This window comes from Podarcis vaucheri (assembly GCF_965113315.1).
Source record: "Podarcis vaucheri genome assembly, chromosome: Z".
Taxonomy (NCBI): Eukaryota; Metazoa; Chordata; class Lepidosauria; order Squamata; family Lacertidae; genus Podarcis; species Podarcis vaucheri.
The window spans coordinates 7,613,152-7,685,240 of NC_138758.1; positions in this window are offsets into that span (position 1 = coordinate 7,613,152).

Consider the following 72,089-nt stretch of genomic DNA (forward strand, 5'->3'; position numbering starts at 1 on the left):
ATTTGAAGACAGGTTCTGGTGGACTGAGTGAACAATACCAATAATGGGTTCAATAATCAAGAAGGTGGTTTCTACAAATGCTGTAGAGGGAAGGGAGGGGCAGATGGAGCTCATCAACCTGGGAAGGTAGCCTATCTAGGAGAGGAAAAGCTCTGACCCTAAACCCCTGCTGCCTTGTGGGACATATTAAAAGATCTCCTTTAACAGAAAACCAAAAACCTATCTTCTGGGAATTACAGATCTGGATATCCTGCACAAAATGAAGGGTATCTTTTTATATGCTATGGTTGCAGCAAGAGTTCTTACTGCTGCGAAATGGAAGAGTGATGTAATCCCCTCTATTCACGAATGGGCTCAAAACTTGACAGAATATGCGGAGTTAGATACAGTAGTCTATCAGAAAAAATAAAGAATAAACCAAAACAGGAATTTGTCTCAAAATGGGAGGTCTTTAAAGTATATTTGAAAAATAATTACAGCAGTTTAGACTCTGTTGCAGCATTCAAATAATTTCAGTAGTAGCTTTAAGAAAGACATGAGACCTAAGACAAATTAAGGATTAGTTAAATTATGATAAAAGTGTGTATTGGCAACAAGTAATATATAATTGAAGTAACAAAGAGACGGGAGGTTGGGTCTATAGTTCAAAGACCAAATCTTGCTTTACTGTTTTGAAAATAATTTTGTCTTCATTATTATTTTCATTTGTATTTTTGGTTTTCTTTCTCCCCCCCCCCCTCAGTGTATCAACAAAAAAGCAAAAGAAGAAAGAAGGGGGGGAAGAAACTTTAAGAACTGAGAGTGCCAGTTTAACAGATTTCAGTGATCCAATAGGCATATATATGTGATCTAATACGTCCCCCTCCCTCTTCCCCAAAATCCCCTACAGTGCCTTTAGCGCCACATTCACCACTTCAACTGTCCATCCAAGATACACTCTGGATGTTTTGTTCCTCTTCCCTTCTGTAAGCCTTTCCCTCCATCAAAGTTATATGAAAACATCAGCTCCATAAATCAAAGTGGAGTGGGCTATTGTATTTTGCATAGTAAAACACACTTGGCAAGGATCCAGTGGCCACAGTAACTCAAAGAGCCATTGTCTCAAATGTGGAACATGAAATTACTGTATTAGCCTGACTATAAGATGCACTGGCAGATAAGCCGCACCTTTAAAGGGGGGAAAAGAAAAAACAACAATACCCAGGCAGCTCTTGGGGGGGGGAGCCGCACCGCTTTGCCGGTGGTGTAAGGTTGCAAATATAAACTGCACTTTGACATTTCATGGTCAGAATTTGGAAAAAAAAATTGTGCAAATTAGTTGAAACAAAGCATGTTTTCTATCTTACTTGTAATCCTGTACTCAAAACAAACATGGAAAGTCAGTTGATCATTATGGTGTCAGAAGCCTGCAGCCAATAGAAGGAATCATACACTGGCCACAATATACTGAGGTTTCTACAAAAGAGAGTCATTCCAGAGCTGGAAAAGAGGTATCCTGATGGGATTGGGATATTCATGACAGAGCAGCAAATACAGGTACAGTGGTACCTCAGGTTAAATACGCTTCAGGTTACAGATGCTTCAGGTTATAGACTTCGCTAACCCAGAAATATTACCTCGGGTTAAGAACTTTGCTTCAGGATGAGAACAGAAATTGCGTGATGGCGCGGCAGCAGCGGGAGGCCCCATTAGCTAATGTGGTGCTTCAGGTTAAGAACAGTTTCAGGTTAAGAACCGACCTCCGGAACAAATTAAGTACATAACCAGAGGTACCACTGTACTTGATTGGCCAGGGAATTCCCCAGACGTAAATCCCATTGAGAATTTGTGGGCTATATGCAACAGTCGCCTCATGCTGTACAACTATGGAGAAGCTCATTCGGGCGCTGATTCAAGTGTGGTACAAGGATCTGAAAATCAACAGTGACTGTTCGAAACTAGTAGACTCCTTGCCAAACTGTGTTCAAATGTTGCTTAAAAACAGCAGAGTTCATATCCATTACTAATGTACGTATATGTGAGCTTTATACATGTATATGTGAGTTTTGTACAATAAACTACATTGTCTGTTTCAATTAATTTGCACAAGGCTGTACAAAGTGTAGTGTTAAGACAGCAAAAGAATTTTAACAATTTTCAGGAATCACCTAGCAGCCACAATTAATAATAATAGTAGTAGTAGACAAGCAAAAGCAAAATACTGTTCCAAACCCTCCCAATCTCTGAGTGGTACAAAATTCCAGGGGTTCAAGGCACTTACCAAGGGATTTGTTTCCTTCAGAATGAGGAAACATTCAGCCTCCCAGGTCCTAGTCTAACATTCAAAACACTACACCACCCTGACTCTCAAAATAGACACATGTTGTTGTTGTTGTTTAGTCGTTTAGTCATGTCCGACTCTTCATGACCCTGTGAACTAGAGCACGCCAGGCACTCCTGTCTTCCATTGCCTCCCGCGGTTTGGTCAGACTCATGCTTGTAGCTTCGAGAACACCATCCAACCATCTCGTCCTCTGTCGTCCCCTTCTCCTTGTGCCCTCCATCTTTCCCAACATCAGGGTCTTTCCCAGGGAGTCTTCTCTTCTCATGAGGTGACCAAAGTCTTGGAGCTTCAGCTTCAGGATCTGTCCTTCCAGTGAGCACTCAGGGCTGATTTCCTTCAGAATTGATAGGTTTGATCTTCTTGCAGTCCATGGGACTCTCAAGAGTCTCCTCCAGCACCATAATTGAAAAGCATCAATTCTTTGGCTATCAGCCTTCTTTATGGTCCAGCTTTCACTACTGGGAAAACCATGACTTTAACTATACAGACCTTAAAATAGAGACATAGGAAACCTCATACTGGACAGACCATTGGTTCATCTAGTTCAGTGATGGCAACAGTGACTGCCAGCAATTCTCTTGGGTTTCTGGCAAAAGCAGAATCAAGTAATTGGGATCCTCCCACGGGGGAACTGGTGTTAACTGATCCAGAGCTAGTGGAAGAGGAGGAAGGGGCAGCTTTGTTGCAGTAGACTTTGAGGTGAGGACAGCTTTACCTGATTCTCTCTTTTCCCCACTTCTTCCATAAGCACATAAGTTGGTGATAAATGGCCATTTGGGGTTGGAAGGAGTTGATAGCTCAGGTGGTACAGATGCCTGAGGTCTTCTTCATCTGCCTCCCTTGATCTTTAATGGCTCTCTAGTTCAGGAACTTGTCAAATATATTTACACATCAGTGTTTGCAAGGAACTGCAAACCCTCCAGGATTCAGCTGAGCCTAATTCATAGACTACTTTTGATCCAAATGGTTTTTCTTAAATGATTTGCAGATTGATAAGCATCCATGTTAAGTGCTCTCTTCATTAAAAGGAATACATTTAAATGTATGCTGCTGAACAGAATTCTTTTTAATCATATGAAAGGCTTGCATATTGTTTAGTTCATATGTGACATTGGGGTGGGTGGGAAAACAGCTCCGTACAGCACTGGAAGAGGAATGGGAAAATCTCTTAATTTTTTATTTCCATTTCCCATTTTTGTCTTTAAAAAAATGTTCAATTCAGTTCCCCATCAGTTTGTTAATTATTATTTGTTAAGTCTTTATGAAAAAGTGAATGCAATTTTATGCACATTTCATGTTATGTAGTGTAGTTTCACCCTGGGCCAACAGGGGGATATTGTATATAGTTTTCACTCAGGTCTGTAGATAGTTTTCACTCAGGTCCGCGGCAGTTATTTTAGGCGGGAACTCTGGGCTGTTGTGGTTACAATGTTGACAGCCGGCTGCCTATAAATACAGGCCGGCTGAGCTGTTCGTAGTCAGTTCTGTTCCAGCTTACCTTAATAAAGAGCTACTTGAAGGAATCGCTGTGCCGGCTGCTATGTCAACCCACAACTTAATACTGGCGACGAGGATGGGATAGATGGACATCAGAGCACAGCCAGATGCGGCCAGCCTCTGAACTAAGCTGAATCACAGAGCGAAATCACTGAGCGAAATCACTGAGCGAAATCACTGGGCAGAACCAATTCAGAGCTGATTGTTCTGGCTAGAGCACTGTGTTCCATCCATCACCCTTCACGCCGGCATCGGAATCATGGCTTCACTTGTGCCTCTACCGCCGTTTGCCCCAGCCTCTGAATCATGGAACTCCTACCTCGCTCGGTTCGACTGCTACCTCCAAGCCAATGAGCTGACAGCAGTATCAACGGATCGGAAGCGGGGCCTATTCCTCAGCCTCTGTGGGCCTGAGGTGTTTGAGACGGCCCGAGCATTGGTTGCGCCTGAAGCAGTCCAGGCAACACCATGGGACACGATCCAAGAGAAGCTCCGCAACCACTACGCACCGAAGCCGTCCAAGATTGCTGCCCGCCATGCGTTCTACCACCGGAACCAGGCAGAGGGGGAGTCAATCAACAACTACACCACCGCCATGCGACAGGCTGCAATGCACTGTGAGTTCCGAGACTTAGACGATGCCCTGATGGATCGAATCGTCTGCGGGGTCCGGGACATCCATCTGCAATGGCGTCTCCTAGCCAAGCCAGACCTCACGCTACAGAAAGCCATTGAGGAGGCTGTGGCCTCAGAAGCTGCTGAACGCTCCGCCCAGGAGATCCACAAGTCCAGCAGCCCGCGTCTTGCTATGGAGCCAGTTCCGGTGCATCATGAAGAGGCCAGCAGTGATGAGGCATCCTCCAGTGAAGACGATGACGTGCACCAGACAAAGCGGGAGCGCAGGAAGTTCCAACAGAAGTCCAAGGGCCAACCGGAATGTGCTGGCTGCGGAGGCAACCATTCCCGTGCCAAGTGTCGATTCAGAGACGCCATCTGTAGGAAGTGTTCCAGAAGGGGCCACATCGCTAAGGTCTGCCGATCGGCTCCGTCTGACACCCCCCCTTCATCGACTCGCAAGTTCAAGTCCTCACTCCAGTCTGCCAAGGAAAGTTGTTTCTCTCTCACCAACTGCCGCTGCCCATCTGGAACCACAATTGGCCAAACCAACTCGCCTACGCGACGCAAGCTGAACGTCACGGTGCTCATTGAAGGAGCTCCATGTGACATGGAGATCGACACCGGGTCTGCCCTGTCCATCGTGTCATGGAGCACCATCAAAAGACTGGTACCCAGAGTGTCCAAAAGGCAACTCGACTCTCACCGTGTACACCTGAGAGACTACCAGGGAAACGACGTTCCCGTGGTAGGCGTTGGCCGGTTCCGGATCGCCTTCAAGGATTTTTCAGGCCTGCTCCGGTTGGTGGTGGTCGAAGGTCAGCGGCCAAGCCTCCTAGGGCTAGACTGGTTTGATGCCCTCGGCCTGGAAGTCACCAGCATCAACTGCATCTCTAACGCAGAGATTGAGGGTCTGGTCAAAGACTTTGCCGAGGTTTTTGACGGCACCTTGGGACAATATACAGGTACGCCCATCTCCTTTAGCCTTGATCCACAAGTCGCCCCCATCAAGCTAAAGCCACGCCGGGTTCCCTTTGCGCTCAAGGCTAAGGTGGACGAACAACTGGACAAACTGATCGCCCAAGGAGTTTTGGAGCCGGTTGACCACGCAAAGTGGGAAACCCCCATCGTCACGCCTGTCAAGCCAGATGGGTCGGTGAGAATCTGCGCTGACTACAAGTGCACGATCAACAAGGCACTTCCGCAGCACGCTTATCCGGTTCCTGTTGTCCAACACCTTCTGCATTCCCTGAGTGAGGGTAAGGTCTTCGCTAAGCTGGACCTTGCCCAAGCCTATCAACAACTGCCAGTCGATGATGCCACTGCTGAAGCCCAGACGATCGTCACCCACCGGGGGGCATTCCGTTGCCGCCGGTTGCAGTTCGGGGTGAGTGTGGCTCCTGGCATCTTCCAAAGCCTTATGGAGCGTCTCCTGCAAGGGCTTCCTGGCGTGGTACCATATTTTGATGACGTCTTGGTGTCTGCAGACTCACACCAGCAGCTGTTCGAGCGCCTCCGTGCCGTGCTGACCAGGTTCCAGGAGGCCGGGCTCAAGGTAAAGAGGGAGAAGTGCCAGATTGCCGTTCCACAGGTAGAGTTCCTGGGCTATCTTATCGATGCCTCCGGCCTTCATCCAACCACATCCAAGATCCGCGCTATCCAGCAGGCCCCCACCCCAAAGAACAAAACGGAGTTGCAGGCATTCCTGGGGCTGCTGAACTTTTATAACATGTTCCAGCCCCACAAAGCCACAGTGGCTGAGCCTCTTCACCGACTCCTTAGCACTAAGACGCCTTGGGCCTGGGGTCATCGAGAGACGGCGGCCTTCAACGCGGTCAAGGCCCTCCTTTCTTCAGACAGTGTGCTGGTACAGTACAGTGAATCCAGGCCGCTGGTCCTTGCCTGCGACACCTCACCTTTTGGCATCGGTGCTGTCCTTAGTCACTGTTTTCCAGATGGAAGAGAAGCACCGCTCGCCTACTTTTCCAGGACACTATCTCCGACGGAACGGAATTACAGCCAGCTCGACAAGGAGGCATTGGCACTTGTGGCTGGAGTGAAGAGGTTCCATGAATACCTCTATGGCAGGACCTTTGACCTCATCACTGACCACAAGCCACTCCTGGGCCTCCTCGCCGGTGATCATCCAACTCCACCGGTCCTCTCACCACGCATGCTGCGATGGACTGTTTTCCTGGCTGCCTACCACTACCGGCTCATCCATCGCCCGGGGAAATCGATGGGCCATGCCGACGCCCTCAGCCGTTGCCCTCTTCCAGCATTTGTGGAAGACCCGGCTCCAGCTTCATCGCTCCTTCTGATTGAGGATCTTCCGGCAGCGCCTGTATCGGCTGCCACTGTGGCCTCCGCGTCTGCCCAGGATCGCACCATCAGCCGGGTGCTCAACTGGGTGTGGAGGGGGTGGCCACAAGGGCCTTTTGCATCGGAGTTCCAGCCCTTCGCAACCAGACAACATGAACTCTCAGCTCATCGCGGCTGTCTGCTGTGGGGAGACCGCGTCGTGATTCCCCAGGGACTCCGTCAGCGCGTCCTGGAGGCTCTGCACGTTGGCCACCCGGGAATTGTCAAAATGAAGGCGTTGGCTCGGTGTTACGTCTGGTGGCCTAATATGGACGATGCCATCACTGCCTGGGTGTCCGCCTGTCAAGCGTGCCAAGAGTCGAGGCCTGCACCACCGGCAGCTAAGGGACACACCTGGGAGACGCCAAAGACACCCTGGTCGAGGGTGCACATCGATCTGGCTGGCCCCTTTCACGGCCAGACCTTTATGGTAGTGGTGGACGCCTATTCCAAATGGCTGGAGGTCGCCCTGATGCCCTCCACCACTACCGAAGCTGTCATCCGGGTGCTGCGAGGCCTGTTTGCAACGCATGGGTGTCCTGATGTCCTTGTCTCTGACAACGGACCGCAGTTCACGTCAGGCATGTTTGAGCGGTATCTTTTGGGACTGGGCATCCGCCATGCCCTAACGGCACCTTTTCATCCATCCAGCAACGGGCAAGCGGAAAGAATGGTGCGCTCGACAAAAGAGGCACTGGCGCGCCTGGACCGGGGAGACTGGCATGAGCGGGTCGCCGAATACTTGTTCGTGCAACACATCACCCCTCATGCGGCCACAGGGAGGAGTCCTGCTGAACTGCTTATGGGCCGCCGCCTCAGGTCACCGCTCGACCGGCTACACCCAGACTTTGCCGTGGCTGAACCCCCAGGCTGTGCCAACGCACCACGGTCATTTGTCCCAGGAAACCAGGTCTTTGCCCGGAACTATGTGGAGGACATCCCTTGGGTGCCAGCCACAGTAGTGGGAGTCACTGGACCTCGCTCGTACCAGGTGGCACTCGAAGACGGACGTTTGTGGCGACGGCACATAGACCAGCTTAGGCGCAGGGTTGGCGACTTGGACACTACCGAGGTGCCCCCAACTGTGCTTGCGGCTCCAGAAGAGACACGTACAGATGGCGAGGCCCCACCTACACCTCCCTCGCAAACTGCCAGCGTGGAGCCGAACCAAGCCGTTTCAGAACAGACTCAGACCACTCCACTTGCGGAGGCTCCACCCACAGCAGCGGATCCAGGGGAGTTGGTTCCAACGCCACCTAGGGTCGCACCACAGCCTCAGCGAGAACTGTGTGGCCCTCCGGACTTGGCTACCAGTCCCCGGCGGTCTGGCAGAGTTTCCAAGCGCCCAACTTATTTAAAGGACTATGTTGTTGGACAGGTATCACTGTTGGTCTAAGTATGGGAAATGTAACCGATATGCTTTTGTGCCTATCGAACCATTTTGTGCCTATTGAACCATTACGTGTAGTGCTGTATATAAGGAAACCATTACGATTGTAACTAACGCCTTATCTCGGTGGGGAGGGGTGTTATGTAGTGTAGTTTCACCCTGGGCCAACAGGGGGATATTGTATATAGTTTTCACTCAGGTCTGTAGATAGTTTTCACTCAGGTCCGCGGCAGTTATTTTAGGCGGGAACTCTGGGCTGTTGTGGTTACAATGTTGACAGCCGGCTGCCTATAAATACAGGCCGGCTGAGCTGTTCGTAGTCAGTTCTGTTCCAGCTTACCTTAATAAAGAGCTACTTGAAGGAATCGCTGTGCCGGCTGCTATGTCAACCCACAACTTAATATTTCACATAACAGACACATTTTAATATGCTTTTATCCAATGTATACTTTCCCATAATTAAACACATTTTTTTCTACAACATTTTTCCTTAATGCACACTTTTCTGTACATATCTTTTGGTTGGAAAGTAGAAAGTAGACTACTGTACAAAGCTAAAATTCACACCCACTGCTTTGCCCACTTTTGATACTGACCATTGCTGGCATGTGGCCCTTGGCAAACTGTCTAGAAGGGCATGTGGCTCTTAAACTGAAAGAGGTTCACCACCCCTAGTCTAAGCAATCGGATGCAGAGATGAATCATTGTTAGCCATCATATTTGTGCACCATAGATGTATGGATCTGAGGTTAATATTTGCAAAACTGCTACTTGCTTTCCACACCTGTACACAAATGCTAATAGACAGTTTCTGCACAGAGGAAGAGGGACAGAAATCACAGATATTCACAGCATCTCAGCCACTTGGAGAAGAGGATTTTTTATTTTTTTTTAATCTGGATGGATTGTGCTCTATAATCTGTCTGTAATACGAGATATTATATCCAATTCAGAGCTCAGAGCTCTTCTAAACCCATAGCATTAACTTTGTACTGGGCAGTAGCTGCACTGGAAACATCATTATTAAGTTTTGAGAGCTCTAATATTTTCCATCTTTTTCTTATTTGGGTTTATTATTTTCGTTAAGGTTATTCTTATGTCCTTTGACCAATAAGAAAAGTGTCTGTATTGGGATAATATGATTAGAAGTTCTTAGAACCATAGGAGTGTGGGTTGGAAAGGTCATCTATTCCAATTCCTTGCAACGCAGGAATATTTTGCCCAACGTGAGACTCGAACACATGACCCACGACCCTGAGATTAAGAGTCTCATGGTCTACTAACTGAACTACTTTCACTCAGTTTCAGGAGAGAGACGGTTTTCACATCTGTCCTTTTCCCTTAGCAGGTAAATGCTAACAATTATCTTACACACACACACACACACACACACACACACACACACACTTTATTATATTCCTCTTCCTAACAACACCTGCAGCAACCTTATGAGGTAGAATAATTGCAGTTTTACAGATGGGCAAACAGTTATGTTACCAAACAGTTGTGCTTGCTGCTTCCCCATAGTCTCATTCCATCCCATCCCATTCCATACCCATAATCCCTATATTTGGGAAGTCACGTTGAACAGGACAACAGGGGGCAAACTTCAGTGATAGTACCATCTATCCTCAAGTCAAGTCCTTGTGTTTTTCTGGTCTTCATTGCTAGATTTTCTTTCTTCTTGTATCTATGTACACTAGTCCAGCCTGCTCAGACTTGGGGCCCTCCAGATATTGTTGCACTACAGATATTGTTGCACTACAAGGCCCTCCAGATATTGTTGCACTACAAGGCAGTATGGCCAATGGCTAGAGATGGTAGGGACTGCAATTGAACAACACCAGGCTGTGAAAGATTGCGCTATTTCTCCAAGAAGCTCAAGATGGAATGCACAATATTATCTCATGTTATTCAGAACAACCTTGTGAGGTAAGTCAGACAGAGATAGTGGCTTCCCTCCGGCTGAGTGACAATTTGAATTTTGGCCTCCTTCATACAGTTCTAACATTTCACTTAAGTCCATCACAATGCGGCCCCTGGCCCCCCCTCTCCCTCTTTCCCAGCCAATAGGCAGAATGCATTCCCCTAATCTCGCCTACTGCACCCAGTGAAGTCCAGTAGATTTCTGCATGGGGAATGGGCACCGCCTTGTCCTTTGCTTTAGCTAGCAAAATGTTTTGGGCAGACTCTGATCTCCACACACACACACACGACACAAATACAATGTGACACAAGGATTAGTATTTCTGTCCGACAAGTATTCAAAGTGGACCTTCATTCCAAACCAATATTAATCATGAGTTTTACTGTTTTACATTTATTAACATGACAGTATGCTTTAAGTATCTCTCCAAGGTTAGACCGAGAATTAGGTAAGTAATCACAGAAGACCTACTGACTGTGCATGATGGCTCCTTAGAGAAAAATGAGTAAGGCATAAGTGCATGATGTGACAATATTTACTGCGGTGGTGGATAGAAAATGCACAATAAATACAGCTAAGGGTTCTGATCAAGTTTAAAAGGTTGCAAAATATGTTGTTAGCTGCAATGTGGTCAACCAGAGCATACAAGTTCATTGAAAAAGTGCATAAATAGATGGCTTTAAAAGGATTGGACAAATTCATGGCTTCTAGCCATGGTGTCTATGCTTTGCCTCCATGGTTAGACACAATACACCTCCAAATATCAGTTGCTGGAAACCACAGGAGGATAGAATGCTTCTGTGCTTGAGGACTGTTTGTAGGGTGATCCCTGTGAGAACAGGATACTGGACTACATATTGCATTTGCTAGGTTCTTATATTCTTACATTCTTCAATGAGTTGCTTCTTTTGGTAGAATACAATCATCTGTTTGCTTGTCTTGGATATACTGCATTTCTCAAGTCATCTACTGAAAATGTAAATTTAACACCAATTTCCCTTATAAGAATCATAGGAAGAAATACTATTTGAAAACCAATTGTTACCCAGGTACAAATTGAAAAGGCTTCTGGGAATCAAAATGAAGAGGTTTGTGCAAATATAAAATAGCGGTGATACAGATAAATAATTTGCACAGCCTAATGAAATAAATAAAGTCCTTATTCTCTATGTTGTGAGGGTAAAAAGGAGAGGTGGAGAATTATATATGTCACTTTTCACTCCTGGAGGAAAGTTAGGATACAAATATGATGATGGGAGTGGATGAATACGTCGGTATAGATTCTCTCCATTTCTCCTTTGTCCAGTCTTAAATTCTATTCTACACAATTCGACATCAATATGCAAAAAATTTTAAGAGTCACCATGAAAATTCATCAATATTTCTACTAATATACACTTTAAAAATATTGTATTGATTTTTCAATTACAGATGGATTAGATGTAAAAAAGAGAAAATAAAAAATAAGATCAACAATAACAACAACAACAGGTTGGAGCACAGAGCCGTCACAAAAATGTAACAGGAAAATATAACAGAAGCAATCCCAGTTATAGTTCTTTGGATGTACAGCAGTCATATGCAAGTGTTGTTCCACAATGTTCTGTGCATTATTGGCAGATTGAAGCCATGCCCAATAGATTGTGCATTTTCAATAGAAAGTTACCATGCTGCATAAAAGTTTATGTTTTTGTTTTCAGTACGGTGCTCTCATTGTAAGCCTGCCAGTTTGTCCATTTTTGTATGCAATTATGATGCAGTGTGTTTTTTCTGTTATTTTCACCAATATATGTGTTTATCCAGACACTTTATCATGTGCGTTTTTGTACAGATTACTTGGCTGGGGGACTGCATTACAAAGTTCAGAGAAGAGTGGTTTTTAAAAGCAACTTGCTATATTTCAGTTTGCATATCGTTTGGGAATGTGTGAATTAGCTATGTTTGCCTTTAAATGTGAACTGAACTTGAATTTCTTCTTCATCCCTAATCAACATATGTATAAAGAAATATTAGCCACATGATTTGCATCCATAAGTTTTCCCTTTCTGTTGCTAACAGCAGATTCAATAAGGTGAGAAAGATTTATTTTTGGAAATTAGGGGAAAATAGCATTCACATGCACCATGCGCTTGATCCAACTCTCATCTCCAGTTTTAGCTTTTAAAGGGAAAGGAAAGAGGGTTTTCAATGATGCAGGACATGCAGGTTCATCACCAGAATACAAATTGAAACTGTGTACTTAAATGTTGAATATGATTTTGCCATGTTCCCTCTCCTTCCCCTTGCATAAAAAACTGCATTGCATTGGTGCACTTCCTAAGTAGCTTCCAAACAGCATGCCTACAATTTATCCCTTGCTGTTTCATCTGATAGATATTCTTCTATGACTTGCGGAGTTCAGAGAAAGCTGCTCACCCTTGTTTTTGACCTGAACAATATCTTTTGAACTACAGCTCCAATTAGCTGATGTAATCCAGCAGTGTCAGGACTCTGGGAAGAGACTGTGACATTTCTTGTCTGCCTTCTGTGTCATCTGGATTCTTGAGATGCTTCAGGCAAACTTGTTTCTTCCCAGGGTGCTAGATATACCATTTTCAGTCAAATAATCTCAATTCATTGCCTGGAAAAGGGGACTCACCTAACACCCATCCTGTTGTCATTCCAGTGCCGGATAAAGCTTCTCAACATTTGTTGATCTGCATTTCTTAACACACTGCTTAATTCCACCCAAGCCCATGACTAGAAGAATGACAGCTTGCAGTAGGGAGTTGTTGTACTTCTGTAGCTGGTACTGTGTGATGCAGAACTACTGGAAAATCAGGGCAGAAAGCCATCACGTGTACAAGAGGTTTTGTTTTTTTTGGGCTAACCTAACTTCTATGTTCTAGTAAACTCTGTTAGATTGCTGCACTGTGTTACATACCACACATGCGCGTATGCCGTACATATGGCAGCAGGATCCTCTGCTCTCGACTGCAGGGGTGTTGGAGGGATCCTTCACTCGTGGCTGCAGTGGTGGCGAGAGTTAGGATACGGCATATGGTGTTTGAGTGGCGCTGTGCATGCGCCACTGGGCGGTTTGTCAACAGCGCCGCTCAAACACTGTATAGACGACGGAGGAGGGTGCAGCCGCAAGCGGAGCATCCTCCACAAATGGCTGCGTGATGGCGGTGGTTTGTGGTGCCGCTTCTGGGAGCGGTGGGGCGAGCCCCCCGAGGGCGGCCTTCTTGTCACCCCTCCTCAGAGGTGGCACCCAGGGCAGGCCACCACCCCTTGCCCCCTTCCTTCGCCACTGTCAAAATGGTCTAGAATCCTGATCAAAGCAGATTTTAAATCACACAGAGAGCCACCATGAAACAGATGTTTGCCTTACAACACTTGGATGCGTCAGCTAAAAGGGACATCATGGAGGAGGCAGGGTTAGCGAACTATGATTCTATGATTTTCAGAATCATCTTGCTCATATTGTTTGAGGAGAAGAACACCAGAATTGTACTATACAGTGGTACCTCAGGTTAATAATAATAATAATAATAATAATAATAATAATAATAATAATAATAATTTATTATTTGTACCCCACACATGTGGCTGGGTTTCCCCAGCCACTCTGGGCGGCTTCCATAGAAACCAAAAATACACTAAAATATCACACATTGAAAACTTCCCTGAACAGGGCTGCCTTAAGATGTCTTCTGAATGTCAGGTAGTTATTTATCGCTTTGACATCTGATGGGAGGACATTCCACAGGGTGGGAGCCACTACCGAGAAGGCCCTCTGCCTGGTTCCCTGTAGCTTTGCTTCTTGCAATGAGGGAACCGCCAGAAGGCCCTCGGCGCTAGACCTCAGCGTCAGGGCAGAAAGATGGGGGTGGAGACACTCCTTCAGGTATACTGGGCCGAGGCCATTTAGGGCTTTAAAAGTCAACACTAGCACTTTGAATTGTGCTCGGAAACGTACTGGGAGCCAATGTAGGTCTTTCAAGACTGGTGTTATGTGGTCTCAGCTGCCGCCCCCAGTCACCAGTCTAGCTGCCGCATTCTGGATTAGTTGTAGTTTCCGAGTCACCTTCAAAGGTAGCCCCACGTAGAGCGCATTGCAGTAGTCCAAGCGGGAGATAACTAGAGCATACACCACTCTGGCAAGACAGTCCGCAGGCAGGTAGGGTCTCACCCTGCGTACCAGGTGGAGTTGGTAGACAGCTGCCCTGGATACAGAATTGACCTGCGCCTCCATGGACAGCTGTGAGTCCAAAATTACTCCCAGGCTGCGCACCTAGTCCTTCAGGGGCACAGTTACCCTATTCAGGACCAGGGAGTCCTCCACACCAGCCCACCCCCTGTACCCCAAAAACAGTACTTCTGTCTTGTCAGGATTCAACTTCAATCCATTAGCCGCCATCCATCCTCCAACCGCCTCCAGGCACTCACACAGGACCTTCACCGCCTTCACTGGTTCTGATTTGAAAGAGAGGTAGAGCTGGGTATCATCTGCATATTGATGGGCACCCAGTCCAAACCCCCTGATGATCTCTCCCAGCGGCTTCATATAGATGTTAAAAACGGGGGAGAGGACGGAACCCTGAGGCACCCCACAAGTGAGGGCCCAGGGGTCTGAACACTCATCCCCCACCACCACTTTCTGAACATGGCCCAGGTGGAAGGAGCGAAACCACTGTATAACAGTGCCCCCAGCACTGTTTTAGTTAAAAACTTAATTCGTTCCGGAGGTCCGTTCTTAACCTGAAACTGTTCTTAACCTGAAGTACCACTTTAGCTAATGGGGCCTCCCGCTGCTGCCACACTGCTGGCACACGATTTCTGTTCCCATCCTAAAGAAAGTTCTTAACGCAAGTTACTATTTCTAGGTTAGCAGAGTCTGTAGCCTGAAGCATCTGTAACCTGAAGCATCTGTAACCTGAGGTACCACTGTATAACCCAAAATTAAAGTTCTGTTATGTTCACCTGCACTGTGGATACATTCCATTTTAACTGGCTGACTCACTGTGAAATAAAGACCACCACACCACCAATTCTCTGGTTAAACAGACAATGTAGGGGGAAGGTTTGTCAGTTGAAATAAAGATCATTTCTTTCCCTCTTCATTTTTTTTTAAAGAATACTATCCGCCCCAGTGCTTTTTGTGTCTTTTTGAATAAACAAACAAAATGATATTTGAAACTGGATAGCACCCCAGCTGAAAATCACCAGAAATCAAGAACAAAGTCAAACATCTAGTCCAGTGGTTCCCACTTAGCTAAATACTGTGGCCACCCCTCCTTTTTCCCAAAAGCCAAGCCCTGGACTCCCTACTTTAGGAAATGCTGATATGTATATGATAACTTTTGTTATGTGAATGGTGGCACAATCCTCCTGGGTGGGTTACGTGGACCCCCAGGTGGTCAACGGACCACCAGTTGGGAACCACTGATCTAGTTAATTTTAGGTTGGCCAGGTGCATTTTAAATCCTTCCAAGTAACTGCATGCATAGGTTTGTTCCAGCATTCATCAGTTTCAAGCCTGTTTAAGTCCTTTGCAATAAAGATCCTGTTCCACCTCTCTCTCCCTCCCTCTCTCTCTCTCTCTCTCTCTCTCTCTCTCTCGTACAAAGTGGGAACCTTAGGCCCTCTAGATGTTGTTGGACTACAACTCCCATCACTGCAGACCAACATGGCCAGTGAAGAGAGATAGTAAGAGATGTAGTCCAATGACAACTTGATGACAACCATCCCTAGATTAGGGAACCTATGACTCTCAATATATTGTTGCAGTACAACTCGCACCATATCCAACAATTGACTATGCTATGACTGGTATGAGTTGGAGTCCAGCAGCATATTGGGGGGCCATGTCCCCCCACCCCTTTTGTACAGTGTAAACTGAAACCAAGATTAAGTTTTATAAGATTTTTATTTTTCATAATACAATGAGATATAGAAAACTAATGCCGTTGTCGTCGTCTTCTTCTTCTTCTTCTTCTTCTTCTTCTTCTTCTTCTTCTGCGATCACTCGTAGCCGAGTAAGATTGTCTTCCATAAACACGGTTTTAACAATGAGTCAGTAAGTGACTGTGGAGGCAAGTTCTGGATCCACACATCCTTCCACAGTGGGGACATTGGTTTCCGGGCGAGAGTTGATCACGGTGTGGAATTGCCAAGCATGCCTTCCTCTTTCTCCCTTGCATCCTGAGTTCAAGTGTCTTCAAAGCCCATGACACCTTTGGTAACTAATGTAAACAAAACAAAAACTACAAAAAGTAAAAAAAAAGACTAAAGAATCCATTCTTTAAGGTGTTTCTTAACCCTTACCACCCACAAATGTTAGTACCCCCTCTCCCATCTCTCAACTGGGACTTTTCCTTTCTCTTCTCAGCCTCTCACTCTGGGAACCAAGATTTTCCTGTCCCCCACCAAGGGTCCTTCATCAACCACCCCAATGGTTTGAAATTGAACCTTAATAAAGGCCACTGGCAGAGGACACCAAGGGAAAAAGAGAAATGAATGAAGAAGAGAGGCAACCACAACAAAAAGAAAACAAAGAAACAAAAAGAATAAATGAAAAAGAATGAAAAATAAGCAGAAAGAAGAAATGAAAGAAAGAGAAAGCAAAAGAAACAATAAATAAAGATAAGAGGACTTCCAATTTTCCATCTGCCTACTACATGAAAAAAGCAGGGGGGGACATTAAGTCAATGATAACATCTATCTTCTCCACTTTTTGTTAAACAATATTTCTTTTAAGATTGTTTACTTTTAAATGAGGCTGAGATGAGCGGTTATGCAATATGTTTCTTATCAGAGAGGAGAGGGGTAATCATGCAAACGTTTGACCCCTATTCAGCCATTCAAGCAACATGTTGCAGGGAGAGGTGGGGGTGGGGAATACACCTACTGAAAACTCCCATTCTCTCTGTGTTGCTCCAGCCTTCTTGCAGGGAACAGACAAATCCACATAAGTGTCAGATGGACATGCTTGGAGGTTTCCATTGCATTGGGAAGCCTGATAATGCAGGCTTCCCAAATGAACTGAAGCTTGTAACCTGAATACATTTAGAATCCCACTTCAGACCTTTTGGACTCAAGGTGTGAAAGTCACATGCAGGAGGCAGGGTTTGCACATACGACTCCACTGTGCTCTTCATGTGTTGTCTTGGAATGCCTGTAGGCAGCTATGGAGGGAGCTGAGAGTAGAGTAAGAGCAAAGAGTATGCAAGCCAATACCAAAATTAATTATACATGTTTCCTCTATAAATAAATAAATATTGGAAGAGAAGTTGAGTGGAATGTTGGCCACAGCAAATCTACAGAAAGCTTACTGAATAAAATAGAGGAAGTCCATCCAAACCCCCTATAAAAAGTCTCCCTGCAGTTATAAAATAAGTACATCGGGGAGACAACTAGCCTAAAGCTCTTCTCCTTGCCGTGCTAGCCTTTAGTTGTCAAAAGAGAGAGACTTCAATAGTGAACAGTAATAAGGGAATGCACCTGAATTTCTTTCCAGTGGGTCTGTAGCACATTTAATTAATTACATTGGCAAGAGCCCACCTCTGCAATTATCTTGTTTAGCCTTGATGTTTACTGCTCTCTAGAATTAAGTGCTCCAAAAGCTCATGACCTTGTGTGATGTTAAAGGCTGTTGTGCACCAAACAGATGGGCTGCTGCTAATTAAGACAGACTCTGTTTGTGTCAGATTGGAACAATCTTAATGATACCAGAGTTTTCCAGAGTCATTCAGTAGGAACTGAAAACTTCAGCCATACATTTGCTTGAGTTGTAGAACATCATAAATAGAGTGGATATCTTTTCTCCCGTTGTCTTATGTGTGCAAGTTTAGATAGATGTTAAAATTTGAAAATATACTATGGAAATAAGGGGCTATGTGGCAAAGTCTTTTCAGCAGTAGCTCCAAGGTTGTGGAATGCCCATCCTTTTGAGGTGTGGCTTGCACCATCATTATACAGCTTTTGCCAGCCAGTCATTATGCACTTCTTTGCCCAGCTTTTGGAGGGATGGGATAAAGAGATATATATTGATGCCACCCTATCTACTGCATGGAGTGTTATTGCTATCATGTGTAATCTTTGCATGTAAGCTGCTCTGGGACTAGCAGAGCTTTTATGCAGAGAATCATGTACACTCTATCATCCAGAAATATACCTTCAAACTATCAGTTCAGATGCTCTGGATGGATTTTCTAGTCCTAAAAAATAATAATCAATTAAACAAGGGAAAATATGATTACTCAAACAATGCAAGCAATTGACTTGATAAGTAAAAGTTACTGCATTTGAGTAGGAACATTTGGAATGAAGCAAGAAGAAATATTGTATGAGTTGCTATATGCTCTGATGTTAAGCAGGGTGGACAGGTAAAAAAATATGAGAGAGCTCCTACACCTTCAATAGTTTAAGAAGGAATTTCAGCAACATGTAGAGCTGGTCATTCATCTCAATCCTGCTGAAATTCCCTATTCTACACAACTATTAAAGGTACAAGACCCCCCAACTTCTTTTTGCAGCAATATCATAGTGGATCATAGTGTGATCCTATTCTGGAAGGAGTAAAGGTAAAGGGACCTCTGACCATTAGGTCCAGTCGCTGCCGACTCTGGGGTTGCGGCACTCATCTCGCTTTATTGGCCGAGGGAGCCAGCGTACAGCTTCCGGGTCATGTGGCCAGCATGACTAAGCCACTTCTGGCGAACCAGAGCAGCGCACGGAAATCCCGTTTACCTCCCGCTGGAGCGGTACCTATTTATCTACTTGCACTTTGACATGCTTAGACTCATTTAATATCTTCTTTGAATGAAACTATAGCCTTGAGAGGCACATATGGGCACCATGGTGAAATAGCTCCTTTGGGTGGCAATCCTACACCTTTCTACCTGGAAGCTAGAGCTTCCTTCTAATTGGATATATCTAGCAAGAGTGAGCTACCTCTGGATGTTTCTGGACTACACTTCCTCCCGACCATTGGGCATGTTGTCTGGGTCTGGTGTGGGATGGAGCCTGGAAAGATCTGGAAGATCCCAGGTTCCATGTCCAGGATGTATTGCTCTGTTTTGAAGCTTAATAAAGTTGTCTCCTGGCTTTTGCTGTTATGCAGTGCTAAGACTGGGGAAAAAAGAAGAACCCCACCTTAATTGCATATGGCAGATTTGAAAATGGCATCCAATTTCTCTGGCATTGGGATGTGACTATCCTTTGGGATTGTGATGGAAGGGATTTCTATGGCAATTATAATTTGGTGAAGCTATTGTCTAACGTAATGAAAAAACTGGGAGTTAAATTAAAACCCATAGAAAGTTAGGAAGTGTTTCCATATCAGATTAAATAATTTTTAAAAGGGAAAATGTGATGCATGGAGCAGTAATTTCTTGCTAACAGGCACAAGGCCCTATTAAAGCTTTCCTTCCACTGCTGAATAATTTCACATTAGTTAGATACTCTCATTTCATCTTTTTCTCACAATGGGGAAAAAAACATTCTGCTAATGACTGCCTTGCTTCATTTATCAAGATCTACATCCCTCGCTCAAGACATCCTTCACCGACAATGTAATTCAGTGAAATTCAGCCAGACTATGTCCCCTTTCTGAAGGATAATGTTGTGAAGCATAGAGAAGCCATCTCTCTTAACATGCTGCATATTAAAGATAATGTGGTGTATGGGAGTTGCTTTTTATAGACTTTTATCATTTTATAGAAGGGCTAAAAAGAAGAGTCTGTCCTAATTTCTTGTCCAATTTAAATGCATAGTTTTGCTCAATGTGCAGAAGGACTGAAGAAGAGGACTGTGGTGATGGTGGTTTACTCATGGGAGAACGCCCAGTAAAAAATGAAATAGATATGAAACTGTCTGTGAGTCGCTTCCATTCATTAGTTGACTCCTATTGGGCTGTTTCCAATTCCCAGTAGCTCTTTGGTGTCTACAGGACAAGTCACACATTATATTGTTCATTTTCCCCCCCTGAAAGTGTGTCCACTTTTATTTGGAAGAAAACACCAATATTTTGAACAGACAGATATAAAATTCAGCACCTATAGAGAAAATGACACACCAACTACACGCAAGATGGGAGAGCAGAGCTACTACAAAGTTTTATGATACTTGTTTTATTAGATATGATGCAACAGAAGAACAAGATTTTCAGCCTCTTAGGACACACAGACAATTATGTGAATATACTTTTAGATAAGAAGATGTAGGCAAGCTGCTAGGGTCATTGGTTGGCTGATGTGGCCCTCCTGTGAGCTGCACTGTTCAGTATTCTGGGGGTGGGGTGGGGATGAACCCCTTCCTCATTTGTATCCTCCCTGGGGGGGGGAATGTGCTGTTCTCTGGACTTCACCTGTCCTTCAGGGGAAAGCAGAAACACAACAATGGTTTCTTTCAGCAGGAAACTAGAGCAGGCTCAGATCCCAATCAGAAGCTTATTCCAGACTGGAGGCCTGAAGCTGTTTTTTAATGAAAACAAAACAAAACAAAAAAAATCAACCCAGATTAAGCATGCCTTAAGGCGGGGGAATGGGGGAGGAAACAATAAGGAGTGTAACGTTTATTTCCCCCTAAAATCTCAGTGGACGTGTGGATTCCTATTTAACTGGCTGTTATACTGATGATTATGATTTGGGAAATTGCTTGGTTTGGGTGTGTTATTATTTCATTGGATGTAGGTCTTAGGGCCAGTGCCAGATTTATGTATAAAGTAAACAAGCTATAGTTTAGGGGCCCACTCCCTTGCCCCCCCAAAAAAAATTTAAAGGAAAAAACCTGGATGTGCATTTCCAAAATATAAGATAAAAACAAACAAAAAAAAACCTACATACAACAACAGTGTTTTGTGTTGTGTAGGCTCCTATTTGTTATGTACAAAAGGCTTTAGATACCTATTAGGTCCATAAATTACCATCTAGCATATATTCAACACAAAAACCAGCAACAATTTGTTGTTGACAAAGGACAGCTGGACATATAAAGGGCCCCATTACCTTCAGTAGCTTAGGGCCTCATCAAACCTAAATCTGGCCCTGGTTAGGGCTGAGTGCTGTCCTAGTAATTGTATTAGTGTTTAACTGTCCTGTAGTCTCTGGTGAAGGGCAGCCTATATATGTAAGTAAATAACAATCATTTTTTTAAAAAATCCCCACTGCTAGTTCTTCCAAAAGACAATTTTCCCATTAGCAAGATGATGTGAGAGGGCTGAACTAGAGGAGCTCTGGGGCCAGCTCAAAACAGAGCAAGGCCCTTCTTGTTGCAAAACTGGGGGGGGGACCCCCCAAAAGTTGAATCTGTTTTGGTTTTAAACTGATTTTTATTATGAATATTGCATTCGTATTTCAAAGAACACATGGACCTCCTCATCAAGACAAGGATTACCCACATGAGCCCAGCACCCCACAACACCACCCAAACCCTCTAGGAACACCCGAATCATGAGGCAGTCAAACCAACCATCCCTACAGTCTGGATCACATTTTTAAGATTATTTTACTATTTATACCCCACACATTAACATAATAAAACATTAAACATTTAAAAACAAATACCTTCCTATTCAGGATTGCCTTCAGCCTGTTGGGGGTTGGATAACTCCACACCCTCCAATATTTCTCCTATGAAAATAGGGACATCCTAAGGAAAAGTGGGACATTCCGGGATCAAATCAGAAAAAGGGATGTCTTCTCTAAATCAGGGACCTCCCTGGAGAATAGGGACTCTTGGAGGGTCTGTGATCACTACTTTTGTACAGCAGTCTATGCTTTTGGTGTGGTATTTTGGAATTTCTTTTGATTATTTTTGACCCCTAACTGCATTACTTTGTAGCTGTCCCCCACCCCCACCCCCACCGGTTGCTGTTCTCTTTGAGAACAATAACAGCCAGTGGCCAATTAGGTTAATCATAATTCATTTATTCCCTTGTGCCCCACAAAAACTCCAGGCTTGAGATGTCAATGTAGGCTATAATTGGGGAGAAAGCAGAAAAGTGATGATTTTGCTTAGCCCTCCAGACCGCAGTCCTCTTTCTAAATTAGCAGTTGTGTACTGGATGCCAAGATTCCTTGAGAGCTGCAAAATGCATTGGAAATATTGTATAATCTAAAAAAACAGAAACAAAACCCCCTTTAAATAGAGATTGTCTTGTTTATGTCATCCTACAGTGATAGGACAGGCATTCCAAGGGCCACAGGATCTCTCCCTTTGAGGACAGAGAGAGAAGTCCAGCCTCTCAGACTTCTTAATGTTAGAAGGAAAATGCTTATTAACTTTGGACATGGTTAAACTGCAGGATTTGCTCCTGCAGTAGGTTGCGAGTGCCACCAACATGAATAACTTTAAAAGAGCTATATACAGCCAAATGGCAGGTTAGGCTATCTCTATGTGGGACAAGAAGCTACAATTAGATCGGGATAATGGAATAACTGATTGGTTCCAAATTGGGAAAGGAGTACGACAAGGCTGCATATTATCTCCCCGCTTATTTAACGTATATGCAGAATTCATCATGAGAAAGGCTGGGCTGGATGAATCCCTAGCTGGAATTAAGATTGCCAGAAGAAATATCAACAACCTCAGATATGCAGATGACACAACTTGGATGGCAGAAAGTGAGGAGGAATTAAATAACCTTTTAATGAGGGTGAAAGAGGAGAGCGCAAATAAGGTCTGAAGCTCAACATCAAAAAAACGAAGATCATGGCCACTGGGCCCATCACCTCCTGGCAAATAGAAAGGGAAGAAATGGAGGCAGTGAGAGATTTTACTTTCTTGGGCTCCATGATCACTGCGGATGGTGATAGCAGTCACGAAATTAAAAGACGCTTGCTTCTTGGGAGAAAAGCGATGACAAACCTAGACAGCATTTTAAAAAGCAGAAACATCACCTTGCCGACAAAGGTCTATATAGTTAAAGCTATGGTAGTGATGTATGGAAGTGAGAGCTGGACCATAAAGAAGGCTGATCGCCAAAGAATTGATGCCTTTGAATTCTGGTGCTGGAGGAGACTCTTGAGAGTCCCATGGACTGCAAGAAGATCAAACCGATCCATTCTTAAGGAAATCAGCCCTGAGTGCTCGCTGGAAGGACAGATCCTGAAACTGAGGCTCCAAGACTTTGGCCACCTCATGAGAAGAGAAGACTCCCTGGAAAAGACCCTGATGTTGGGAAAGATGAGGGCACAAGGAGAAGGGGACGACAGGACGAGATGGTTGGTCAGTGTTCTCATAGCTACTAACATGATTTTGACAAAAATGCGGGAGGCAGTGGAAGACAGGAGTGCCTGGTGTGCTCTGGTCCATGGGGTCATGAAGTGTCGGACACGACTAAACGACTAAACAACAGCTATGAGCTACTATGGGTATGTTTTACCCCTACTGTTTGAGGCAGTATCCATCTGAATGCCCATTGATGGGAATCACAAGTAGGGAGAGTCTCTGTTCCTGCTTGTGGACTTCTCAAAGGCATCCGGTTGGCCACTGTGATATTGGGATGCTGGAGTAGGTAGACCTTTGGCCTGATCCAGCAGGGTTCTTCTTAGGTTCATATTTTTGCCAAGGTTCATCCGATGTCAGATCCTTCCTCTTTGCCACCATGGAAATCTTTGCAGTTCTCATTCTACTGAATTTCGATTTCAGTAGGCTGAAAAGTGAGTGTATCATGGGTAAATCAGGGAAAGGTTTGGATATTATCTGAAGGATGCCAAGCCTTTCCATTCATTCAACACATACCTAAAGCAAAGAGGAAACTATGTCAACTATAGAGCTGTAAAAAATTGCAAAGGACACAAAAGCTCTGCTCTGCCCTCCTTCTACTCTGCCGTTGACAAGGTTGATCACCTGTCTTCTGTTCCTCCCCGCTTAAAAAAAATCTCTTTAGGACTTCAGTCTAAATAATGTGGAGAATCTGATGAAAGGGTAGAAAAATTAGAAACAAAGAGAAACTAAAATTGACAGATTCACCCATCTCTAGCTGGGAGTAAGCCCCAGTGTAGACAATGTGACAGAATTTTGAGTAAGTAATATGCATCATAGTCTATCACATACCAGTGTCATTGTCATATCAGATTAGAAACTCAGTGAAGCAAATACTGTTTAAAACATATATTTGAAATTATGGCTCTTTGACAGAGTTCGAGTTTAAAACAGAAGAGTGGGGGATCCAGTTCTGTCCATTGCTGAATGGCTGCAATGGTTAGAATTCTGCATGTTTGTCAAATAATTGATGCTGAAGTATCTGACTTCCCTGCCCCAGCTTGTATAGTCTACTCTAGGGGCCAGGGGAATCTGAGCTATCTCCTCTGGTGTCTTTCTGAGGGGAAGGACTCTGGGAGCTGTCTATCAATAACAGAGGAATACTATTAAAGGTATGCAGGGGTGGTTTTTTGGTGGTGGGAGGAAAGGGGTAGGTGCCATAGCTCATGCATGATGCATCACTCTGGAAGATTTTGTCTCCTGTTACAGCTGGAAGGAGGCTTATTTAAAGCTCTGCAAAGCTGCTACCAGCCAGTGTAGATAATATGAGCTAGCTTCAGATGAAGAGGAACCTATAGCCCTCCAGAAATTGTTGGACTACATCTCCCATCATCCCTGACCATTGGCCATGCTAGAGGGTCACAGGTTTCCTACCCCTGAGTGCAAAATGGACCAATGGTCTCATTTACTATAAAATAGCTTTGTACGAAGTGCTACTGATTTCTCTCACTTAATGTCATTTTCCTTGCTTGTCAGAAGGTAGAGAGGTTTTGAGAAGGCAGGACAGGGCTAAAAAGAAAAAGAAAGAAAAAACCACTACCATCCTTACACTAATCTTTTGTTTTCTATACATCCAAATTCTCACTTTGGTGCATTCTACTAAGAACCCGTCTACATCTGATTTCCCCAAGGACTTAACTCAATTGCCTCTGAGTAGATTCACTTAAATCATTTTTCAGCCCCCTAATACAGGCCTGCTTTTGGCATCTTTTAAGAGTGCCTCCAATTGATTTACTATAGACTAGTTGCTAATGGGTTTGAGGAAATAAGGGTACAGGAGAACACTGGGGATTCTCAAAGCTTCTGAGGGCTCATCATTTCTTCTGAGAAGCTCAAACTACATGTGATGATAGCAGACCCGTTTGATTAAAAAACAAAAAGGTGGTGGTGCAGTTCCCCTGATACTTTCCTGGGTTTCAGTTAGGGAAAGGAACATGGTTCAGTGCTGGTAACATATATGTATGCTCAATGCCTGGCACCTCCCACTTGAGCTGGAAAAGACCAGGGGAACCAACTTGAATAAAATATTGAGGGCACTCAGGTAAGCCCTGCCCCACATAATCAATCACAAGATATGGCACATGTACACCATTTGAATAGCAATGACTATCAACTTTGGAAGGGCCCAGGCCCCCTCAAATATTTTATTGGGGGGAGTGAAGGGACCTCAGCCCCTAGGAGTGGGATCCTGTGCCTATCTGAAAGCTTGCAGAGCTACCATTAATCAGCATACAGCAGCTTAGGTGACTTTGTGTCTGGAATCCTGAGGGAGTGGGTGATATCAGTGTGAAATGTTGCTGCAGATCCCATTGGTCGGGCAGTGTAGGTCAGTCAATTAGGGAAAAAGGGCACTGCCCAACCAATCTTGATCTGTCTTCAACCAACCACCTGTGTGCCTTCTCACTTACCACTACTCCAGCAGGTGATGCTGGCTGTCAGCTTCCTCCTGCTCCATCCCAGTTTTGCCCTTGTGGAACTCAGCAGGGAGGAGCCTTTGTATACCTGAAGGAGCGTCTCCATACCCTTCATTCAGCCCAGACACTGAGGTCCAGCTCTGAGGACTTTCTGGTGGTTCCATCATTGCAAGAAATGAGGTTACAGGGAACCAGGCAGAGGGTCTTCTTGGTAGTGGAATGCCCTCCCATCTGATGTCAAAGAGATAAATAACTATAAAACCTTTCATCTGAAGGCAGCCCTGTATTAGGAAATGTTTAGTGTGTGATGTTCTGATGTGTTTTTGTATATTCTGTTGGAAGCTGCCCAGAATGGCTGGGGCAACCCAGTCAGATGGGCAGGGTACAAAAAAAACAAAAACAAAGTATTATTATTATAACAAAATTGGAATTAATTGGCTCTGCATTTCATTTACTCTGGGTTCACCTGTTGTCAGGCTCCCTGCTTTCTGCCTAACCAATTCCAGTCGGCATCAGTCACTACTGTTGGGAAGATAAAAATGCTAACCTACCTTATAGGGCCAACTCATGAGGGGAGCTTTGCACTAATTCAGTATCAATATCAAATTTTATTTCGGCCAGAGACCAGCATAAGATAAAACATATGGATAAACTGAAGACATAAGACTTAAAACAGGTAAGGGATAAAAAACTAATAATTAAAAGGTGATTATACCATACATTATACCATACATTACTTAAAAAGATAAAAACAAGGACAAACGGTTAAAATCAACTATAAGGGAGGGAACATACAGGAGCACAGGTCTTGCATTTTGAGACTTGAGTTCAGGCTTAGTTTGTGGCGCAAACCATCCTTCGGCGAATATCAGTTATGGTGGCACAGAATCTAACAATTGAATATGTAACATCTGGGTTTTCATCCTGCAGTAATAGGGAGGTATAAAGTTGTTCTGTACAACCTGGAAATTTATGTGGTATAGGCAAGATGAACCTAGTTCATATATCTGTATAGTATTGGCAGTGAGAAAAGGCATGTTCTGTTGTTTCCAGTTGCTCATAGCCACATGGGAATTTCCTCTCCGTGTCATCCTAAAGTTGTCTTTCAGGATGGCTGAAGGGAGGGCCTGGCAACGGGCCAAAAGGAAAGCCCTTCACTATTGTGGAATTTCAAGCTTGGCTATATATGACATCTGGGAGGTGAGCTGTCTTCTGGTTTCACTGATTACAAATTTCAGGGACCTGGCTAGATCTGCTTGGAGTCCTGTATATTCCACGCACTAATGGTTTGGGGTTTTTCTCTTGTTCAATCCCTATGTTGAGTAGGATCTGTGGGATATACCGTATTTTTCGCTCCATAAGGCACACTTTTTTCCTCTTAAAATCTAAGGGAAATGTCTGTGCGTCTTATGGAGTGAATGTGTGGTCCCTGGGGCTGGGGCTGGGGGAAAGCTGGGCTTCCCCCACTGCCAGCCCCACAAGCTGCTTTTTGGGGCTGGGAGGGGGACACCTGGGCTTCCCCCACCAGCCCTGACAAGCTCCTGTGCAGCTCTGAGGTAGCCCGCGAAGCCTCCGCAGGGCAGTGGGAAGCCTTCGCTCTCTCACTTCCCCCACCTCCTGCAAAAGCCCCCAAGAGCCGCGCTCCCTTTAAAGAGCTGCGCGGAGTGTGTGTGTGGCTCTTGGGGGCTTTTCCCCGAGGAGGGAGAAGGGCAGCCTGTCAGTGACTGCAAGCGCCGCACACACGCTCCACGCGGCTCATGAAAGAGAGCGCTGAGCAGAGCCTGGGATGCATACAGGCTCTGCTCAGCGCTTCCTTTAAATAATATTTTTTTCTTTAATTCCCCCCCAAAAGTAGGTGCGCCTTATGGTCAGGTGCGCCTTATGGAGTGAAAAATACGGTAAATCTTTCGCCTTTTCGACTAATTAAACTTGCAGCACTACCACCAAACTTGGAAAAAGTTCCATTGCTACCTTTCAGTTCCAGCAGATAAAGGTATTGACTCCATGCCATATATTTATCCTCTGTGAGTTCATATACTACCAAAAGAAAAACTTTCTAAGGTGAGCTTCCTGACGAAGGACATATTATTTTGTAGTATTCTTACTGTTGAAACTCAGTGGTGCTTACTCCTTAGTAGACATATCTAGAATTGCACTGTGTCTTCCTTTTATTTCTATTTCCTGTATTCACTAAGCTGGTCTTTTGTATTAGCTGAGATAGATTGATTTGTTTTGTAATTGAATTTCAGTTGAATGCATTACTGGAAATCAGTTTCTTTAATAAAAAAAAAAAAAATCTTGGAGATGATGGTTTAATACCCATCCTTTGACAGCAGCAGTAATTCTGCAACATCTACGCTGCCTAGATTTATGACTGCTGTCTTTCACGTTCTCTTAAAGAGTACTCATAGCAGAGTCTCATGGCAGGAAAAAAAGGGGAATTGTGTAACCAATAGTTAACTTCCGCTGGGCACCTGTTCAATTCAACTTGAACTCTCTGCACCATGGTCAGTTTCCTTTGGTTCCAATAGCCAAAAGGCCAGAGGAAAACAGAAATTACTCTTCTCACCTCTGTGTGTAACTCTGAATTGCCACTCACAGAAGGCAGGCACTAATAAATGATGTTTGCAGAGTAATCATATAACGATAATATCACATCCACAACTTGTTAGACTGGAGGCAGTCACAAGTGTTGTAACCTCATTGCTTCTGCAGTCATATTTGCCTCCTAGCCAAATGTAATATATGAAACTATTCTCACCACCACCCTATGCCTCTCCCCTGCAAGGTTGTAATAACATTTGTTTGTTCATGGGGGTGGTGGGGGGAGAAGATTCAAAATCTGTTTTGTGGCAGCTATAACAGAGCTTTTTGCCAGTCACCTTCTAGCTAAATTCTTCCTGATTTAATGATATCCCCATGCATTTAATATTTACATTGTATTTATTAGGAAAGGTGGGGGCTTTTCTGGCAAATGCATGCTTATTTATTTATATAGAAATGTGGCTAGAAACCAGAATACAGCAGAGCAGTGAAAACTCACGAGAGCTGTACTCGAATGCATGTTTGTGCCCTTTTAAAATGTGTTGGCAGCGGAGGAGCGGGGTGTTATTTCTGAGTTATTTTTGTTTTGATTATGTATTTTGTGTTTTTATATTGTGTTTTTATCCTGTGAACTGCCATGAGACCTGTGGGTATAGGGCAGTATACAAATTTAAGAAATAATAATAAAATAACCTCAATACCCAAGCAGTGAGAGACTCCCAGGGGTTCCAATGCTCACCAATGTTCAGTTTCCTTGGGCAGAAGGTCAATGGAGACTTTAGGAGATAGGGTTTTCTTTACACACATATACAACCTGAGCACAGGATAGAAGGGATCACAGCATTAACACCTCCCCATTAGGTTTCCAAGGCAATACCCAAGCTATAGCTTTGGGTCAACCACAAAGCAAGACAAGCCTCTGTATCTCCATCAACTTCTGCACTTCTTTCAGTCACAGACATTCACAAAGAAACACCAGCACTCCTCTCTTGCATTCAGAGAGAGAGACAGAGAGAGTTATCTAACTGTCTCTTCTTCAGTGTTCATGGAGATGCAGCCGTTGCAGTCAAGTCGCTCGCACACAAAGCAAAATGGGGTGTGTGTGTGTAATAAGTTACCTCCCAAGTGACCAGAGTTAACCAATCACATGAGAGTTACTGAGGAACATTCCAGAATTAAACACATGCAGTAAATGCATTTAAGCATTTCCAATTTCACTAAATTAATTATCACTATGCTTAACAGGGCTTAATATGCCTGAATCCTCGGAGAGTCACTGCCAGTCATTGTGGGCAACATTGAGTTTGATGGGTCCAAAGGTGTTGGAACAACATAGCTGCTTACATTGCAATGTAAAGGTGCACATGCTAGTAGACAGAAATATGAGGAGAGTTTTTGTTCTCACATTGTTTTGAACGACGCAACCAAAGCTTCACCGCAGGCCACTTGGCCTCTTTGTGATCTAGCATTCCTATGTGTAATGTTGATGCTTTACAGAATACCTGCACATTTCCTCACTGTTTCATAAATAAAGAAAAATGTTCATGGCCGTTGAATGCATAACAAAGACAGTCTCCCTCTGTTTTCTTCAGCGCTTAGAAACTGCTTTCTTTGTGAATTGCCGTCTTCTCTACCATTTCACCCCACCCCACCTCCTGCTGCTATTTTCTTTGTGTAGAAATCGGAGCAAGTACACACTGCTTCTGATTTTTTAGCAATTCCAACCCCTCCAATGGTACATATGCAAATATACCTGCCTTTTGGAGTCAGCTGCCTGGTGTTCAAACCACACAGACACATTGACAAAGTGTAATTTCTCATAAGTACAGCGAAAGAAGTTGGGGGAAGAGAGTTCTGTTCTTACAGAACAATTAGATAATGGAAAATAACAAGGGGGGTGGATGAAGAGGCCTAACCTTTCTAACTCTTGGAAGATAAGCTATTTTTAGCAATTGTGATGAAATGCCCACAGGGGGAAAAAATCTTTTCTTCCTGTTTCTGTTTTTTTCTTCTTCTGAAAAGGGCTTTTATTTAAGTAAAGATCTCCTCCCTCTCCTAGCAACCAGCGATGCTTCAATAGGACCAGTTGCATCATCTCCACAATCTTCCATACAGCATCTTTTTTATTTCATCAGTAGCTCATTGCTTATTACACCCCCCCACACACACCTGCTTCTTAGCTAGCAATTACAAAGAGAAAGACGTCATTGTGCTACCCTGACTTATACCTATTAGAATCGGCCCTAATTGTAGCTAGAGTAATTGGCTTTTGTAACAGAGTGCCATTAACCTAGTATAATTGTTCTGATAGCAACCCATGTTTTGCTTCATTAAATTTTATTCTGTGCAAGAAGGGGCGTTTTAACCTTTGTTTGTGTCTTAGCATGGCTGGATCCTGTGATCTGCTTTGCAAGCAAAGAAGCTCATTTGAGGTTGGACAGTTCTATTCCATCAAATATTTTTATCCATAATTCTGTTTTTGATTCCTTGCTTTAACCTTATGTTTACTGGAAATAACCTAGAAACAGCAAATGTATTTTTAAAAAATATATTTAGCACACATTTTCTCACAAAATACTATTTAAATGCAGATTTTGGAATGTTTTAAATGATTAGAAGTGCAACAGAACATCTGGTAGTTTAAAAGTTTAAAATCTGGTGACTAGCTAAATTGTGATGGACATGCTCATTCAAAAGGTGTGGTTCTGCACCCAAATCTTCAAATATCAAACTCCTAATGCATTCCTAGATTTATAATAGTATGATATCTGCTTGGAAGTCAGCCAGAACAGGCTTTTGAACACCCAACTGTGAAGGAGATGTCAACCAGTGTTTGCTGCAATAGTACAGCTGTTCTACACAAGATCAGCTGTGTCAGTTGAACCAAGGACCTTATTCTCTATTCCACTGTGGTGTCTTCCCCCAAAACTAGTCTGCTTTATGCAGTGCTTTGGTGCTGCAGTATTTTATGATACAACTTCCTTCTGCCCCTCCCACTCAAAACTAGCCCTGTGTACCGGATCCCATGTAACAAACAAATCTGGGCTAATCTGGGTTGGCCTAGGATTTGGCCAGATCAAGCTGTGATAGCCCTGGTTCAGGTTGGCCTACCCAAAGAGATTAGGAGTTAATCAAAAGTTGGTTGAGCAGAGGGAGAATGAAAGGCAAGCAAACTATGCAGAATCTGCTTCACCAGAGTGTTTGCTGCAGGGAACACACTTACTGAACAGCACCCAGCAAGAATTAACTTTCTACTCAGTGAGCAGAGGGTATCAATGCTGCTCTCTGCAGGGGTCTACTTCATCAGCGTGGTCTTTGCAGAGAGTGCAGTAGCAAATCAGCACCTAGTTGGAATGAAGGCAGCATCTCCTCTCCCCTCCCAACCACTCAGATTGCATGATTAATTAGGGTTTAAAACTCTAATTGAACACAAGGATGGTCACTGAATCAATTCAGGCCCCAGATCATCCTAGGCAGATTGGGGCTAATCTGGAGTGGCAGGTGGGTCCTAGGATCAGATAAGGAGACATACACAGTCATACTCAAAACCCATGTTTTCTGAAGTGTTGGTGGGTTCAGACATGACCCAAGACCAGATTTCAGCTCAAAAGGATCAGGTAGAAGAATAGAAATGGCAAACAAGGGCACACACCTCCCTGCCTGTGATAGGCTGCCATATGCTGTGACTGGAGAATCATAATATGGCCCTATCACAGCAGGGATTAGCAGCCTGCCAGCTACCAGCAAATGTCATTGGAGGGTTTTAGAATCCTCTCTGACTTTTGTTATGGAGATGAAGCTCCTGAGCTGCAAGAGGCATTAAGGCCTAGGCTTGCAATGTCATGCATGCAGTCTGGCTTTGACCTATAATCCCGGCATACATGACATTTTCTGTGAAGATTATGGCACAACCCTCTGGTTCTTATGCACCACAACATCTGTGCTGTAATTCATGGGCAGCTAAACTTTTGGGCCCAAGGGCAATATTGCTGCATTGCAGTCCCTACAGGGACCACATGCCAGTTGTAGCTGTGGCCACTGCAAACTCCAGACCCTCCAAGTGTCCCTATTTTCCAACGATGTCCCTGATTTAGAGAAGCCATCCTGGTTTCTGATTTGATCCCGGAATGTCCCACTTTTCCTTAGGATGTCCCTATTTTCACTGGAGAAACATTGGAGGGTATGGAAATATATATATATATGCTTTCGTAGATTTTCACGGGTACAGGAATGCAGGTTTTGGTGTCTTCGGGTGTCTTCCCGTGTAAGAGTCGGGGTGTCTGTGCGACGTTTCGACGAGGTCTCACTCGTCATCTTCAGGCTGGTGCTTTCGGCTTCTTGTTACTGGAACAGAGCAGAGTCTGGTGTTTGAGTTCCTATAAATACTGTTGAGGGGTGTGGTGTATAGCCTCCAACGTTCTGGGCAGAGAGGAAGTTCCTAGATTAGTGTGCCTTTTCTTCTTTTGTTCCTTAATTACTTGAGGGATATCTTGGGTGATTTCATGAGGGATATTCTGAATACCACTGGGTGGGTCATTAAGTGTAGATTAGTTGCTAAAGCTTTCACAAGCTCAAGAGGTCAAGATATCCCTCAAGTAATTAAGGAACAAAAGAAGAAAAGGCACACTAATCTAGGAACTTCCTCTCTGCCCAGAACGTTGGAGGCTATACACCACACCCCTCAACAGTATTTATAGGAACTCAAACACCAGACTCTGCTCTGTTCCAGTAACAAGAAGCCGAAAGCACCAGCCTGAAGATGACGAGTGAGACCTCGTCGAAACGTCGCACAGACACCCCGACTCTTACACGGGAAGACACCCGAAGACACCAAAACCTGCATATATATATATATATATATATATATATATATATATATATATATATATAATGTCAAGTAGCAACTTAGAGACCAACTAGGTTTGTTCTTGGCATGGAGTTATCCGATCCTGAGCTGTCCGAAGGCAATCCTAGATAGGGAAGTTTTTTGTTTTTTTGTTTTTTAAAAAATTAACATTTTATTATGTTTTTACATGGGTTGGAAGCTTCCCAGAGTAGCTGGGGCAACCCAGTAAGATGTGTGGGGTATAAATAGTAAAATTATCATTATGGAATGGGATGTCCCTATTTTCATTGGGAAAATGTTGGACGGTATGACACTCTTGCATCCTTTTTAAACCCAGCCCTAAACTATGATGCAACCACCACTTCCAACTTGTTGAAACTTCGTGAAAGTCTGCGAGCCTGGTGTGCTTTTTCAGAAGGTTTTTGGGAGAGGGGTTGGGCTAATAGTCTAACAGTTGCCCCCCCCCCTTACCGTAGCTAAATTAAGCAGGTGAAACTGAAATAACACATTATCTTCTTCTTTATCCCTGATTCTACGTCCCTCTTCTTCCTTTGTTGTCTGGCATTTTGGATTGCATGATGTTCAGGGACAGCAACCTGTTGTACTCTCTAAAGAACTGTACACATTGCTGGCACGATAATACTTCTAAACAGACAGATTCCCCTGCCCCCACATCACTTGAAAACATCACTGCTACCTAGAGGCTGTGCTGTTCTTCAGTCACAGAGAGTGGCAATTCCAGCGGATTATTTATATTTTAAAGACCTTTTCCATTTTAATCAGGAGTAAAATGTAAACAAAACGAAAGATAAGCATTAGAAAAGATTTGTTTAATTAAAATTTGAATATTTGAACAACTTGGCTGCTTTTCAGAGTTGGATAAGCCCCATCTGTCTGTTACCTACTATTTAATATTTATGCTAACTAACTTTATAGGCTGGAAAGTTTCTTCATTTTGCTCTTCATGCGAGTGCTCTTTGCAAAATGTAAGAATTTGGGGGAATCGTTCCATTTCAAAGCCTTTTTAAAGGGTGGGAGCTGGCGAAGTGGGAAGTTTTAAGACTTATCATACAACTGTAGAGTTGGAAGGGACTTTGAGGATCATTTAGTCCAACTCCCTGTCATGCAGAAGGCCCATGTGGAGATTGAACCCATGACCTTGACATTATCAGCACCATGCTCTAACCAGTAGTGAGCTGAAACTTTGGAAATGAAATTTTCAGTGAAAATCAGATTGGGCATGGGCAATGGGGAGGTTGAGCCCCCTTACTTATGTCTTGGGGCAGAAGAAAATCTAGGAACTGGGAGGTGGGGCAGGATGCTTACAGTACTGGGAAATGTGATGCAGGCCGTTTCCCCCCACCTGCCTCTCACTGCTTTCTTTTAAATATGTATATATCCCCATACCCTTTCATTTCAGGCAAAATCATATTTGTAGGAATGTTAAAATGCAACCGCTGGGTAGAGCTTTCTTAATTTCATCTTTCTAATAGAAGCCATTTTTAACAGTCAAATTCTCACCTCTAGGACCATCTGTTTTACTTTAGCTCCTTCGTGCTGTTCATGCATTGAGAGCATGGTGCATTTTTTGCTTGCTCCTGACATTCTCTTGCATTACATCAAGAGATGTAATCAAGAGATTACATGATGGTCATATATTTAGAGACAGGGTATCAGAAGTAGAAAACCAATCTCAAGTGGACTGGAGTAAAGGTCATGGAATCGTAAAAAAGAAGGGAGCCCAGGGGTCATCTAGTCCAACCCTCTGCAATACAGGAATCTCAGCTAAAGCATAAATGACAGTTGGCCATCCAACCTCTGCTTTAAAACCTGCAATGAAGGAGTGTCCACCACCTTCCGAGGGAGCCTGTTCAACTGTTGAAGAGCTGTTACCAACAGAAAGTTCTTGCTGCAGTTCTTCCTCACAAGAATATCACGGGGGACTTTGTTGAAAGTCTTGCTGAAATCAAGATACACTACATTCACAGCATTCCCCTGATCAAACAAGCTTGTAAGTCTATCAAAAAAAGTAATGAGATGCATTTAGTATGGCTTGTTTTTGATAAAGACATGCTGTGTCCTAGTAATCACAGCATCCTTTTTTAAGTGCTCAAAGACCAGCCATTTAAGTATCTGTTCTAGGACCTTTGACGTCAAGCTGACCAGTTGGTAGTTACCTGTGTCTTCTCTTTCTTCCCTTTTTTGAAGATGGGGACAAACATTTGTCTGCCTCTAGTCTGCAAGGACCTCACCTGTTCTCCTAGATTTCTTAAAGATTATAGACAGAAGAACTGAGCTTACATGCACAAGCTCCTTTAGCACCCTTATTATGTTTTCCTATCTTGGGCTGCAGCTCCCTCCTAGCATCGTTTATTATGTTATCACCAGGCTGGGTATCACTTTCATTTTGGATGAACACAGAGAAGAGGGTTTTGAGCATTTCCGCCCAGTAACATTTTCTGTCTTCTCTAAGCAGAGGACATACTAAATTCTTCTCCTCTTGTTTCAAATATAGCTGTAGAAAGCTTTAATTATTATTTTTAATCTCTCTTGCAAGCCTGAGCTCATTCTGAGCTTTGGCCTGCTCCAACAGTTGGCTACTTGTATATACTCTTCCTTTATGATTTCCCCTTTCTTCCATTTCATATAAATGCCCTTCTTAAATCTCAGCTCATCTGTAAACTTCTCATGCAGCCACACCAGTTTCTTTAGATGCCTCCCACTTTTATTTCTTTTTGGAATTGCCCACATTTGTTCCTTCAGTATTCATCTTTAAGAAACTTGCATCCATCTTGGACCCCTTATCTCTGAGTATTTCTGACCATGGAATCTCACCCAGTAGTTACTCAAGCTGTTCAAAATCAGCCTTCTTAATGTGCAGAGTTCATGTCCTAATACACTCAGCTTTCCTTTGCCTCTGTGTAATGAAGCAAAGGAGAATACTATCACTTCTTCCCAAGTTTCCCAGTACTTCTACTTGGTTGATCAGTTTCTCCCTGTTGGTGATGACCAGGTCCAAGACAGATGATCGTCTTGTTGCTTCTTCCACCTTCTGGGAAATGAAATTGTCAGCAAAGTAATTTTTTGGACCATACCTTCTTGGCAGAGTTCCAGCAGTTCCAGGGTAGCTGAAGTCTCCCATAACTACTATATCTCTGCTTTTTGAATGTTTGCTAATCTGCTCTAGGAAGGACTCAACAAATCTTCAATTTGGCAGATACCCACAGTAAGTTCACTGTTGTTTTCCTCCTACAATTTTTATCAATTTACTATCAATCTGCCTTCCATGCTCCAGTTCACTAGTCTCTTTTTGTATATTCACTTAACCTTGTACATGCATTTTTGTACACATTATCTGGCTGGAGAACTGCAAAATATCATAAAAATAAGAAAACCACCAGTTTTGAAGAACGGCTGTCTTTCAGTTTACACATCCCCCCAACTTTAAATGCAAACTGAATCCAGTATGTTTCCCATCCTTTGTTTAGGCACCATGCAATGATCCTATCGGGGCCGGATTTGGGTTTGATGAGGTCCAATGCTATTGAAGGTAATGGGGCCCTTTATATGTCCAGCTGTCCTTTGTCAACAACAAATGGTCGCTGTTTTTTGTGTTGAATATATGCTATATGGTAATTTATGGACCTAATAGGTATCTAAAACCATTTGTACATAACAAAATATGTATTTTATCATAGTACCAGTAATTGTTGAACTGAAATACAATTGTAAGAAGCTTATTAATATTTTGGAAATATACATCCAGGTGTGTTTTTTTCTTTAATTTTTTTGGGCCCCCCAAGAGAGTGGGGCCCTAAGCTATAGCTTGTTTAGCTTATACGTGAATTTGGCACTGGATGCTATGGCAATGCTTGAGTGTAATGCTGTGATTACAGCAATGCCACATGACCTAAAATTCACAGTAGCTTATTTATTCCAATTGTAAAGCAGCAGCTGTTTCCTAAACTTCAAACTTAGTTATTTATTTGTTTTAAATTGATTGAAACACTATTAAGTGTTGCCTAAGAAAGTTGTGCCCAGGCAGGAAGTCCGTTCATTACTTTCTCCCTCACATACTCAGCACAGCTAATATAAAAACATTTCAAAATGATGTAAAATTGATTTCCTAATAATTTGATTTTGAGAAAATGGAGGGGAGAGAGAGAAAAAGAAAAGAGGTTTTTAAAAGCTATACATTACTGGGCATAGACGCAAAAGCATCTTCTCAGCAAAGGCATCAAACATACAAAATTGGATCAGTAATGATGGGGGAGAAATGGAAAGTAAGTTCCCTCTGCCTCCCTTGAAGTTTCATTGAAACAAATAAATGTGTACAGAACAAGTGAGCTCTATAAAGCAATGTTGTTTATTTCTTAAGGCTGTTTAGGTCCCACCCTGCATCTCAATGGATCCTAGGATGGGAAAGTATAGAACAACAATCCCAACAGAGAATTCCTGGATGCCAAGATCCAGGTAGGGGCATGTATTATTTGATGACAGAACCCCAGCAGAGATTTGAAATCACAAAACATGCAGCAAACAAAAGCATGGAAATATCTTTAAAATATGCCCTAGTGTGTTCATTCCAAACTCCCCCTCTTCCCCTAGCATAGAAAAAAGACCACCTGCTTGGTAAGTTAAAAATGATTTACTTACAAACTGTCCAAAGGTTAGGTTCATGTGCTTCCCCATACATCAGTCAGAAAACACAGGCAATAAAACTTGTCTTAGTTACAGTGGTGAAATTTCCTAACTTTTTTGGATAGGAACACAAGACTGGCTTGTAAGAGCCAGGTGGTCTGAGTTTGGAGCAACCAGGTCAGACCTCTTTACACACTCAGCTTATCGGGTAGACTGCAGGAACAAAGGCTTAGTCCCTCCCAATGTGAGTTCAGCTTGGCAGCACAGCTTGCTCTATGTTCTTAATATCTCCATGCATTAATTAGACTTAAGCATGTTGGTTATACGAGCATGCTCTGCAAATCTTAAGGTTTGGAAATTATGTTATAGAGAAGGAAATATCAACAGACTGTCTCAGCTTGGACTGTGCCTAACTTGCTCACACGTACACACTATCACCCCATAGTTGGGTGGTTAAATGAGGGAGAATTGCCCCCCCCCAAAAAAAAACACCCCTGAGATATTTTATGGCAAGAGGGTAAAACGGCTTGCAGTCAAAGCATCTGTCTCTCCTGCCCCACCCGTGAACACAATTTGATTAAAAGCACAGATGCTTTGGGAGTTTGATTTTTGTGAATGATAGTGCAAATAGACCTGCTCTTCACCTCCTGGACTAATTGTGCTGATCAGAACATAATTATCCTTCAGATATCACACTTCTCTTAATTTGGTGGGAAAGTGCCATTGCACTCATGCCTTGCTTGTCAGCTCCCCAGGGACATCTAATTGGTCACTGTGAGACAGGCCTTTGATCTAACCCAGCAGGGCTCTTCTTACATTCTTATGATCACAGGAACAACTGCATTGGTATCCCAGTCTGCATGAACCAGTCCTTAATGAATTCAGCCTTTTAGAGTGTGGCTGGGGAATGTGTAGTTCTTTGGGTGCCCTTAGGTTCCAACTCATGCATGGCTGCTGACCATGTTGGTTGGGATTGATGGGAGATGGAATCCCAAAACATTTGGAAGATTCCATGTTGCCTGATCCTGCTTTCTAAGGTCTGCAACTTAGCTTGGGCAATAGTGGTCTTCTTGGCCATAAGGTATTTCAACTTTACTCTTTAGATCTGGCTCCCGGCTTTCTCCCTCAGCTTTGGTTGTTGGTATGACTCCCCCCTATATATTTTAACCCCCACCCTAACGCAACTCCTGGCTCCATCTTGTTGGTTGTCTACATCTCACCGCCGACACACCCCTAGATGGTGCTGTCTAAGTGAATAATAAGAAGTATGGGTGCTACAGGCAAACTAGTCCTTGTACAGCCACAGCCTTGTAAATGAAGCTCATTATGCTGTAGTGAGGTTTGAAGGATCTGTCACATCAGATTTGGCTGGTGTGGGTGGTAACATGTCAAAGTTAATAGGTAACTGGAAGCTGGCACAGTGCCTGCTCCCATAATTGCATCTGGGTGTCTTATGAACATGCTTCTCCCCATTAAGCAAATAATTTCCACAGTCTCTGGGTAGAGGTACTGGAAATTATTAATCAAGTACCCAGGACCGAAGTCCCCATGGATCCAGTCACTGTCCTGGCTGGTTACTTAAAAGGCTTTCAAACTAGGTCAAGGAATGAAGCATTATTCTATTTTGTTGGCTCAGGGTAAATTACTAAGAGCAAAGCTATGGCTTCAGAAGGGAGCCCTTACCATTGATGTATGGTTTTTTGTGATGTGGAAATTACTTACAATGATGAAATGAACATCTTTCTTCCTGTTCTTTTTAAAATTTAAGATAATGTATAGGAGCATAGGAAGCTGCCTTATACTGAGTCAGATCTTTGGCCCACCAAGGTCAGCAATGTTTGTGGAATTTCCTTCTCACAGAGGTGTGCCTGGCACCTGCATTATGTCATTTCCAGCATTCTCTGAAAATGTGCCTCTGCACACTGGCCTTTGATACCTTTCCAATATACATATGAGGACCCACTACTGATTGTAAAATTATTTCAGTAGATTTTGATGTATTTTCACATTGTTTTAACCCACCCAGAGACTACATGGTGAAGGGTTGGTGAGAAATCTAATAAACCAAAACAAGAAACAAACAAACAACAGAGATGCACTTTGCAGAAAGCTAGGGCTTTAACAGAGTTACAGAGTCTTTGTATCCCACACCCCAGAAAAGTGATTTAGATTATTTATGCTTTTCCAAGTTATGATATGTTGTAATGCTTGCATGCAATGCTTATTAAAGCAATACTTTGCAGCGGTGGTGTTGAAATGATCTCTTATCTGGCATGAGTTTTCAGCCATCTTTATAGGTTCCAGGATTGCACTTAAATCAAAGATGATGGTATAGATTTAGAAACATTTTCCTGGACTAATGTGTTCAATTCACTGTTCACTTTTGAAACGCTAACTTACTTTTTTTTTGCCAACCCATCTATATTTACAGTTTTCCCCCCTGCTGATATTCATCTCACTCTAAAGTGCAATTATGTGGTGGGCTTGCTTTAAGCTTGTAAGGGCCAGAAAATCTTTATTGACCTTTCTGGGAGTGGAACCCAACTTGGGTTTAGCAACTGATAAATCTCCAGGTTGAAATACACCAGTTTAATCTTTGCTGTAATCAATTAAGGTCCCAGGTTGAATTGGTTAAGATTCTGCATGGATGAGGATTCACAGATGCCACTCTCTGAGCCATTTTAACATCCAGCAGAATAAACTGCGCAAAGCTTTTCACCATCTAGAACTGTGCACAGCCATAGTGGAAGCAGTGGAGAAGCTGCATTTGATTGCTTGCTTAAGGCAAGGGGGAAACCAACAACTTGCAAGAGGTGGGTTTGCTGCACCTCAGATTGCTTTGTATCGCTGAGAGTGAGCCACTTTGGAAACCAACTTGGATAGCTTTAAAATATGACTGGACAAATCAATGGACAAGGCTATCAATGGTTACTGGACAAGGTGGTTAGGTCCTGCTTCCCTGTTCATAGACAGCAATGCTTCTGAATACCAAATGCTGAGAGGCATGAGATGGGAGAGAGCTCTTGTGTTCGAGTCCTGCTTGCAGGCATCTGGGCGGCCACTGTGAGAACAGGAAGCTGGACTAGATGGGACCCAGAAGGCTCTCTTGATATTCTTCTTGTTGTTGTTTAGTCGTTTAGTCATGTCCAACTCTTCGTGACCCCCTGGACCAGAGCACGCCAGGCACTCCTGTCTTCCACTGCCTCCCGCAGTTTGGTCAAACTCATGCTGGTATCTTCGAGAACACTGTCCAACCATCTCGTCCTCTGTCGCCCCCTTCTCCTTGTGCCCTCCATCTTTCCCAACATCAGGGTCTTTTCCAGGGAGTTTTCTCTTCTCATGAGGTGGCCAAAGTATTGGAGCCTCAGCTTCAGGATCTGTCCTTCCAGTGAGCACTCAGGGCTGATTTCCTTCAGAATGGATGTGTTTGATCTTCTTGCAGTCCATGGGACCTTCAAGAGTCTCCTCCAGCACCATAATTCAAAAGCATCCATTATTCGGCGACCAGCCTTCTTTATGGTCCAGCTCTCACTTCCATCCATTCTTCGGCGACCAGCCTTCTTTATGGTCCAGCTCTCACTTCTTGATGTTCTTACCAGGAGCCAATTTTTAAAACCAGGAGTGTCACAAGATTTCTAATCTGTGCATATGTGTGTAATGTCATTGGGTGAGGAGTGGATCATGCAGCACTTCCTTTTCATCATGCAACAAGACACTTTGCTCAGTCCGTCAGACTGCATTTGGGTCCTGTTTACAAACACTGAGAGGCATCATTGTAGACAGTGGTTCTCCTCCCCCCCCAGCTTAAGGAATGAACTGTGCAAGTGCAAAAAAAGGGGGGAGCCTGAAAAGAAATAAATGAAGACAGAGTTGAACTCTCCTCTATTATTAAACTGTTCGCCTAACCATTCACTAGGGCAGGTGACAGCAATGTAAAATTCAGAATTAAAAATAGATAAAACAGTTTGCAGTCACATGAATAGGGTGTGCCCTGAAAACACATACCTCCTCCCCCAGGTTTCAAAGGCCAGCATAAAGAGGTATGTCTTCAGCGTTCACCGAAAAGCATATCGTGAAGGAGGCAGACACAGAGTTGGACTGCATTGTCATGAGATGAAATGATTTTTTTAAAAATAATAGTGCTGGCATGGGAAGAAAGTGGGACAAGAATGAATAAATATATTTGCAAGGGGAAGAGAAATGTAGGGCATGGGGAAGACCAGGAGAAGGTGCTCACAGTGAAACATGCACTCACATTGCTGATGTGAGAAAAATCCAGGGAGAGATTCATCACATGCCCTCCCCCCCCGCCCCCCAGATTTGACAATTTCCTGTTCTCAGTGCTGAATCAGCTTTGATACTGGCATGAAATAGAGTGAAGGTGAGGAAGCCTTTTCAGCTTGAGGGCCTCATTCCTTTCTAAGCAACCTTCTGGGGGCCACATTCCTATGGCAGGTGGGCCTGGAGGCAAGAACAGGCTGATAAATAAATATGAAACTTACGTTTCTACAGTACTCTGATTCTTAAACACACACATGCACACGTGCACAAACACACACACAACCTCACTATCCTCCATCCGAGATCAACGACACATTCTAGAAGGGTGCAAATCAGGTGAGGCAGAGGGAGAAGGGTGTGGACAGGAGAGACTCTTGAGCAGAAGTGCACTGGTTTGGAGTCACAGGGGGTTGAATACTTATTTCTGCCATCAGGTCCTAGCAGGGTCCGTGTCTCCAGCATCTTAGAGCTGCCCAATCAGCATAAAAGGAGAGCTTTATAGCCACTGAGAAGAAGTGTTTTCATGCTTTATGCCTTTCAAAGCTATTCAGAGCCCAAGGATGTGAAACAGTCCCTGAAGATTGGCTCCTAGGGTCACTGGAGAAGGCACACAGGAAGAGCACTGAGGAGCTGTTCTGCATGCCCCAAAGCATTTTGGAACACTTGAAACCTTCAGTTTCAAGAGAATGGGGTTCAAGTTCTCTTATGTACTATGGAAAGCACAACTTAATCTACTCTGGAAGAAGAGATTCTGAGCACTCCAAATTATTTATACAAGCGTAGAAGATAGTAAATCCAGCTAAAAGGCAATACATGGAGATCTGCATTGATGGCTGCACTGCATCCCTTAATTTTTATAACTATTGTATAGTTTTAACATTATTGCATAACCATACAATGTTTTATAGTCTTAGAAGGGATCATGGGTGTGAGGAGTTATGGCTGTGACTATCATGAAGGGATCTTGGACTTCTGATTTTTTCACTCCCCTACTGGTCCCAAGAGTGAGATAGTGAGGATAAAGATTCCCCACTCCTATCACAGACTAAACTTTTTATTTCATCTTTAAAATACAGTCATACCTCAGGATAAATAGTGCGTTACTTCCGGGTTTCGCCACTCACGCATGCGCAGACGGTCAAAATGACATCAGGCACATGTGGAGCAGATCCCGTTCGCATCCTGAGGTGCCACTGTACCGTACTTTTCCATGTATAGCACACTCCCATGTATAAGACACCCCCTATTTTGGAGGACTAAAATGGGGAGAGATTGCCCAGAGTTGTTGAGCTTTTTTTTTTTTTTACGGAGGATTGCACAGTTGTTGAGCTTTATTTAAGGAGGGGGGTTTGCCAGAAATCACTCACCCGCATGGCCGACGCTAACACTTGCATGCGTCGCAACAGCTTCCTAACGTCTGTCCCCTTGCCAGCAGAAGGTGCCTATTGCCCACCCAATTGCCGCAGCAACACCCAATCAACACCACCCCTTGCCACAGACACCAATAACACACTGCAGACCATCTCCAGCTTGCTGCATCAACCAGTCCCACGTCCCCCCTGGGCACTACCCATGTATAAGACGACCCCATTTTTTAAACATTATTTTTCAGTAAAAAAAACCTAGTCTTATACACGGAAAAGTATGATAGATAAACTTCCATCCAAGGTTCAAAATATGCATTCTTTCTGCCTTATGAGTACTACTCAAGTGTATTAAAGTAATGGTTTTCCCACACACACTCAATTAACAGGGTAGTAGCTGTTTGCTAATTGTTTAAACTCAATCCAATTTACGCTGCTGTCAAAACAATTAATTTTTAGCAAGAGCCAATAATTATGAATTAATCAGACACCACTGATTTTTTCCCCCTACAGTGATCATTAATTCCTGTTAACATTAGAGGCAATAACAGTGCTAGTGTTGACATTGTTTTTATTCATTTTGCCAGCAATTTCATGAAGGTATAACGGACTACTCTCACTCCTGCCACATTGACACTGTGTTAGAGTTGCTTCTTCTCAGGAACACAGGGTAAACAGAGCCTTATACCAAATTATACTGCTGGCTCGTGTTATTGTAGGTCTTTGCATGTCCAGCCCAGGTGAACCTGAATCTGGAAGGGGTAAAATAAATGGTCTGGGATTTAAATTGGCCACAACTTTTTTGATTTCAGATGTAGGTAAGCCTTTGGCATAAACATTGGGAGTGTATCCCTCTCAGCCCCCTGCTGGGTGTCTGAGGTATGACAGGGTCTGTTTGGGAGGTATAGTCATACCTCATGTTACGTTTGCTTCATGTTGCATTCTTTCAACCTGGAAGTACCAGAAAGGGTTACTTCTGGGTTTCACCGCTCACGCATGCATAGAAGTGCCAAATCGCACCACACACTTGTGCAGATACAGCGCTTCAGGTTGCTCTCTTTTCATGTTGGGAACGGGCCTCCGGAACAGATCCCGTTCGCAACCAGAGGTACCACTGTACGTCCATTGGAAAAAGACAGGTTTACACAGGTGGCCTCCCCAAACACTGAGGGAAGCTCTATGGCCTGCTAGCCCTATGCAACTGACTCTTTGGACAGAGTCTTTCCTCCAGATCCCTCTAAGGGCGTACCCTGTTATTGCTGAGCCACCACTTCACCCCCACCCCAATTGGATGAAAGACCAAGGCCTAAACCACCAAAGTTATGACTAGTGCTATGGGGAAGGCAAAACCTGCAGCTCAGGGGATTCCCAGCCCCAAATACAGCAACCGTCAAATGACAGCAAAGTCCTCTAGGCTGAAAAGGAAATGGTTGAAGCCATAAAAAACTATTGAAGGGGGGGTTCAGAGTGGGTGACACTTCTGGCCAACTGAACTCCAAAGCTCAGGATCGGCCGGGGTAAATAGCTGGCAAATGGACTTGCCTGAAGCCTGCAACCCTCAGGTCCGCCTGCCAGGCCACAACCCCTGATCGCTGCGAATTGGCTCAGTCAAATATTTGGGTTTGGTGGGAACCAGTGAGCCTCTGCAGTGGCCAAGGGGGATGCCACAATGGCTCAGCATGGTGTGGCACAGTGGGGGGAGCTGGAGGAGGCACTGGGTCAGCCTGCAACTGCCACTCACTGAGGAAGGGAGGTAAATGGCCATTTGACTCAACTTATAACAATATACTAATAACAGGAACAACAGCAGCAGCAGCAAGAACACCCGGACCCATTTTTCCAGTTTTGTCTTTCCTTCTCCAATTACCTGCTGAGAAAGGCATGTTTTAATCAGCCACATAAAATTCTATAGATATAAAGCCAGGCACACCTTGATAGGAAGTTTCACAAACAAGGAGCCACCACTGAAATGGCCCTCCCATAGTCCTCCAAACCACATACTTCATCCCATGCAGGGAACACCAAGAGGGCTTCGTTTGCTGATCTTACATTTTACTGGTAGGTTGGTATAGAATACAGTACACAACACATTTTCAGAATTGGGTGCCATTAGGGGGGGAAAAGTGCTACATTTTTATCTAAGTTGTATCATTGATCTAGCAAGCACTTTTTGGGAACAGTGTAAGGCAGCCATCTCTTCCTCTGTCAGCACAGAGAAAAGGAGAAACTTATTTAACAGGAAGGAAGGGAATGTGGGAAAATTCAGAGCTGATGGCAGGCATAACCACATGCACACTGACTGGTTTTAAGTAAGATATCAGACAGGTAAAACTGTCTGAGGACAAACAAAAGTATTTGTTACAATTATGAGCTCATAATGCCTAGATGATTCCACATGTAAAAAAGGGCATCATTTAAAATTTTGAGCTATTCAAAGAAAATGCATGGAATTCAAATGACATCTGTCCTATGGTGCCCTCTCCAAGGCAAACTTTGCTTATTGGTTTTCTGAATAGGTACTCATTATGTTCCATGTAGGATGGATATAAGATGCTGCCATGTCAATCAAACCTTGGAGACTGATGTTCATTTTTCAATATTGCTTGATTGCATCTCTCCTGTCTACACAAGCCCACACATCTGCATGCTCCCTGGAAATGAATAGTTGTCAAAAGAACAAAACATGTATTATCCGTGCTCTACACTGACTTTCACAATGCTGAATAAAATAACAAAGAGACTCTCTGAATTGCATGACAGTTTCGGGGGGGAGGGGGGGAAGCCACATCAGAAGGACTGAAAGAGGATGAAAAACATAATGCTTTACTTGAAGAAGACGTGAAGCTGCTATTTCAAATGTAAGGACCTTAATGATGTGTAAGGAAAGGAGGAAAAGTTTGTTCCAGTAGGAAGATTGGAGGGATTTTTTTTTTGGGGGGGGGACTTCTGGGGAAACAATATTTTTGCTGGATTGTGCACAAAAGTTCAAGCGTTTCTCCAGACTACACACACAAAATTGAAACTGCCAAGAAATTTTGGACAGTGCCTTATCATTCAGTGAGTCCATCTAGGTCAGTTTCATGCACATTGATTAGCAGTACATCTCTTTGTACATAAGCAGTACATAAGCAGTACATAAGTCTTTTCCCTACCCTTCCTGGAGATACCAGAAATTTATTTACCTGTTTAAATAAAATTTCTATATCGCTTGGTTGTAAAACAAACAAACAAAAACAAACAAACAAACTTCAAAGCAGTTTCCAAAAAAGAATGAAACAACTAAATTATCAGCAAAAAAGGAATTATATATATATGAGAGAAACCTTCAGGAAATAGTTAAAATCAATGTTAAACAGTTGTTGTGGCAGCTCAGCCAGCACCACCCTTTTCCCGTATTCCATTGACAGTGAGTGTATATAGGGGGCGCCGGTGGGGGACACTGATGCGCAATAGAATATCCCTACAGCGGTACCTCGTGTTACATACTTAATCCATTCCAGAGGTCTGTTTTTAACCCAAAACCACTGGTAACATGAGGCGCGCTTTCTCTAATGGAGCCTCCCGCTGCTGCCATGCCTCCGGAGCACGACTTCTGCTCACATCCTGGGGCAAAGGTCGCAACAAGGGGCATCCACTTCCGGGTTAGCGGAGCATGTAACCCGCAGCATTTGTAAGGGGGACGGTACGTAACACGAGATACCACTGTATTTTCATCTAAGGAATGTTAGAGGGTGTGGCATTGTAGTGGGAACTGAGGAAGAAACCACAGGCCTCACCTCACTTCATGGAAGCCATCATACTGTAAATGGCAGCTGGGTGTCTCCCTATCTGTTGACTGTTCAGATGGAAAACAATTGCAATTCATTGTGTTTATTCAGTGAGTGAACTATACTGTGTTGGAATGAGACAAAACCATACTTAGGGAAGACCCATTGAAATCACTGGGACTTAAAATGAAGGAACTGGTATGATTCCCATTTGCATGGAATCACTTCTTTGGTGTGGCAACACCTGTACGATGTTAGGCAGGCATCACCAATGTGCTCTTTTAGACACCTGAAAATTTTCATTTTGATGGACCTACACAGAAACATGACACAGTTATGTACGTTCTTAAATTAGGTTCAGATGCTTTCATTGGTTTTTATTATTATATAAAAAACCACAGCTTTGAGATATATTTTTAGTGCATATTTGATTGTATATTTTTAAAAAAATCAAAGAAGCGTTTGCCACCCTTTGGGATTTAAAATATGCAAATAAGATAGCAGGCAGAGGACACAGCATTGGCTGCCCTTTCTGTAATAAGTCTTTTGCCATGACCTCCTGGTTTGGCTCCAAATGCACCTTAATGTGTGAAGTAACCGTTATGCGTGTCAAAAGCCAAAACCTCCGGGAGACAACTGTCACTGCTAAGGGCAAAAGAGAAAGCTGCATTTCATTCAGTGTGCAGAGCTTTGAATGTGCAAGAACTTAATTGCAGACTTAACTCCACCAGTCCCCCCGCCTCTTCTGCGCAGCTTCCCCACAGCACAAAACATTCATTATTAGATTTTCTTTTAACACCAAGATATTCAGTACACTATTTTATTTTCCCTCCTTAGCAATCATCAGTTACTGCTGCTAAAACCACCAGCATCCCCACCCCACCCAAAACAACAACAACAACCCAAGCTGAGGTTTTTACTTCATTTTACATTAATGGCCAACAGCCCCCCCCCCCTTTTCTGCTGAAAATTCTCCCCCACCTCCTTTTCTCATTAAGCCACAGGTTCCACCAGACATAGAAGATCAGGGGGTGAGAAGAGAGAAGGCAGGAGAAATAAAAACACAGAGAGAAAAGTCCTGCAGAGCACAATGACAAGGTCAGGCTGATAGCTGGTGATTTGAAGGAACAGAATATCTGTCTTAGACAACAAAGTCAGTGTGGCTTGGAGGGGAGGGGTGGTAGCTTCTCATCAGGCTGGGGAACAAAGGCAGTCTTCACTGTTTATATTGCTGTATCTCTCTCTCTCTCTTGTGCTATTTCTCTAGAAAAAGAGGTGCCGGAACTCACCATGAATGCCTTCCTTGTTCTTTTATAATGGCAATAGCGCTCACCTGAGAGGTGCCAGAAATGTGTTCCGGTGAGTTCTGGCTGAAAAAAGCCCTGATATATTTCCAAGAAATATACCGTAAGGACATTGGAAGAGCCTACTGGATCAAGCCAACTTCCCATCTAGTCCAGCATTATGTTCTCACAGATGGCCAACCAGATGCCTGTGGGAAACCAACAAACGGTACCTTAGTGCAACAGCACTCTCAACACCTATGGTTTCCAGCAACCAGCATTCAGAACATTGCTGCCTCTGGCCAAGAGTGGACCTTGCCGATTTGCTAGAGGGATCTGGGTGCTGGTGTGGGTTGTCAGAGCAGCCCCGAAGAGCCCCCTCCCAAGTTGGCAGCAGTGCTGGTGGATACTTTGTGCAGCAGGGCTCCCTATAACAACCCCACTTATTTGTCTTTCCTCCTGCCCCCCCCCGGTAACTGATGAACATTAGGTGAGACTCTTAATTTAGCACAGCCAAGTCACATTTCCTTGGTTGCTTTCTTACCTTGACCAATTTCCAGTGCAAATGCACATGTTTACCCCAGACAGCACGGGCCTTTGACTTAAGTGGCACTTACTTTCAAGTAAAGTGTGCACTGGGGTGCCACCTCCAAGTTAATGCTTTTCTACCAGCACCTTGTCAGAAGTAACAAAAAGGAAAGTGAGGTATTGTCAGAAGTTATTGCCTCTGTCTTCCAGATTTGGTACACCAGTCTGGTGTGCCAACATTATGGGAGTACAGCCCATTGAACTTGGTGAGATTTACTTTTGAGTAGATATTTATAGGATTGTGCTGTTATGTCCTATAAGAATCATTTGTGATGGTTGAATTATGTCAGGTTTTCCCCCCTGGAGATTGGGGGTGGGGGTTGCTGATACATCTCCTTGCCAAGGGCACAAGGGAGCCTAGGTACACCTTTGCCTCTGACTGTGCAGACAAAGCATAGCCATCTAAACTAGTGGCCATTGATGGCTCTACCCCCATGAATTTGTCGAATTCTCTTTGAAAGCCATCTAGGTTGGTTGCCATCACTGCCTCCTGTTGGACAAGTTATATAGTTTATGCACTGCATGAATAAATACTTTTTATCTGTCTTGGGGGTGTCCAGGAGCTCTAGTGTTATCAAGGAGAAAAATTGTTCTCTATTCGCTTTCTCCTTGCCATGCATAATTTCATGAGCTTCTATCATGTCACTTCTTACTCTTCTTTTTGCTAAACTAAGAAGTCACAAATGCTGCTCTTTCCTCATGGGAGAGTCACTCCAATGATCAATTTTGTTGCCATTTCCTGAACCTTTTCTTACTTGCCAAAACCATATCTGAGGTGAGAATCATGCACAGTATTCCTAATGCAGTTGCACTGTTGATTTGCCTAACAGTGTTACGATATCTGCAGATATTAAATTATCTTTTGTGAGCTGTAGCAAGGAAGCGGGCTGGATGAGGGCCAAAAATATGTGCTTTAATCCTAGGAAGATGGAGGCTCTTTGGGTGGGTGACTCCCATGTTTGATATATTGGCAAGTTCTGGATGGGGTTACAAAGTCCTAAGCAACTTAGGTCCAAGATATCTCAGGGATAGCCCAAACCCTTATATCCCAGCTCAATCACTGAAATCATCTGCAGGAGCATCATTGATTGTTCCCCAAGTTAGTGAGGCTTGTTTGACAATGAGAAACCAAGCTTTTTTGTGTCATTGGCCCAATCCTGTGGAATACTTTGCCAATAAAATCATAGAATTGTAGAACTGCAGAAGTGGAAGGGATCACAAGGATCCTCTAGTCCAGGCATCCCTGATCTGTTCAAGAAAATTGGAGATATGAAAGGGACATTTCGTACAAAGATTACCATAATAAAGGACAAAAGTGGTAAGGACCTAACAGAAGCAGAAGACATCAAGAAGAGGTGGCAAGAATACACAGAGGAACTATACCAGAAAGAAACGGATGTCTCGTATACCCCAGGTAGTGTGGTTGCTGACCTTGAGCCAGACATCCTGGAGAGTGAAGTCAAATGGGCCTTAGAAAGCACTGCAAATAACAAGGCCAGTGGAAGTGATGATATTCCACCTGAGCTACTTAAAATTTTAAAAGATGATGCTGTTAAGGTGCTACACTCAATATGCCAGCAAGTTTGGAAAACTCAGCAGTGGCCAGAGGATTGGAGAAGATCAGTCTACATCCCAATCCCAAAGAAGGGCAGTGCCAAAGAATGTTCCAACTACCGCACAATTTCACTCATTTCACACGCTAGCAAGGTTATGCTTAAAATTCTACAAGGAAGACTCAAGCAGTATATGGACCAAGAACTCCCAGAAGTGCAAGCTGGATTTAGAAGAGGCAGAGGGACCAGAGACCAAATTGCAAACATGCGCTGGATTGTGGAGAAAGCTAGAGAGTTCCAGAAAGACATCTACTTTTGCTTCATTGACAATGCAAAAGCCTTTGACTGTGTCCAGCACAGCAAACTATGGGAAGTTCTTAAAGAAATGGGAGTGCCTGATCACCTCATCTGTCTCCTGAGAAATCTCTATGTGGGACAAGAAGCTACAGTTAGAACTGGATATGGAACAACTGATTGGTTCAAAATTGGGAAAGGAGTACGGCAAGGCTGTATATTGTCTCCCTGCTTATTTAACTTATATGCAGAATTCATCATGCGAAAGGCTGGGCTGGATGAATCCCAAGCCGGAATTAAGATTGCCGGAAGAAATATAAACAACCTCAGATATGAAGATGACACAACCTTGATGGCAGAAAGTGAGGAGGAATTCATAGAATCATAGAATCATAGAGTTGGAATAGACCACAAGGGCCATCGAGTCCAACCCCCTGCCAAGCAGGAAACACCATCAATTAAAGAACCTTTTAATGAGGGTGAAAGAGGAGAGTGCAAAATATGGTCTGAAGCTCAACATCAAAAAAACGAAGATCATGGCCACTGGGCCCATCACTTCCTGTCAAATAGAAGGGGAAGAAATAGAGGCAGTGAGAGATTTTACTTTCTTGGGCTCCATGATCACTGCAGATGGTGACAGCAGTCACAAAATTAAAAGACGCCTGCTCTTTGGGAGAAAGGCGGTGGCAAACCTAGACAGCATCTTAAAAAGCAGAGACATCACCTTGCCAACAAAGGTCTGTATAGTTAAAACCATGGTTTTCCCAGTAGTGATGTATGGAAGTGAGAACTGGACCATAAAGAAGGCTGATCGCCGAAGAATTGATGCTTTTGAATTATGGTGCTGGAGGAGACTCTTGAGAGTCCCATGGACTGCAAGAAGATCAAACGCATCCATCCTTAAGGAAATTAGCCCTGAGTGCTCACTGGAAGGACAGATCCTGAAGCTGAGGCTCCAAGACTTTGGCCACCTCATGAGAAGATAAGACTCCCTGGAAAAGACCCTGATGTTGGGAAAGATTGAGGGCACAAGAAGAAGGGGACGACAGAGGACGAGATGGTTGGACAGTGTTCTTGAAGCTACAAACATGAGTTTGACCAAACTGCGGGAGGCAGTGGAAGACAGGCGTGCCTGGTGTGCTCTGGTCCATGGGGTCACGAAGAGTCGGACACGACTAAACGACTAAACAACAACATTATATTGAATGGCTGTACTCTGAGTAGGACTAACAATGGCAACTACTCACAGCTTGTTTACTGACATTTGCAAAAGACCTGATCCACCAATATATGTTGATGACATCATCCAGAGTAGTGTGAGAAGGACCACAGAAATTGCAACTGTCTCACTCCATGTGTAAACCAACTTAGATCTGCATTGATCCTGGCCAGCCATACGCCATGACAACACATTACCAGCCTGTGCTCTCTGATAGTCCACTATGCTAATCTAAGGGGTGTGCATATATTTCTGTTTTAAATAGAGACTTCAGGGCTTTTTTAATGGTAAAGAAAGCCTCTTTCGGTTCTCAGGGTGTAACCTCAGTCTGAAATCTGAGTTGAAATATGTGACTCTTGAATTATGAATGCATGAATATTCTACAATAAATTAACTGTGGGGAAACTCAACTGTTGAGATGTGGCATGCTTATGAGCCTATGACAAGCTTAATTAACATCAGTGGAGTACATGAAAGAAGCAAGAATTGGGTCAGAGAAGAAAGCAGTTAGAAAACTGCCCCACCACCACCACTTCATGCCAGTGGCTTTGCATATTCCCAACCAGATGCCCTTGGAAATAGGAGGTTGCCTGCATTTAAATTGCTACCACTTGTGTAATCAGGATACATAGGTGCTAGGACAGCTTTAGGGACCGAGCCAGCCCAAAGCATTTACTGCCTGAAGCAAGGAATGAGAGGTGTAGTGGTCTGGAGCCACAGGGAGTTACTATATCTGCAGCAGGCTCCCAGTCTCCAGCATCCCAGAGCACCCAGCTCCATAAACTGGGAACTTCCTAGCGTCAATAAGAAGTCTTCTCATGTTTTGTGATGATTGGAGCCAATTAGAGTGAAAGGAGGTGAATCATTGCCTGATGATTGGATCCCAGGGTCATGCTGCAGAAAGTGCACTGAAGAGTTGTTCTGTATGCTGCAAAGCTAAGGCTTTAGGAATGCTGAAAATACAAGGTGCATCACTTTCAAGAGAATGGCTTAAGGTCTGTTACGTACAATGGAACTTCAAGGAAAACACAACTTCAGTCATTCCAAAAGAATCAATTGGAGCACTCCAAATAGGAGAGCTGCATTGATCTTTGCAATGCATCTGTTAAGCATTAAAAGATTATTGTATAATCTTGGAAGGTTTTATAATCTAAGAGGTGGGCATGGCTCTGATGGATCATGAAGCAACCCTGTGCTTCTGAATGTGACAATAAACTACTACAACGGACAATGTTGTTATGAGTTTGTGGATGCATTGCTTCCCCTAAATTCCTGGGTCTAGTGAGTGTTGGAATTTAATCATTGCTTGGAATATTAAGATGGGCTGCCAGACAGTGAATTTAGCAGTGTCAAAAATAAAGGCCAAACCAGCTTTTCCATGCTCAGGAAATCACCTGGGAGATGTGGTGTCATTAGAAGAAAACAAAGACAGGGTGGTGGGCTATCAGCAAAGCAAAGATTCTGTGCCAGCCAGCAAATGGGGGGGAGACCCCTCTTAGATAGTGAACAGAAACAAAAGGGAAGTAGTTGGTTTAGGATTTTGGTTGGTTGTGGTGTGATTGAGAGGAAAAAATTGTCAGTCTGTTTAATGCAGCAAGTTGGAGAGCAGGGTCAGAGCATGATGTGGGCTGCCTATTTGAGCTGAAGGCTGCAGCTGTGGGAGAGAGGTGACCCTCTTGGAGTGTATTGCTGGAAGCCCCTCCATCATTGGCTCATGTTGTATATATGTGTAAATAAACCATATATCATAAAGACAACACAGAGCAAATGTGTGAAAGTAGGTTGCAGGATACAGCACAGCATCTGTGTAGGTTATACTCTTTTATCACCTTCTACCCCAGGTAAAAGACATAATAAAAATAAAGGTTTCAGCCAAAGTCAAGAATGCACACACACACACACCCTAAAGAGGGGGGAAATGGAGAAATTAAATGCATTCCTTAACAGACTAATGAAAAGGTTTTAAAGAGGAGTTGGTTTATTTATTAGGAGTTATATAAAAAGCTAGCAAAGCAACTGCATAACATGTACTTTGTGCATTTTTTTAAAAAAAAACATAAACCCACATCTGGAGACCAATAGGAGATTTACCATTTTCTTAGGAGGCAATTATGTACTTAGTAAACTGTTTTGCAGTTTTATGACTTTGGGATTTGCAGATATGAATGCTTTCCTTGGGAACTTCTGTGAAGAAGGAACATCTAATAAGACTTCAGTTGGTATTAAAAAGAATCTAGCTCTCTTGTTTATCACTTTTATTTAAAACAATTGTGAGTTTTCTTGTTTTATCAACAGATTGGGATGCTTTGGGTCTGTGTGTATGTTTGTGAGTGTTTTAGATAAGGACTTAAGCTCATCTGCTCTGTGCCCAATTCTCAGGCCTAACAAGAGCCCTTGGACCAGATGCTGGAAACAAACAGAATGAACCAGATGGATCCACACATCTTCCTCCAGCTTCCCAGCAAAGCTCACAAATATATCCCACTTATATTAAGCAGGGTTGTTTTCTTCTTACTAGAACTTTATGCTTTCAAGAAGATTTCTATTGTACATTACCAATTGTCAGGAGTGATAATAATATTGCTGCAAATTTAGCCTTCCATTCTTCCTTACTAGATTTTCGGAGTTTTCTAGTCAACTTTGCATTTCCTCTACTTATTAATAGGCACTATAAATGCAAAAGTAGAAGCTTATATTTTACTTCCTTTATTATCACAGAAGCTGGTTTGCTATGGCTTTACAGTTTGCATTTGGCATATAAAGTTTTTATTGCCCTTTTCCTTACTGGCATCAGGTACAGTACAATAAAATGAACATAGATGCAATGTCAAATGATGTCTTTATTTAAGTGAGTGAAAAAAGGGAGGGGTATTTTCTTCTTTGCTTGAGGAGCCTCAGATCTATACAGTGGTACCTTGGTTTAAGAACAGCTTAGTTTATGAACAACTTGGATTAAGAACGCTGCAAACCCAGAAGTAGGTGTTTTGGTTTGTGAACTTTGCCTTGGAAGCAGAACATGTTCCACTTCCTGTTGAGTGTGTTCCATTTGTAAATTAAGTCCCCACTGCTATGGGAAAGCATGCTGTGGTTTAAGAACGGACTTCCGGAATGGATTAAGTTTGTAAACCAAGGTACCACTATATTACATTGCACCCAAGGCAGTAAGCCAGGGTTAAAAACATTTTTTGGCCTGAAGCCTGCATTCACTCCCCAGCAGACTAATGTCTACAAAAATCACACACAGAATTTCTCTGCTGCTACTCCAGCAAATAGGCTTAATAATGTTATCATTTTGGGGGGATGACAACTACCTTAAACCCTAGAAATTAATAAATGGTAGGATTTTTATTATTGGGGTGAATTGAAAATACAAGCTGCAGAACCACACCAGACAAGGAAGCCCTAGGCTGGCTTATGCAAACCAGCCTGGACAAGCTAGGGCCATAAAGAAACAATACAGGGCCATTGAGGGCCATTGGCAATACAAGAGAACTGTCCTTTCCCCTTGCTCTGAGGTATAAACAGAGAATGTGGATTTAGATGGTTGCCAGGGGAGGTGACAGGAAAAGATTGTATTTAGTAACGTGTGCTGGGAAAAAGAACAAAGACAGAGATTGATTTTGGGCAGGTTGGCTGAAGGCTGGCTGGGAGAGATGCCTTGGACTCCAGTCCTGCACTGCTGTGGATTACAAGCCTTCTTTGAGATGGCCGTGGTATAAGATCTGGACTCCCTTCAGGTAAATTCAGATGTATTTATGAGAATATATTATATTTCTTAAAGCTATAACAGTCTCCGCCATGTCTTCAGTTCTCCAAAGGAGCTTCCTGGTTGACAGCCAAGACTTCTGGAATCCTGGGCACAGCTTGGCAGGGATTGGGGTGGCCTGTAACAATAAGATGTCCAATACTAGGTCAGAGTAAAGGTCCATCTAGCTCAGAATTGTCTACACCAGAGATGGGGAAGCTGTTGCTGGACTATACTTCCCATCATCTCCTACTTTTGGCTTTGCTGGCAGAGGCTGATAGGATATAAGAATATCTGGAACACTGGTCCATCTAGCTCAGAATTATTTATTGTGACTGGCAACAGCCCTCTATGGGCTTAATCAGGGGTATCTCTCAGCCCTGCCTGAAGACACTGAGGATGGAACCTACGAATTTCTGCATACAGAGCAATTTCTAGGTTCAGCCCCCAGCGCTGCACGTTTCCATGTGTTCTATCTATGGTGACATAAAGGGTCACTCCAGGATTTCTGGCAGGGGACTTCCTCAGCCCAGTCTGGAGATGTCAAGAATTGAACCTGGAACCATCGGTACTTAAAGCATATGCTCCTCCACTGAGCTATGTCCCTAAAGTTCACATTGTATTTGAGGTAAATATTGACTGAATCTCAAGACTTGTGTGTTGCGTGTTGAGTCCCACAAGCCCCCCACACCAAAAAATTCACACATCACACATAATTTTTTGTTTAAGGTTTTTGGCATAATTTTGGCCACAACTTTATTCAAAATACAAAAAATGTGAGTGGTTGCTTAGGCATTGGTTATGACTATCTGTCCATGCCCAGGGACAGAGCTGACTTCTGGATTCCAGCGGAAGCCAGCGTGGGAAACAAGTATTGGGGAGAAGATGAAGCTGGGTATCAGTCCATCACTTCTCACCCTCATGTTCCGGTGGGGCTTGCACGGCCCAAGTCCGACTCCGGGGACAAGGACGAAAAGAATGGCAAGCCCCTGGATTCCTTTAACGGAATTCCCATTTCCGCACACCATTGGAGGGGTAGGCACTTACCCCTCCACCAACCAATTTTAACCAATGCCTAACCGCCAACCTTACAAGTTGTGACGATTTGCTACGCAGTAGGCAAAAACCAAATGGCACCAGCCAATCAGCCAAATGGCAAAATTCCTACCAGCCCCCCACACCAAGGCGGACGACCCCATGACAGGCATAGCAAGGTCAATCAAACCAGAAAAAAACCCTTATTAAAGGGAGGGAGGGCGGGTGATCCGGTGCAAAAGCCAAGAGGACGACCCACGTTGGGTGTCCTATATTTATAGCCTCTGACCCCTCCTTCGAAATTGGCAACATCCAAAACTCCCCAGTGACCAAATTAACCCTTAGGGTCCCGGTTTAGCCAAACTGCCCATTCATAACTGGGTGGCTTGTATTTCCCAACCGCAACACGTGCTCTCATTTATGGAGAATCCGCTTTATGGGCCCAGAAACATTAATCTAGGCATACATGATGGCAGCCTTCTGTCTCTAGAGACAATGGAGTGTGCTTTTGGTGGCAAATCACCTGCTGTGGCTGCAGAGACCAGAAATTTGTAACTGCTGCCTCCGACATGATTTTTACTTGTTTGCAGCACTGAAATGACCTCTCTGGGGCTCAAGCCTGGGCATGTATATGGAGGTGCCGGGTTGCTCAGATGGGCTTCGCTGATAGAGGAAACCAGAGCAAACATTTGGCACCAGCTTGGCTGCAGGAGTTGCCAGGAGGAGGCATACAAGACACCATCCAACCACCTTAGGGACTCCACTCCCGAATTGTGTAGCATTTTTCTTCTCTTGAAGATGTCCCACAAGGCAGTGGATATAGTTTTTCCCTCAGGGTTTTCTCCTGAAGGCTTTCTCATGAGTAAGTATATCACAATATAAATGTTTTAAGTTTTTGTATCAAACTAGTATATATTTTAATGAATGACATCGTATACATTGCAGCAGCCTTTGGCTATAAGCAATAAACTTGACTGACTGACTGACTGACTGACTGACTGAATAAGTATATCTGCTATCTAGACAATATCTCTAAAATATACTAGAATCAAATAATTGATTCAAATTCAATTTCAAAATTTTGACATGCTTGCATCCCTCAGCTCCATTTTCCTATTGTTTCCTAGAGAAATTCAGATACCTGCTTACAATTAAGAAACAGTTGTGGAAATCAGTAACAGTTAATATAGCAAAATAAAAATAAAATTCCTTCCAGCAGCACCTTAGAGACCAACTAAGTTTGTTATTGGTATGAGCTTTCATGTGCATGCACACTTTTTAAGATACCAAGTGTGCATGCACATGAAAGCTCATACCAATAACAAACTTAGTTGGTCTCTAAGGTACTACTGGAAGGATTTATTATTATTATTATTTATTTTTTACTACGGCAGACCAACATGGCTACCTACCTGTAACTAGTGAATACAGCAAGCACACCAAATTATAAAAAGGGTCCCACTGGATCAGAACTGGTCCAGAATCCTGCTCCAACTGTACCCAGACAGATGTCTCCAGGAAACTCACAATGTAGACATTTTTTATGGGAGTTGCAGTGCAATAACATCTAAATAGCTACAGATTCCCCACCCCGATCTCTGATCTCTCCACAAGCCCAGAGTGACTTTTCCAAAGTCCCCAGTTGTACAGGTGGAGTCTAGACCTTTTCAGTGAACTGTGCTCATGGATTTATTTATCAGTGCTTTTCTATCCAACTTCCCTATCTTTACAGAGTGAGAATGGTTTGATGCAGACCTCATTTTTAAAATTCTTATCAATCATGCACATATTGCTATCTGAATGATAAATTAGGCACAATTCCCTTGAAAGATTTGGCTCTCCCCTGCCCCCATTTTCTGTGCTACCAGGGAAAGTTTGCTATATTAAAGTGTTATCTTGGAATATAGGTCTCTAAAATAAATTTAAATGGCACCATAAATTAGGGACATTAAAAATGTTTCTTACTGTATAAGGAATATAATTTGGCTGTTGTAAGTATAATGAGACCTTTTGGTCATGCTTCTTAGAAGACTCTTCATTTTATGAGTCGATATCCTTTAAGCCACATAGAAGAAAATTGCTCAGTGTTGAAAATATCCTCAAAGTCCGTAATCTGTTTTAGCTCGTGTTTGAAATTTACTCATGTTTCAGTCAAGCTGATGTTCCGACTCCAAATCATGCTGACAAGAGTCTGTGCATTGAAAGCAATGCTAAAGAAACCAAGGAGGACACACCTTGTCATGCACTTGAAAAATAAGATCTGGTTCATTCACAGAAAGAGAAGGAGATATTTTGAACATGTTTCAAAATGCTAGCAAGTCCTTGCTAGTTTCTGTATCCACTGACCTTCCACAGAAGAACTGCTGAGATGCCTCTAAGATCCCATGTGCAAGCTGGTATCAAACAAAAAGCTTGGTCATTAGAGGTTGGATGGCCACCTGTCCTTGTATGATCTACTTGAGATTGCGTGGCGAGTTCCCGCCCCCCACCAAGGATAAATAAAGACACCAGACACCAGAATTTAAGGTTAAATGGGTGAATTAGGCCACAACTCTATTGAATTCAGGAATGAGAGGCATTGGCTTAGGCATTGGTCCTATCAACTATCCGGCTCCAGCCCATTTGGTGGAGACACGGGAAGGGTTAACACCATAGAGGGGGAGTCTCTTGCTGAGGCACGTCAACTAGGAGCTCCCGCAGGTCACCACTCGGGGGCGTGCCTTAGGCCCACACCTCCATAGGCTTCGGACAGGGCCACGCCCCCCGGAGTCCTTTATCGGACCACCCTTCGTTCTCTGGGGGGAGGTGATGGCGTCCCTCCCCCCCACATCCTCTTAACCCCTTATTACCAATGCCTAACCGCCAATGCCGAAGAGTTGTGACGAGTTGCTACGAGGTAGGCGAAAAACCAAATGGCTGCAAATTGCCAATTGGGAAAAATTCCTACCATGCCCCTTGTGGCGACAGACCGAAGTCCATAGCAAAGTCAGAAACCTACCTAAAGGGAGGAAGGGTGGGAAAACGTGGGGGCTAGCCGGCAAAAGAGGGCGAGCCCCGGCCGTGCCAGCCCTAAATAGGGCAGGCCACGCCCCCCAGCCACCCAATTGGCTGGCTGGGTGGACGATGCAGCCGGGATTCCCCTGCTCTCGTGGGGGCTGAAAACCAGCCCCCACTCACGTGTGGTGGGTGTGAAGCCCGCAACCCCACCTCCTGGCCAGGTCCGGAAGTGGCTTTCTGCATTGTAGGGGATTGGATTAGATGACCCTCAGGGTCCCTTCTAACTCTACAATTCTATGAAATTACAAGACAATAGATTTCCCCTAAACATTAGGAGAACTGGAACAGTAAAGAGAAGGTGGCTGACTTGCTTTCCCCAGAGATTTTAAAGCAGAGGTTGGATGGCTGCCTATCAGAGCTGTTGTAACAGTGGTTTTCCTGCACCTGCAAAGGGTTGGTCTAGGCGATCTTTAAGCCAATGCTGTGAAAAATGTCCCTTCTATGACAAAAGCCATGATTTTGTGGCTCTGCGAAAGTGACATACGAATGCTAAGCATTATTATTATATTCATGTGGAAAAGGGTTCCTAAAAAGTAAAAATACGGTGGTACCTCGGGTTAAGTACTTAATTCATTCCGGAGGTCCGTTCTTAACCTGAAACTGTTCTTAACCTGAAGCACCACTTTAGATAATGGGGCCTCCCACTGATGCCGCACCACCGGAGCAGAATTTCTGTTCTCATCCTGAAGCAAAGTTCTTAACCTGAAGCACTATTTCTGGGTTAGCGGAGTCTGTAACCCGAAGCGCATGCAACCTGAAGCATATGTAACCTGAAGCGTTTGTAACCCAAGGTACCACTGTATGTGAAACACACTCTTGTAGACTATCCCATTGTGGTCTAAAACAAATCTTTTCCCAGGCTCAAAAGACAGACCTTTCAAGGTTGAGAAGCTTTTGCCTAACTTAAGCTTGTATTACATGAGCTTCCTTTAGAAAGAAGGGAGTGAATAATTAATCTGATGTTATATTAAAAAGTTCTTAATCAGGACAGGTGAGCTTACAAATTTGCCGCCCCTGTCTATATTTGGAGATGTTTGATGGTGTTGTCTTATCTGACGCAGTTCTCCCCTCACCATTCTATTTTAAATCATTGTGAGCTTCTCTTGTCTCACAGTTAGCTTTTGCAATTGACATAATGCAACTGGCACAATGGATATATCAGTTCTATTTTTCCCTGTATTCTGAATGTTTCTCTACTGTCACAATGCAAGTGATGTTCATGATGAGAGAATATCTCTGCAATGCAGTGGTTGCTGACTAAAGAGACAATGAGAAACAAAAGGAGAGAAAAAAGGGGAAAAGAAAACGAACGACTCAGCGGGATTCGGCAGATGTGAAATGAACTTCAGAAAAACAATTGGAAATTGCAAATCTGATGTTTATTCATTTAGTAGAACTATACTACTACTACTACTACTACTAACAACAACAACAACAACAACAACAACAACAACAATAATAATAATAATAATAATAATAATAATAATAATTTATTTGTACTTCACCCATCTAGCTGGGTTTCCCCAGCCACTCTGGGCGGCTTCCAACAAAGATTAAAAACACATTTAAACATCAGTCATTAAAAACTTCCCTAAACAGGGCTGCCTTCAGATGTCTTCTAAACATCAGATAGTTGTTTATCTCTTTGAAATCTGATGGGAGGGTGTTCCACATGGTGGGCACCACTACCAAGAAGGCCCTCTGCCTGGTTCCCTGTAGCTTTGCTTCTCGCAATGAGGGAACTGCCAGAAGGCCCTTGGTGCTGGACCTCAGCGTCTGGGCAGAACGATTGGGGTGGAGACTCCATCAGGTATACTGGGCCGAGGCCGTTTAGGGCTTTACAGGTCAACACCAAAACTTTGAATTGTGCTCGGAAACGTTCTGGGAGCCAATTGTAGGTCTTTCAAGACTGGTGTTATATGGTCCCGACGGCTACTCCAAGGCACCAGTCTGACTGCCACATTCTGGATTAGTTGTAGTTTCTGGGTCACCTTCAAAGGTAACCCCACATAGAGCATGTTATTAGCCTTATAGGGCTGTCAAAGAGGCTCGTAAACTTTTTTTAAAAGATTTTTTTATTGGTTTTACAACATTTTTTAAACAATACAAACAAATAAAAAGACAAACAAACATGTATAATTTCTAAAGTGGCTTATAAACTATTATTGCAAAGTGTACTGTCATGAACAGAAATAACATGGTGATATATTATTGGGGCAGCATTTCCTGGTCCTGTCTTTCCCTGGTGTCACCTTTTGGCCACTGCCTTCTAGGGAGCAGAACCCAGAGAGGACCTCAGACAAAGGAGTGGGGACAGGCGGCTAGGACTTGTTCAGTCCTTGGTGGAGGCAGGTCTTCCTTGGATGGCATTTGGTGTTTGTGAGAGGGCAGTTGCTGCAGAAGTGATTTTAGACAGTGAAATGGTTCTGAATGGAAGGAACGCATTTCCATTATTTATTTGTGTGCCACCTTTCCATGGTTTCTTATTTAATATTATTTTATTTCAACGAATGACATAGTGCCTAACTGCAATATTCTCCAAGCAGTCTAAGGTAAAGCTAAAGGGTAAAGGGACCCATGACCATTAGGTTCAGTCATGACCGACTCTGGGATTGCGGCACTCATCTCGCTTTATTGGCCGAGGGAGCCGGCATACAGCTTCCGGGTCATGTGGCCAGCATGCCACTTCTGGCAAACCAGAGCAGCACACAGAAATGCCGTTTACCTTCCCGCCAGAGCGGTACCTATTTATCTACTTGCACTTTGACGTGGTTTCGAACTGCAGGAGCAGGGACAGAGCAATGGGAGCTCACCCCATCACAGGGATTCGAACCACCAACCTTCTGATTGGCAAGTCCTAGGCTCTGTGGTTTAACCCACAGCACCACCCAAGCCAAGCAGTCTACAAACATACAATACAAAAAAAAAGTTTTAAAAAAGTAAAAATAAGTTAAGACTATAAAATCAAACTGCAATTGGAATGCCTGCTGGAATAAAATAATATTCAGTAGGTACTGGTTGTTCAGTACAGAGGGGGCCTATCTAACATCAACTAGGTGTAAAAAGGGGCCTACAATACTAAATGCAAGGCTACTGCTGAGACCACTAACACAAACCCTCCAACATTCCTAACTCCCCCACAACTGACCCTCCTTAGCTCCTCGGTTTTTGTCTCCACCCATCAAGTATTTCTTATCAGAAGAAGCATGAATGCTGCCACTACTACAGCAATGGGAGACATACCCCCCCACACCCTCCCCATCCTGAGAAAACCCCTTAATCCCTATTTTATTTTATTCTTTGGTAGATATACAAAAAAGAAAATAAGTTTAAGAAAAGGGCAAGCAGTGGCCATGAAGAGACAATGGGATGCTCCCTTTCAGCCACTGCTGCCATTGTGGCTCAGGACAGAAGAGAAGAGTTTGGATTTGATATCCCACTTTATCACTACCCGAAGGAGTCTCAAAGCGGCTCGCAATCTCCTTTCCCTTCGTCCCTCACAACAAACACTCTGTGAGGTGAGTCAGGCTGAGAGACTTCAGAGAAGTGTGACTGGCCCAAGGTCACCCAGCAGCTGCATGTGGAGGAGTGGAGAATTGAACCCGGCTCACCAGATTATGGGTCCACTGCTCCTAACCACAAAACCACACTGACATGTGCCAGCTCATCCTCCTCTCTGAGCTCAGGAGTTGGCAGCACCTGCAGGAGAAATAGTGACATTCTGTGATCGAATCAGAAGCCAGAAGTGCTATTTTTCTAGAAAAAGAGGTGCTGGAACCATGGACCCCTCCCTTGTTCTCTTAGAATGGCAATGGTTCTGGAATTGAACTCCAGCAAGTTGCTGCTGAAAAAAAGCCCTGGAAGCTGGAATGGCTTTCATAATTCTGGGACAGCCCCTGGAAAATTGGGGAACTCTGAGGGTATGCTAACACAGACTCCTGCAAAGACCTCAATGATCAGGCCAAGTTATAAGGGATTAGGTGGTCCTTTAGGTATCCTGGACACAAGTTTTTAAGGGGCTTGAAAATGAACACAGTAATCTTAAACCTGGCCTTGCAGAACATAAGAAGCCAGCACAGACTTCTCAGCAGTGGATTTATGTGCTTGGGTAATCTGTCCCAATCAACCATCTAGTCTCAAGACATAACTCCACTGACCAGGATTGACCCACATAGTGTGCCTTGCAAGTCTTGAGGTTGCCAATATATTGACCACTATGCCCAGCCTGTCGCTGCCCAAGAATGGCTGTAGGTGACATACTAGCTGTAGCCAGTAAAAGCTAGTTGCTGGTTTACATAAGAAGAAAAATACAGCAAAATTTAAGTAGTCATAAAAAATAAATGAAAACAGCTAAATTAAGTATACAGTAAAATGAAACAATCTTCACAGCATGCATAAAAATGATGTAACAGGATAGATACAAAAACAAACCAATAAAAGCAAAATATCCATCTTCAAAGTTAAGTATTCCCCCCTGCAAAGCTTCTAAACAATACCCCACTCCAATAGTCTCTAGGTGCCCTGAGCAGCAGCAGGTCTTGCAGGACTCACAGGTCAGATAGTCTCTGATCTCATCTGCCTGCAGCAGCAACTTTTGTAGTCAGTCAGGGCCGTGTCCTAAGGGCCAGATGGGAAAAGGCCGCTAAAGCACTGGACAGCTCTTGTAGGACTCACAGCAAAGATACTTTCTGGCCTCTTCAGCAGTAGGAGCAATTTACTAAGACGATTAATTGGAAACATTCCCCTTCCCCAGATACTTTAAATGTTTAATTTCACCTAAACATGAGGGCTAAATAAACTTATCCACCATCCATAGGGACACACATATTGCATTCATTATGTTTAATCCTCTAAATCAGTGGTTCCCAAATCCTTGGTTCCATATATCATCATCCTGGAAATCCTGGAAGCCAAGACCCAAGTTTAGGGCAAGTACTCTTTGGTGAAGGAACTCCAGCAGAGATCTATGATGGCAAAACATGCAGCAAAGAAAAGCGTGTAAATATAGGCTATAAAACCTTTAATATGTGTCCTTTCCAGTGAACCCCAAAGTATCCCACTTCACAGCCCACAGTAAGACCACATATTCAGTAAGTTATACTGTGGTCTATTTACAAAACTCTTCAAAGGTCAGATTCATGTGCCTCTCCATGCAGTAGTCAGAAAAAGTTGCATAGGCAGTAAAACAGTTATTGGTTACAAAAAGATAACAGTTCCTAAACTATTGGAACAGGGAAACTCCATTCTTGTCTGAAAAAAAGAGGATGGTTAAAGCTATGCAGCATGAAGTTGCTCAGAGTTCCTCACACACCAAATTTACATGTAGAATAAAATGTTTGGTTGCCCATTTCTTCCCAGCAGGCAGGGACATGACATAGGCTAGGCCTGGAAGGACAGCTTACTCTATGCTATTGACCCCTTCATGCATTAATTAGACTCAAGCATGCTGATTATATGAGGCTGGTTACCCTACATACTGACCCCTTTCCTACCCTTCTCTACCTTAAGCTATTAAAAATATATATTATTGCGGTTTGCACAACCCACCTAGGAAGATAATAAAACAATAAAATTCAAAACAGCAACAATTCATTGAACATTTATTCAAAAAACAGAAAATGCAGAAATCTTCTCTTCTTGTTAAGAAAAAGAATATACAGCAAATTGCATGAAAAGTATTCTTACTAAGGAAAAATAAGGGTGAAGGAAACTTATAGCATAACTTACCAAACATGCACAAACCTTCACCTGCCACAGATGTACAGTAACTAATTTATAAGAAAATCAATACCTATTACCAATAATTGGCTAGCTTATGATTTGTGACAACTCAGAATCGTAAATACAACCACATGTGTCCAAAAGAAAAAGCTTTGAGAGTGCAAATAGCATTCAAACTTTAAATATGAAATGAGTAAGGGGTTTTACTCTAGGCCAGGGGTCAGCAAACTTTTTCAGCAGGGGACTGGTCCACTGTCCCTCAGACCTTGAGGGGGGCCAGACTATTTTTTTTTTTTTTGGAGGGGGGAGAGAACGAATTCCTATGCCCCATAAATAACCCAGAGATGCATTTTAAATAAAAGCACACATTCTACTCATGCAAAAACGGATTCACGGACCTTCCGTGGGCCAGATTTAGAAGACGATTGGGCCTGATCCAGCCCCGGGCCTTAGTTTGCCTACCCATGCTCTAGGCTCTAGGTTGGTCCACCAGTGTGTCTCTTAGCACCCCTAGGTAATCCCACTGCTCCATGAGGCAGGACATCCCACTTGGAAACCATGACTCTAAGCCAACTTTCAGTCCCCAGATGTGGCTGAACTACAACTCTCCTATTTCCCAGCCAGCATGGCCAATGATTAGGAATGATGAGCTCAGAAACATATGGGGACACATCTGAGTTTGGGGAAGGTTGTTCTAAGCCCCATTCGTATCGATGGACAGAAAAGTTCGGTAGAAATAATGAATAAAATTGCATGAAAACAGATACAAAGGTGAGTGGAATTAGTTATATGCAGGACTTTTTCTTCAGCTGGAACTCACTGAAACTCAATTCTCAGGTAGGCGCCATTGCTATTCTAAGAGAACAAGGAAAGCATTCATGGTGAATTCTGGCACCTCTTTTTCTAGAAAAAAAGCACTGGATGTGTCCTCTGAAGCCTGTCCATTATCACAGCGCAATTTTTTTCTAGAAAAAGAGGTGCCAGAACTCACCATGAACACCTCCCTTGTTCTCTTAGAATGGCAATGGTGCTGGAACTAAGTTCTGGCAAGTTCCAGCTGTAAAAAGCCCTGCATTCTCAGTTAGAAAATGATTTCATAAGCTCATTTCTCCACTCACCATATTTTCCCCATTACTATAAAAAGATGACCCCAAAAGACGCTGTCTTCTGCCCCATGAATTTTCTTTTGTCACCGTAAAGTTGGTTAACAGCACTTTACCATAAAACTACTAGCGAGGATAATTTTTTTCTCTACCGTTTAAAACTTTCATTATGTCTTGAGGGCCTGTGAAACATTCAGCCGCTAATAAAAAAGTGTGTAAACATTTTACGACTTATGACTTTTCCAAGCTATCCTTCGTTGTCAGTGATATTTCTCATTTCATTTAGAGGTTGCAAGGGGGAAAGAATCCTCTTTATGGTTTATTAAAGCTCTCTAAATACTCGGACAATACAAGGTAAATGGGAGGTGAAAATGGGGCCTATCATCATCATCAACTTCTTCATAATCATTATTAACCTTGCAATTTTGAATTAGATGAAGGTTTAGATGGCAGTCAGCCATTTCCAGATTTGTTGACTGTCATTTCCCCTTTCCATCCTATTATGCTTCCCGACTAGCAATATATTTCCACCTTGCTCTGTCCTCAGTTTCCCCTCACCTAGCCTCACACCAGGTCTACATTCACTGCCAAAGAATGCCTAAATGGGAATTTCAAGGTGAATTCATATATATATATATATATATATATATATATATAAAATATATATATATATATATATATATTCTGTTTGGGGGCAAGAGATTCTGTTTGTATCTCAGTGGTAGAGCATCTGACTTGCATGCAGAAGGTCCCAGGTTGACCCTGGGGAGCCATTGTCAGTCATTCCTGAAAATACTGAGTTGGAGGAACCAATGGAGCCTCCTATGCTCCAAAATCTAAGCAATTCTGAGAGAAGCAAAAAGCGCTGGGATAGCACTAGTAAAATGTTCAAACAAAGGCTTTGAGTATTGCCACAGTGCATCTAAGGGATATAATGCAATTATATAAGGTATATAATGAGGCTAGGTAGGCCAGTCTTCCATCATCACCCTCACCCCCACTTAAAAATACCTGGTTTGCTTGTTCATTTCCCCCACCCCCACTTCCACCATCTATCTTAGTTCAGATTATGAGAAATGACCCTGTTACTTCGTCGTGGTATCTGGGTCATTCCGAATATTTCTTCCATTACATTTTTCCATGACTTCACTAAAAGCCCTTTCTTTTCCTTTGGTTTTTCTCCTCTGTGGCCATGTTTGACTCTTCAAAAGAAGGACATTCTCCCCTTGCTGTGGATGCATAACTTACTGTTGCATTAATAGGGGGTATTATGCAGAGGCACCGATATGTACTCTCGTTGTGTGCTCAAGAGGTTCTCAGAGTCTGTGCTTAAAAGCTCACCCTTGCTTACATAAGGTATCAAAAGGGATAAACAAACATATCAAGCTGAAAGGAAGAAATGATATACAAATTCTCTACACAAAGAATGCAAGCAACTGTGTGTATGTCCAACCATAGATTTCAGTGTCTGTCGTGTTCTGGAAGGATGGTTAGAGATTTGCCCTTTCACCTAAAAATGACTGAGGAATACTACTGGGCATAACAGGGTAAAATGGAAGAAGCTCCTGGTGTGAAATCGACTTTCCATGAGGCAACATGTGCATATTCTTTGGACTTGCATAAGGACTAGCATAGGTAACCTGCAGTCCTCTAGATCAGAGGTTCCCGAACTTATTTGGCCTACTGCCCCCTTTTCAGGAGAAAAAAAAACCTCAGTGCCCCCCCCCAATCTACCTTCTTTAAGTGAACAAACAAAAAGATGCAGCAACAATTTTTCATTATTTTATGTATCTATTTCTACCTACATCATACAACATAGGAAAGCTGTGCTCCACTTCCCAGGGCTGGGTGAAACCAAAAAGGGTTCACCCAAACCTGGGAAAACCCCTCCAGCATGATCACCAGATCCACGGGAGGCATTGTTTCCATCCTTCAATGGTGCCCATCTGGCGGTAAGTATAATCAAATAACAGACAAAACATGCTTTTCAGCCAGCACAGTCCTCTTGATGCACAGCACCACAGTTCTTTTCATGGCAACCAGGCGAAGCTGTGCTGCTTGCAGGGGTTGACGGGGAGCCTGGGTGTCACTGGTTGTTTAGGAGTAAACAATAGGCTTAAAATTATGTTTCTAAAATTGATTAATCTAATCCCTATTCTTGCAAGTGTTATATCCACAGTATGGCTCCAAGTGGGTAGGGCATCTCTGAACTTGATGGGTTTCAGTTTTTTACCATGTTGGAATCTTTAAAGACTGAACATCTTATGAAGCCTATAGTTTAACAATTAACTTAAAACAATAATGGAAAAACAAGTTCTCCCTGATCAGGATACAGGATGACATGGGCCTTTGGTCTGATCCCACAAAGCTCTTCTAATGTTCTTACATTAGCCCTTCCTCCCACATTTATCAGGCTTCTAATAATGATGACTGTTTCGCCAGTACACGATATTAGGTATCTGTTTTATTCTTAATTTTTAAAGCACTTATAATTAACTGAGCAAAATCTTTTTTAAAAAGTAAAATAAATATCTCCTATTCCAGCTTTGTTGCTTTATTAAAAATGCCTTTTAAAATGAATAAATAAAAGCAAATCGAAAGAAGTGACAGGGAATTCCATTGGCTGTTAGTTCTTTTGCTGCTTTAAAATTTAACAAGATCAGTCATATCTGACCCTGTGGGGAAGTAGGCTATCAGATATCCAGGTCTCTGCAGGGACAGGGTGAAAAGCCTGAACAAATGTAATTAAGGATGTGAGCGAAGCTTGACCTACTTTCTCCCCCTCATCCAGGCCTCAATTTCTGATCAATCTGTCTTTGTGTCTGATTATTGATCTATTTTTCTTTCCATCCAGACTCCCCACTAATAATCTTAACCTCATTTCATTTTGCTTAATCATGTGGAGGGGGGAGAGAGAAACAACTGGACTGCCCTAATCTAATTTGCTGATAGGGAAAGTTTTAGACATCATTTTTTTTGTGCATTCATTACTCAGAGTCCCTGATCCAGCCGAGGCACATGTGAACTTGCATATAAAAATAGGTGTCTTATTGGATAGGGATGGAGGGATATTTTAAGCTTCAAGTATCAGGATGGGTAGAATATACTATGTCCCACAAAACATTACCTGCAGGTGCAAAAATACCAGGCTGTCATATTCAGCAAACCACACATTTGATTTACAAACCACAAATATGCAGTTTTGAGGGGATGAGGAAAGGTGGAGAAACAAGTTGACAAAACATTTTAGTTCTGAGAAGCACTGCTGTGACACTTAATTTCTATAGAGACACCAACAAATCTAACAATGTTAGCAAAGAGGATGAACTTCTGGATTCCTGAATACATGATGGCCTCAACCTACAGGATAGTAAGCATTGCTTAGCCTCTGCAGAAGAAGTACTTCTGAGCTGCCACCTTGGAAACTGCATCGTTTTATTTTTATCAGAACAGCTGTTGAAGACAGAAGCTGAGATGTTTTGCTACATGAATAATAAAAAGAATACTCTTGTTTTCTTAATCACAGTAATGTGTGTGTGTGTGTGCAAATGTGCATGCATTTACCTACCAGGATCCAGAACACACCTATCTGAAGTGCTGCTTGATTATTTCATTATTGCCTATCTTTCTGTCTATACATCCAAGTCCTGTATCTGAATCTATGAATGATTGGACAGTGGAGGAACCCTGTTCATGCATTCATCTGAAGCTTAGACTCAGATTCTGCTCATAGGCTCAGATCAGTGCCTGGATGGGGAGTTGGGGGACAGGGCAATAAGCTTCATCCTGCTCCCATAGCCATGTTTATATCCCCCACACAGGGTTATTTCCTCTTCTTACTTCTCCTCCTTCTGTCAAGCTGCCATCACTCAGGGGTGGGGTGTGGGGTGAGCCAGCGGTGACCATAGCCCCAGGCACATGGTTTTGAGAGGACTTGAGCCAGCCACACCCCCACAGGGATCCTTGCCCTGGATCCTTGCCTGGCCTTGCTGCCGCGCCCCCTTCCCCCTTTTGCTTAACAGCCACCTGGTTAGCATCGGGAGATCCACCCACCAAGGATCGTGCCGGCCAGTTGGGCTCCCCACTGCACTGGCGAATGGGTGAGCAGGTGGTGCAGCACAGCGCAGCGCAGCTCCATGAACCCTCCATGCCCCATGCCCGCCTGGTGGTGGCAGCGAAAGTTGGGCTGGCTTGGTGGGTTTTGTTTATCCTCTGCGCTCCGCCCTGCCTGGTGCATGTGCATATGTGTGCATGCCCCGGGCACCAGCGAAGGATGCTAAGTCACTGCCATCACTGACACACACTTAAACAAACAAGGATGGGGGGGGGGAGGATCCACATACACGCACACACACACACACACACACACGAGGGACAGGGAGAACTATAAAGAACAGAAGTTAATCCGGGTCACTGAGTAGGTGTACCTGCCCCTGAGCAATTAGTCAATACATCTAAAAACAGAATGAAGATTTGTTCACAGTGATTGCCAAGTGGCAGGCTGTTGAAGTCATCAAGTAACAAAGCACACTCTCTCTCTCTTTCTTTATCTCTTTTGTGTGTGTGTGTGTGTGTGTGTGTGTGTGTGTGTGTGAATAACAAAAGCAGGCTTTGAGATGTTTGCAGGAAGGATGGATGTGGCGGATCTTTCGTAGGCTGTGTATTTTGATTCATACACTGACAGTTCACTGCTGCTTATTATGAAACACAGTTGGCGCTTTCTTTCTTTCTTTTCCCTTTCTTGTTCTAGTAAGCTCTTGCTGAGGCATTCACCCACCTACACCTGTTTTGGGTGGGGTTTTTTCAACTTTAGCCCTCAGCTAAAGGTAAAGGTAAAGGTACCCCTGCCCGAACGGGCCAGTCTTGACAGACTGTGGGGTTTGTGCGCCCATCTCACATTTATTGGCCGGGGGCCAGCGCTGTCCGGGGACACTTCTGGGTCACGTGGCCAGCGTGACATCGCTGCTCTGGCAAGCCAGAGCCGCACACGGAACGCCGTTTACCTTCCCGCTGGTAAGCGGTACCTATTTATCTACTTGCACCCGGGGGTGCTTTCGAACTGCTAGGTGGGCAGGCGCTGGGACCGAACAGCGGGAGCGCACCCCGCCGCGGGGATTCGAACCGCCGACCTTTCGATCGGCAAGCCCTAGGCGTTGAGGCTTTAGCCCACAGCGCCACCCGCGTCTAGCAGTTGCTTTATACATTTCCTTCTCCTGGTACAATTAATGTAGAAACTGCAAATCATTCAGTTGAAGTGACACCATCACCTC